Consider the following 58,376-nt stretch of genomic DNA (forward strand, 5'->3'; position numbering starts at 1 on the left):
TTTGTTGTTTAGATAAACTTACTGAGATTATTTCCTGGTACTATACTAATCATAATGTGGTTTTTAAAGAAAATCTATGAAGCAATTTTTTATAAAAGGGCTTTTGGACAGGGAGGTTTAAAAATTACACACACGCCTAAACAAATTAAACACACAGACATATCAATTAAAGATAAATTAATTAAAAATAGCATTAACTAAAGTTTTAAATAAATGCGATTTTAAACAATTTGGCAGGAACTGTGCTATACAAATATGGTAATTATTATTAAACCTGAAGTATCTTATTAAGAAATTATATTATACTATAAAATTTAACCTAAACAAATGTGCATTTTAGCTTTTGTAAAGGTGTATAAATGGCTTGATTGCCAATAACAAAATAAATTTTAAAAAGCTGTGCTTCTGTCACTTTTATCTGCAATTTATGTGAGCGATGTGCCATTGCCGTTAAATCCACACCCACGAAATACCTACCCCGATTGTACGACCGTTTACTCTTCGCTGAAGTCTCCCGCCTTGCTATGCAAGCATCTATAGCGCTACCTTGACCCCCTTGCTGCTTGGCGCCGTAATTAAGAAGTTTCTATAAATGCGATGAAGAGAAGACGCTTTTAATTACTAAGAAACGCATCCCTTTGTTGGCATGAAGACTCCGTGGTGTTCTCAAACGAAATACTTAGAAGTCATCATTGACAACAAAATTTCCTGGTAGCCACATGTGGTCTATGCAATGGCGAAGGTCAAAGCAACTTAGGCGCTGTACCCTTTACTATGCGGTAAGAGCATGATTTCTCTGCGAAACGAACGACAACTGTATAGGTCTTAAACCCAGTCAATAATGACATATGCTACTCCACTGCAATAGAGACGGCACATCAAGTGCGACAGAACAAATTGCTGCGTGGGTTTGTGCGAAATGAAGCTCCTCACCAGATCCTGCAGCTGAACCTTTTAGAAGTATTCCTCCAACGTTATGCCAGTGCCCTTTACGACAGGTTAGCCAGGCACACTAATTGCCTGTTGGTGAGTGAACTTATTTACGAACAATGGGAGGGGCGCGTTATCACCGCCCAAGTGCCGCACGTAAGCGCTAGTTTTTATTTGTTAATATCAAAAAATTACACCTTTTAGTTTGAAAGCTACTTTGTAATAAGTCTGCATCAAAAAAAAAAAATCTGTGTAAATGTGTATGAAAAAAGTATGTTAAAGCGAGGATTGACCTATTGACCTGTCTCGGTTTGTATTTGTACCTTTACAAAAGGTCAAAATTTACAATAAATTTAATTAAACCAGATAAAAATTTACTTTGTTTAGTTTGTATCCAATTAATAAGGTGGGTCTAATTAAATTTTTAGCGCTGAAATATTAGTTTCTCTTTTCTTGTATTATTATTGGTTGTTTCTCAGGTTTCTGATTGGATTAATCACGGATCGTTTTTCCGGTGAAAAAATCTAGAGGGTTTAGAGTTTTGTATGTTTCTGTTTATGTTTACGTTTTTAATGGTTGTGTACTTTATACTTAAAGTATTATACAATATATTGTAATCTATATTTATTTTTTTTCTTCAAGTTGTGTTTTGTGTTTTTGTATCTTGTGTATCTTGTGTTTTAAATTATGTCTTAGGTTTTGTGTATACTGTGTTCTTGTATCAGTCTGCGATTACTCCTGACTGGGAGCTCGAGTATTCGAAGTTTTTTGACTCGATCGAGCACCAGCAACTTTCATTTAAAACAAAATAAATAAATAACAAAATATCTACGAGAAAATAGAGTAGGCCTCTCCCCCCTTGTATGGTGGTCAAGCTATCAGCAACCATCGAAGAACTAACAACAAAAATAGATTTTGTAAACAAAGAGATTTCCGGACTGAAAGTAAATTAAACAACTCCGGTTTTAATGCTTCAAAAAAGCGAAAGGACGGATCTTTAGCTCAGAAAATCCTAATTCTAATAAGTTTTAACAGTGACGATTGTAATAAGAATGATAATATTAACTATAGTGGTGAGGGCGATAGTAATAATAATAACCAGTTATATTCTTATTACTAAGAGCAGTAACAGTAGTGGTGACACTTTTGAAAATAACAACTTCACCTCAAGGGATACCCGAAATGGCAACAAAATTTTCCACTCAAGTTCCGACGACTTTCGGAGAGCCACAATGCTTTTCACCAAAAAAAAATTATTTTTTACTCCTCTCAACTACCTGAAGAGCGAGTAGTTAAATAATACACTTTTCACTATTGTTAGCCACGTGCGTCTATCTATATATAATTTGTCTAATAAATTTGTTTATACATTTACCCCCACCTTGAGTATACATATTTACGTTTTTAAAGCTACTACCCGCGTTAGTGCCATTCTAGGAATAACAATTAGGCACCTATATCCATAACTTATTTTAAAAACCTTAATCCCAAAAAAAAATTATTTTTTTTTAATTCTTGAATCTTCTGAGTATGGAGGATATATGGGACAAAGTTAACGAATTAAGCATAAGAGCAACCTTGGGTATACACATATCTAAGCTTTTATGGCCACAACCCACGATAGTGCTATGTTAAGGATAACACTATAGTCAAATTGCTTATTGAGCTTCTCAAATCATTATGATTCTCCTGCAAAACGCATTGAAGTTCATTCGTTTTCATTTTAGAAGGCCAATGTTCTGCTATCAAAAGAGAGGATTTGAAGGTGTGTCTTATAAAAAAAAGTTCGATATAGTTCTTTTAAACTAAACGCACCTAGAGCTCGGTTATAACTTTAAATTACTTAACCACATAGTATATCGTTAAAACAGAATTGATTCTCGAAAAGAGATGTAGCAGAAATTTTATTTAATTAGTTAACTTTCATTTGGGCAATTGCAATTAAAATAAATCTTTATCAGCAAGGCGATGTAGCAATTGTCTCTATATAAAACCTCCGGGAAAGCCCTCTTGCATATAACGAACTGGACCTCGTTCCCTAGTTCTATGTGCGATTTGAACTGCAAAAATTTACTATGGAATAGCAATAGGGGAGACCTAATGGAGAAATTCTCAACAAATACGTCGAAGATCAGGGGTTAATTGTTTTGTGTTAACCAAGCCAACACGCTTTCCTAAGCGAGGTGCTGCTGAAGTATCAGACATTGCAGTTATAAAAAATATTCATCTCGAAGTTAGACAGACGATTTTACATGAGTTCTCTTTAAATCACCTACCTGTAGTTCTTGAAATAGGCCCCCCAGTAGTCGGCTCCCTTCCTTTATTTTTACGGAAATTCACCGACTGGACACTCCATAAAGAATCTTTTAAAAGAAAACTTAAAGACAACCCTCTTAAGATCTATTTCTTTCTTGCTTCTCAATGAATCAGTAGCTAACTTTGACGGCACGGTTACTCATTCATACCAAAGGCCTCTACCACTATTAAATAATCGTTAAAACCTCGTCTACCGGCGGAAATTGAAGTTCTTCTTCAATCCAATAAAAAGCAAAGACGAAATTTTCGTCAACTCAGTCCCCTGAAAATAATCCATTACTAAACATCCTTGACAAGAGGTTAAAGAAAGACTTCTCACATTTTACAACCGAGAATGAGAGAATAAGCTTTCTAATCTATAAAATAAAGATAGCCCTTGTCCCTATTGGCAATTCAATAAATCTGTAAAGTCTAACAAAAACATTACAGCTCCCCATCAAAGTCGAAAAAACCGGGACTGTTTACGACGACAAAGAGAAAGCGGGAGTCTTTGCTTAGTGTCTCCTATCCCAAAGCCCACCTCTAATAATCCCTTCAGGTAGGACAGTTCCTTACACAACTCTAATCCTTTTCTAGGAAGCAAGCACCGCTGAAGGAACACACAAACTTCGAAATGAAATCAATTATTAACATCTTCTCAACTAAAAAGTTACCAGGACTTAAGGGTATAGCAAACCTAAAGCACTTACCTGAGTAGTCCATTAAAACTCTTACTCTTATAATTAACGCCACTCTTGGTCTTTCACTATTTTTGGATAGGTGGGAAGGGCCACTGTTATTTACCTGCAAATTTTTTTTAAAAACCCTTCCTTAAACCCCGCGGACTATCGCCCAGTAAGTCTATTATCCTGTGCTGACAAAGTAGAGGCAGTTATGCCGAGGCGAATACAGAATATGTAAAGCAAAACAAACAAAATCATTGAAAACCAATTTGGATTAAGGAGGGTCAACTGAGCAATTCTTGAGGCTCACCGAGAACGTGACGAAGGGATTTGACTATTTAACTATAACAAGTTCACACATGCTGTTCTCAGATATTGAAAAGGCTTTTGATAGAGTTTGGCATGCGGTCTCATAACTGAAATTATCAATCTGAAAATACAAGTTACCTCTTCTATCTTATTAAATTATTTCTGGGCTGTAACAAAGCTCTTTACTAATATTGGAAAAAGATACTCAGGGAAGGTGTACCAAAAGGCCCCTTACCTTCATCCATCCTCTTTTCAATTTACACGTGAACATACCCAGGCCTTCCAAGGCCTCAACATTTTTATCACAATTCGCTGATGACATAACAATATTTGCTATTTCTAAGTTAATTCCTCTAGCAGTAAAACATGTGCAAGCATACATTGAAAGAATCGAACTCTGGTTCGTCTAGTGGCGCCCTACTATAATCCTTCTAAGAGCGCAGCCGTAATCATTACTAAAAGATGTAAAAGACTAAATGTTCATCCGGTTGTCATTAATGGTACGCCAGTTCCCTAACGCTCTAACATAAACTATCATGGCGTCATCGTAGGGCTACAGGCTCACTTAGCGCAACCAAATTGAACAAGTCACGAAAAAGGCTAAACTAGAGATCAAACTGAAGTAACCACTTACCCGCCAGAAAAATCGTCTCTTTAAACAACAAACTTCAACTTTATCTCACCACTATCAGTCTAAAGGTGGCCTACGCGTATGTAGCGTGGTCATACTGCCTCCATGTCCTTATTCGGTCCACTTCAGGTTATACAAAACTCTATACTGAGAATTATTTTATTTTCACCATGGTTTGTTCCAAGTTTTATCCTTCAGCTGACTTAAATATTGAAATACCACCACTATTTTTTAAAAATGCAGGCAAAACCGCTATTTTTTCAAGGAATAATTTACGATACAAGTTTATACAAGAAATTTAGGAGACCTCGAAACCAGTTTTATTGCATCTAATGCTCCTGTGCCCACCTAATTAACTTGTCTACCCTATCATCCGATGTACACCACAACAAAATTAGATTAAGAAATATTAGAGATCTTATAGAAAGAGAGGCCTGGTTGTAGCATGTCAGAGTTAAAGATAATAAGTAAATAACAAAATAACCACGTCCTCTGCCGCGGCAATCAGCCGGAAAGCTTATCACCCTGGCCGTCTATCGGATTATTTGACGAGTCTTTTTCGTCAATGCCATACGCCTGGCCGCTGCCACACAAAACCCCGACAACAAACTAATTCTAAACCGTCTTCACGACACATTAAAAAGGAGCCGACCGCCTTTCACAATAATCGCTGGGAGGCGAAACTGCAGGAAACGTCTATAGCGGCCGAGGAAGTACGGCCTTCTTTTTGACGCTTCGTCAAACGTATTAAAAACCCTTGCCACACACCACCGCCACTAATAATGTCGTGATAATGGCAAAAAGCGACAAATACAAGGCGACGCTCTTTGCCGATTATCTAGCTGCTCAGTGCATATCCAACTTGGGCAACCTTTAGGAAGGAAGCAAGGCACCGCTGGTGCCCCCGATTATTGTTGACGAACTTTTTAACTCGAGTTCACCTAATAAAGTCAAAGATATAGTTTCTGCACTTTCACGACGGTAAACACCCAGCCTCGACGGAATTACTAAATGGTTAAAAAGATGCCGTCGGTGGCGATTAACCACCTTACCACAGTTGCAATGTGGTTTAGCTCCTTCCCAATGCGATGGAAAATGACCAATGTCGTGGTGTTACCTAAGACTCGCGGACTTCAGTGAACCCCAGCAAATATCGCCCCATTAGCCTTCTTTCAGCGGTGGACAAAACCGTGGAGGCGGTTCTACTACACAGACTGGAAGATTTGGTAAAAACACGCTAAGTGTTTCCAGAATTTCAATTAGAATTCTGAAGAGGCCACTCGACGACACAGCAACTTTGCGCTTTGTTAAGTGGATAAATTGGGACTTCAACTTTAAGAAATCCACGGGCGTGGTATGTCTTGATGCTGAAAAGGTATTTGACTGCGTATGGCACGAGGGTCTTCCTAGGCAAACTACGCAAATTAGGTACCCCGTTAGCCCTCTACAGCATACGCGTCGTTTCTAGGCGGACGCCTTTCGAGTGAGAGTTGGGCTGCGCTGTCGCAATATCGTCTTCTGACGGCTGGGCGTTCCGCAAGGCCCTCGCCCGTACTCTTCGCGCTATACATGGGAGATATTCCGCCTCCCTGGGAACCCTCACACCAACGTTGCACTCTATGCCGAGGACACTGCAGTTTATGCGCGTCCTCTAAAAGCCCCTCATTATTACGACTACATTTGCCAACTAGTGTAGGCAATGGGGAGTAAACATTAGTGGAACGAAAAGCAAAGCAATCCTCATCAAAAAGATGATGAAAACGCAACCCCCGCCTCCAACCCTCGAAGGCCTTAAGATCCCATCCCAGTGGGCCCGCAGGCCAAATAGTTGAGTCATCATCAATAAGCGACTAACTTGGAGGCAACACGTAGGCTTCTTTATTACTAAGGTCACCGCAGCAATTCACGCACTATACCCGTTGCTGTGTGCTGAAAGCCTATGCCCCTGAGCAAAAAATGAACTGCGTCATTATAAAGTATGCATGCGCCTATTATGGCCTGCGCGTCTGTTGCTTGGTCATAGATAAACCGTTGAGGATTGCACCCCTCCAGATGCAGCTAAAGAAGCTCTGCAAATTGTGGCCGCGCACCTTATTTCGTGCGGAACGGTACGTTAGATGACGATCTGGGTTTGGAATGACTTAAAGTCTTTTTCGACATGCAACTTCATTTTCTTGAACGCGTTATTAGGCACTCAAACCACCAGAGGGTTCAGGAACTTTCGTAACGAACCCTTGAAAGGTTCACGCTCTCGAAGGCCCCGCGATGCGCTTTATGCTCACAATTACAGTTTTGTTATACCTTTAATACTTATGTAAAAAGTTTATTGTTAGGTGACATGCCGAAATTGAATATAGTTGAACCTAATAATATAAACTACTTGCGAGATTAAGCGGACTTTGCTCAAAATTACCGAGCTACTGCACAATTTTTTAATTAAAAAAAAATCTCACGTTCTTTTTGTTTTCGACTTCCTCCGCTGTTGGTGTTATTAGAGACGTCTGTCGAAAAGGATACTAAATGTAAATTTTTATTAATAGGCACTTTTTATTTAAATATTTTTATTTATTAATAAATAAACTTCAGGCGAATCTTAAACTACTTCAGTTTTTAAGCCTAAAAGACTTGCTCTCTTTACAATTTTTTTTTAAACATGCGTTTTGGAGTATTTTATTTTTGCAACTCTGAGGAGAACACTAGTTTTTTCAGTGATAGTTTTCGAGTTATAAAGTACCTATTACGAAGTTTGGAGCCTTGTTCTAAACCAAGATGTCAATCAATAATACGCCTTAAAGTTTTTGAATAAGATTTTCTATACAGTTTAGTATTATTTTAAATATTAAAATTTTTTCTCACTTAATTACGCTCTCCAGAGGTTCGTTGTTTTTCTCTCTTTCTCATTTATTTTAAATTCCTTGAAATTCCAAGACTGCAAAACCTTTACATACTTAAAATAAGTCATATTTTATATTTCAATAATTCAAACTTACCTCCATTTTTTATTTAAACGCTTTTCTGCCTTTATTTATTCTAGCTTCCAAAATTTAGTTTAGAAAGTTTAATAGTTTTGCAGCTTTTGCTCTACTAATACAATCCTCATAAGAAAGAAAGTTGTTTGGATATTTTTTCCTAAACGGTACGCTTATAAAACGAAATATGTTTTAAAGTGGGTATCTGGAATTGGAATTGTAGATCAAAGTATTGTTAAATTGTAGCCAGATTATGTGCCTTGTAAGCACTCGTTAATAACCTGGTTAGTTTTTAGGTTGTAATTGACTATTTTGTTTAAAGTTATGAAGGCTTCAGCTTTTTAACAGTTGTGGATGAAAATTTCATTATATATTTTTTTAGTAAGGAAAGAAGGTAAAATTGTTAAACTTCTAGAATCTCTAAAGATGCTTTATAGGGAACTAGCAATGTCTAAGATATTCTTTTTTAATTTTTTTAATGTTTAATGTAAATTACTTTAACAGCTAGAGTAAAAGGTGATCATTCGTTTCAAAAAGTCAAAAGCTTGCCACTTCTTCTTTAATGTAGTTGCGTAGGTTATAAGGCAAGCGAAACCATTGGTTAAGAAATTTCTAATTTTATTTAACATAAAAGTTAGGGCAAAAAATATTTACAAAAACTATAATTTTGTTGGTTAGCAGAATCCAAAAAAAGAGGATAAATAGAGTTTACTCCTAACTTGTCTTATTCTTTTTGTTAGAGCTTAGTGCGTTCCGGTTCGAGTCCACCTAAAGTAAAGTCTGTTGTTATATAAAAATTGAACATTTAAGAATAATGGATCAGGATTGAAAACATTGATTAGAAGCTAAAATATAAACTATTAAATAAGACAAGATATGTGTTAGGATTTGATTTCTTAATATTAATTTTCCCTATTCTAAAGGTAGCGCGGTGAAAAACTCAACACCTTTCAGAGCAATACTTATAAATTTTCAATAATTTTTTTTGTGATGTTTAGATATAAGTAGGTTACATATATTTAAGGTATTTTATTTAAATTTTTTGGAGGTCATCACTTTTAATTAAGTCATTTGAGTTTAAATAACTTACTGCTCTAAATTGTTAAAAAAATATTAGATTAATTAGTCCAATGGTATTTAATATTAACCTCTGACTTTACTATCTGGTTTTTTGTCACTATAAAGAAAACATTATTACTAAATAAAGCGAATTTTTCTGTTAAAAAATTTGTTAATAAAAAGTTAGTTATTTTTTCAGTTCTTTTTTTATAACCGCTTTACAAAAAAGGTGGTATTATTTATTGGAATCTTGTCTATGATTGAATGAGAAATCTATTAGTAGGGCCCGTTCTTTCAATACGTGTATTTATATTAAGAAAGAGTTCTCAGTTTATAATTACTACCATAATTAAACAACATCCATAATTATAACTTAAAACATTTTATCCGCTTATTTTGTATTTAAGAATAATTTTTTACAATAAAGCAAGTCGCATTCCTTTTATCTGCGTTTATTTGCTTGTGTCCTTACACGTGCGTTTCGTATTTTCCTGTACTCGTTCAAAAAGCTTAAGGGTTAAAACACCAGATAGTAAATTTTTAATATAGCAGCGTTATAAGGTTCATATGCCTTAACAGTTTGTATTATTTTGTTTTTCTTTCGTAGTTCAAAATTGAATGTAATCCTAAAATAAGTGAAAAGAAATTGTAAATAAATTATCTCTGGTAGAATTTTCTAGTAACTAAAAGGAAAACGACGTGAGTCATCTTCTAAAACTAATAAGTTCGTGGTACTTTAAGAAAAAGTCTAAATTGTTTAAAGACAGCTATGATATCCTGTTGGGAGTATATGCCAGTAGGCATTCATGCCATTTTTCCCTGAAGGAAAGTAGGTTAAACGGTAAAAGACTGATTATAATACAACAAAAAAAATCCTTTTATACACTTAAACGGAATGCTCCTAATCTTTGTGGTAACTCCGCAGGTTAATAGTTTTAAAGACGATCCAGGGCGATATAATTTTTTTATCTCTATCCATCATGATAGCTAACTGAATTTTGCAATCCACAAAACTTCTAAATTTAACACACATTCTCATTTTTGTCAATGAAGAGTTGAATGAGGTTAATGTATATTGACAGTACTTGATGCTGTAAGAAGCGGTTTTTGAGATGAAGAAGCGTAACTGCTGCTTACCCCCCTTAGACTTGTCTTTTTTTAAGATTTTTAAAAGAAAAATAAAAGCGCAGAAGATAACTAAAAAGCTAAGATGCTACTTTAAGATAATCTGCTACAACTGTTTTCCTCTATTATAGCCGCAAGCACAGCGTTATATTATCCATGAACCACTGCGAATATTAAAGGAGGAGAGTTGGTATATGTCCTTCTAGCTGTATGCTGATCAAGATTATTACTTCGCTAGTAATACGACAACGTGGTAGGAAGCTTCAGTTGACAGCGTTATCTAATTATAAAACTCTGCCCACGTGTTTTCTTATATAGATATAAAACTTAAATTGAGGGCAATAGCTTGAATGAATGAATGGAAATTGGATAACCTAAGGGAAGAAAACCGAAGTTTAAACCGCTTACGAAAAAGGGCCGCATCATAAGCAGGTTGAGACAATCCCTTTTATTAATTTTTATGGTTGGACATGGCGGTATTATTGGGATCTAATGGGGACCAGTACAACCTCATTTTAACACATTAAAAAGTTGCGAAACTTTAAAAAAAATTTGAATAGAATTCGACAGTTCTATTTAAATGCTGTGCAAGACTCTTAGAGTCATATAAAATTTATCAATCTTTTGTATTCCTTTAATATACAACTATATAACATTTTTCATCCTCCTAAAATATTAATTCGAGTTTTTAATAAAACTAAACATAATTAAACACTTTTCATTTCATAGTATACAGCTATAGCTATACAAATATTTCTATTAACACAGGAGAGCGGAGGTGCACATGCTTTTGGTTAAATATAGGTTTGGCAAGAGGATCAGTTTATTGGCGTTTTTAGTAGTCTAATTTGCTAATGGCACTTATAGAAAGTAATAAGAGAGAAAGTGGCGAATTTACTTGTCTAACTTGTAAGATTAAGTTTGACAATGTTGTTCATCAGCAGGAGCATTATCGAAGTGACTGGCATAGGTAATAAACTTGGAAAAAAAAAAATTTCTATATCTTTGCACGAAATTATTAGGTACAACTTAAAGCGCAAAATTGTAGGACTGAATTCCTTACCACTTGAAATATACAAAACAAAAATAAAAACTGAAGAAAGTCAAGCAGATAATAATGAGAAAGAATTGAAAGTCAAAAATTTTTGTTGCCTTTGTAGGTAATTTTACATGTTTCTTTCAATTAGAAAAATAAAAAATTACTTTTTAAAAGAAAGTTGTTTAAAAGCAAAAATACTTTTGTTGATCATCTTAAGTCTAGCAAGCACAAAGAAAAGGAACATTTTCTTTCTGTTAACAACGTAAATATAGATGAAGGTTTGGCTTCCTCTTAAATTCGTCTATTTAAATTTATTTTCAATTTATTATAGCTGATTTCCAAAGTGAAGTTTGGGAAGATATTAGCGATTTTGCATGGTCTTCTGAAATTTGTTTGTTTTGCAATTTCAAGAGTGAAACTATGGCTTTAAGTATAAAGCATATGGTAAAATCATATCTTTTCTGAGGCTCCCCATTATTATTTACTTTTTTGTTAAAATTTTTTACTTTTTTTTTTTAGACGGAGAAGCACAGTTTTTTCATTCCTGATTATGACTATATAATTGACGTGGAGGGCTTTATTAATTACCTTGGCGAGAAAATTTATAAAAACTTTACTTGCTTGAAGTGTAATGAAAAAGGTCGAACTTTTTTGAGTGCTGAAGCTGTACAGAAGCACATGCGCGATAAGGTTTATTACTTCTCTCTGGTTTTATAAAATTTAGTTTTTCTAATTTTTATATCCTTTTTTAGATTTTTTGCAAGTTTGCCTTGATTACTCTTTACATTTTATATTTATGGTCTAGATAGCTTCTTGTTTTCTTCTACGTATATATGTATATACTAAAAAATATTGGATTTTTATAAGCAAATTTTTTTTCTGAGTACTTTTATTTATTTTATTTATATATTGTTTCATATTTAAATTTCTGATTTATTTTTTTCAAAAATTTTTAGGTACTTTAGCTTTATAATTATTTTGCTACATATTCTAAAATATTGTTTTATATATTTTTAAGTTCACCATTAAGAAATCTAGTTTCTAACTAGATTTATTGTTACTCTTAACACGTTTGCTTTACTATTTTCTCTTGTATTTTGTGTTTTTTTAAATTTTTTGCATTTTTTAAGTAATCCACATATACTATCAGGGACACAACACTATCTCTTTTGAAAGAGAGGAAACTTTGGAATATAGCGATTACTATGACTACCGGCCTTCCTACCCCGACTACGATCCCGACAATCCTGTTTGTTTTTAATTTAGATTTATCGAACCCTTCATTTTTATTTTAATTGATTAAAAAGAGATAAACTTTATTAATTTATTAATGTTTATTTATATTTTAATGTACAATTTCTAATTTATTTTAGCACATTTTAAAGGTTAGTTCTTGTTATAAATACTGCTTTAAAAATTCAAGTTACTAGATTTTTATTTACGAGTGTTTTATGGTTACTAGTGCTTAAGTTAATTTTGTTTATATCTTTGGTAATATAATCATAAATTAAAGCGTATACACCTCTAAATAGTATTATAAATATATTTAGAGTATTATTTACTTTATTGTGAATATCGTTATTATTGCAATCAGTTATATATAACAGGTATTATAGTTTTTATCAGGCTTTTTTATTATTTTTTTTAATTATATACGAAGATTGACTATTTAAACATTTTATTAAAACAGTTATTTAAAAAGATTTTTATTCTTTTTATAATTGTGTTTTGTCATCTTGAGGAACATAACATGATCCCACAACTCGACTCGCCTCGAATAGACTTCGAGACGGCTGAGCTTGTGGCTCCGGACGGGACACGTGCAGCGCATAGGAGTCTGCTATATTATTATAAACGCTATTCTTTGCGAGATGGCTGTGTGGTTGTTACCACCAAGAAGGTCATTAGTTATGTTAATTTCTTTTTAAATTACTGCCTTTTAATAGTTATTGGCATTTAATTTATAACAGAGTTGCGAAGTTAATTCTTTTGCACCTCCCCAAAGTCGCTTCTTGCGAAACTCTCAACGCTATAAAGCCGAGCTTGATAAGAAGTGGTACACCCGACTCGGCTCGAAGACGAACAGCCTGCAGCGTCGTTACTTTCGGCCTCAAGTCATCTTCTGATCTGGAAGTGCCGTTTTCCCTTGGAAAAGTAATCTTCTAGCACATCTCAAAGAAACCGGCAATGCTAATTTATACGATTAACTTGACCTCTTAACAGTTTACCTGAAAGATTTTCTAACTAATTTTTTTTGGTAATAAACGTGACAAAATATAAATTTAAAGAAATAAGTAGAAAATATATAGCCCATCATTAAATTTAATCAAATTACAACACGCGCCCGTAAAGTATATTCCGATCATATCAACTTCTTAAGTTCAGCAAATAGAAAAGCAAAACATTAAAAAATTAAAGAAAAGTTGTTATAATAATCAATAATAGCTCTTCTATTATTGTAAACTGTTGTATCAGACTAAGCCGGAAGAGTGGTTTTGGATTCAGCAATTTTCATAGCCACGGAATTACTTAGTTCAGATTCCTTTTTCACTCTTTTGGTTTTTCTTTTTTTATCTGTTTATAATAAAAAAATATAATAAAATTAATTTTATAATATCCAATACATTTTATAAATATATAAAAGCACAATTATTAATAACTAACGGCTTCGAATAATCTAAAAATATTTTAAATTAAGCAAATCATTTTTGATTTAAAATAAATTCTAAAAAGTATTGACTATAACAAGCGAGTAAACACCTTTGCTTAAAAAGTTGCGCCATTCAGCGACTCTTGAATCTCTCTGGTCTTCCCAGTTTTTTTCAGCTTCCGCTTTTTTCCTTTTCAATTCCTTTTTCTCTTCCTCCTCCTTTTTTGCGCGGCCTAAATAAAAATTACAAACAATTAAACTATATAAGCTGCCTTTGCAAAGCGAAATGATAAAAAAAGGTTAATCTAAGTAAAAAATAAACTAATAACCTTCTTCTTCTGTCATCCTTCTCTCTAGTTGCCTTTTTCTCCACTGCACAAGTAAATATTAAAACGTACAAGGGCACTTGTATAAAATTAGTAAACAGTACCTCGATATCAGCCAAGATTTTATTAACTTGTTTTCTCAGTTCCAGCTCAAAAGCAGAAGTTTTTAAGTATGGATCTCCTGGCTAAAATAATCTACTAACTGTATTAACATTAATAATATAAAAAAAATTACTTTGAGTTTGCGCTGGTGAATAATCATCGCCTTTGCATCGTTAACGGTAGCCTTTAACACATTTTTACGGCCTTTAAGATTAATGAAAAAGGTGTATATATTAAATAATTATTTGGAAGAGGAAACCTTCCTCTTCTATCTCTTTTTTAGCCGTTGCTAGAAGTTGAAAGGCAATTTTAGCTTGGGGATGCTTGCAGCGATCAGGATGAACTAGAAGAGAACGTTTGCGATATTGTTTGTTTATTTCCTAAAAATAATAATAAATCAGTAAGTAGAGATTAAAGGTATATAATACATTGTTAAATTGCTTACTTCTGTAGAGGCATCAATATCAACTCCAAGCTGTTCCCAAGGATTTAATTTAAAAGCTTTTAAAATACGTTCGACCTCTAGAGCCGCTTCTGTTTCCGAGAACTAGAAGATGTTAGATATGAAGTACTTTAAAAGCGTAAAAAGTCAATTTTAAACATAACTTAGAGACTAACAATAGAAGAATTTATTAGACAAGTAAACACACAGCTAATAAAACATTTATATGAATTAAGTTTAAAGAGGATACGAACTTCTCGAATGGTCTGCGCGACATCTAAATTGTTATCTTCCATTATACTCATCCATGTAATAGCGTCGAAAGTAAAAATAAACTTTTTAAGTGCGTAGTATAACAAAAACAAAATACATCCTAGAGGAGAGGGATGAGGCCCTGTCAATGTGGCTTCAGCTGTTTCGGTAAGGGCTGGTAATTTCTTGGCGTGGTAAAAAAGCTAACTAGCAAGTAGTCAAATAATATGCTTCTCCCTTTTTTCCTTCCGCAAATAATATTGCATTAACGCAGAGCTATGCGTGAAGAGGACACTTTAAAAGTGTGTTCCTAAATCTATTGCGATCTCGATATTTTAACATCGATGAGTTGGGCATGCAAGTCATCAGGCCCCCACGTGTGTCTTAAGTACACATGAAGAGATAAACAACAAAGGACGCGATAAAGATTTACATCCATTTTCGCAAATACATATATTTAAAAGGGACAGATAGGGACGCCTCCTTATGCAAGATTATCAGATGGTAAAAAAGTGACACTTTTGTCGATTCAGTATATGTCATCTGTCCTTTCACGTACTACTGAAGACCTTCTTAAATCGAGCTTTTTATGTCGCCGGCGAGCCTCTCTTTCTGGCTGCAACAAACAGTAGTCTAGAAATCGTTCACTTATTCTTAAGGACATCACCAGGTGCGGTGCAATTTATTATCATTTGACTTGGGGACCCCACGCTTGTTATAATGACTTCGAAGACACGACGGCTGGAAACCTCTTACCAGCTGTTGGCACCCTTCATGTGCTAATAAAAAAAAGCGGACTTAGACGTTCGCGATTGTCGAACGGGTACCTTATAACGGATTAACCTTTTATAGGTTACTGGTTACTATGTTTACCACTTGTCGCCTAGGCTCAATTCGTGATTTTCCAGAAAAAAACAAAATCTATTTTAAGCATAGGGTTTTGCCCGTTAAAAGGTTAATCGCACCCAACTATGGGGGCGTTCTCTTTTGGAGTTGCGGTTAATTTCGACAGCGATTATTAAAAAGTTTAGGTTTAGACGCCGGCGGAGGCACCCTCCCATGGAATCAGCTCGTCTGTCCTACATGTCTTTACTTTTAAGATAGCGACTGCCGTTTTTCTCCGATTTTGAGAGAGCATTAAATGGATTTTGGAAGGAGAGCTTGTTTCACTAGCTGCGAGCCCAGGTGCTTCTCATGTCCTTCACGAATTGCGCAATTTTTACTTTAACCTCCGCGTCTTTCGCAAATGTTAGGATTGGATACCTTTATAAATGATTTCTGCCCCCTTAGGATAAGCGTCCACTTTTTGACGTGGTGGAAAAGCTAACAGCGATTATACGCTGTCATTTTCAGAACACTAGTAGCGGGGGCCTCTCTTCTCCTGCCTTCACTTTTCGCACTCTATGTGAGCAACCTGTCAAGGTTAATAACAATTTACTAGTCGTTGATGTTGACCATGCAAGCGCCTTGCAGTGCTTTGCCGAAAAACGCCGTCAGTAGATAACGTAAAGAACTAGTATTTTTTAATACGTATAAGTGCACTATAATATAATTTGTAAAAGTAAGTAACCAACTTCTAAACTTTGAAGAAGAGAATAGCAGCAGTGTATCAAACCCAAAATTGAGTTTGTGCGTCAATTTTTTAAACCTCTAGGCTACGACGGCAACTCCTTCCCGTGGAGAACCTGTCACAACGCGCAGCAGTTTGTTTCTTGGTTTTTGAAAAAAGCAATCTACTGAACCGTAAGCTTGGGTAACATTTGGCCACCGTCTTGCACTGTAAGCGGGAAGTACATTCTTCTAATTTCTTTATACTTATTTCTAGTTAATTCTTTAAAAATAATAAATTATAGAATTCGGAGTTGCGCTGTAATTATTCCTAAGTAGCAAATATAATATGTTAAGCAAACACCTCTTTGTTATCTTTACATCTACAGGCTTTAGTTTCATAACGAATTTTGGCATCTAAGCGAATGCATCGCGTTAATTAAACTAATAGCCCTCAAGTAGGTAAACTATGACCTGATTTGGAAGGCGCCAGGACTTCAATCACCGATCGGGTTTATAGGAAGCCTCTCACCAGGTGGGAAAAGATTATTTTTTTTAGTTATTTTCTTTTTAATAAAGAGCCACTTTACTTTTTTTTTCATGACTGTTCTGCTTTAGCTCACACTTGTTCTTTATTCGTTCTAATAATCTCCGTTTTTTTTTATAGTCATGAATTTGCTTTTTTTTATTTTTAAACTTCTAGTTTTATTACGCTAATTCGGTTAGTTTTCTTCTCTTTTTTACCTTCACAGAACGTCCTATCCTTTCCTATCCTTTCCTTGGGTTTACTGCAGACTTCAGTCACTATTAAATTACTCCACTTCTCTCCATCATTAGTTCATTCAATGTTTAATTAAATTTCTCTTTTAAATAATATTGATGTACTTCCCTATATTTTTACTTGTTTCTTAACTTAGGCATTGGTATTACTGAACTTTCCACCATTAAGTCCCCAGCGATACTAACTTGTAGTTAAAAATATCATAACCACAATTCCCAAGTAGGGCATTCTAACCTTGGGCCCTAATCTAAACCCTTATTCTTTATTAAGACCAACATAAATTTTTAAAATTAAGAAAAAGTTTGATAAGCTTAACTCTATTATTTACTAAAAGTGTTTGAGGTTAAAAACTCGCTAACAGCCCGGACATATATATTCTGTTTAACTTTTTAATACATAAAATAAAGGACTCTGTTCTTTTCCAAGCTATAAAATAGCGCTTTTTTTACAATATTATAGGAACTACCTACTCGATAGTTATATATAAAGACAAGACTAACTACTGAAGAAAAGGGAAAGAGAAAAGCAAGGCTCGTTAGTTGTTATCGAAACCTCCTTTGATTTTTGGGGCTCATTAATGGGGGCGTTTTTTAATAACAAAATAAGCGTGTCTACCCGAATGGTATTTGGTTCGATTCATTGTTATGTAAAATGTCGACCAAGTAGTTAGTTACACAAGAAATTTAAAAAACTTTTAGCTTGATAGATGATAATTAAAATTCGATCGTATGCATCAAAATAATTGTTGTTCTTTCTATCAATTAGTTTGTCTACAGTTCTCTATATTTTTAAAATTTTTATATACTTAAAAAATATAAATTTTTTTCAAAATTTGTTTAATAAATAGCGACTAAGTATCCATGAAAGAATTAACTTCGGAAGAGTGGTTTAGTTGTATTGAACAAAAAAATCTTATCCGGGTTCGGCAGCTGGCAGTTCACATTCGTGAAGCGAAGAAAAAAAGTAGTTACTACTGATCTGATTGGTTTTTAAGTGTAAAGGACAAGGCACATTTTGTATTATGTTATAATGCTTTTCTTTTTCTTTTTTAGATAAACTAAGAAAGGATAAAAAAAAGAAAAATATAGTAACAGAATTTGGACATTACAACGAGCAAGGCGATGCCGCCATACATATGGCCATTCGCTTGGGATATCTAGTGCTTTTTACCTTTTATATATTTCTACGCTGCTAATAAGAAATTAGATTGTTATTGTTTTATATATATAACTTTAAGGACATTGTAGCACTTTTATTGGTAAATGGGGCTAATATCGAACAAAGAAACTCTAGCCATCACACCCCTTTGATGGTCGCGCTCCTCGAGTTACAACTGACTATCGCTACGTTTCTTATTCAAAGGGTTTTTTAACATCTACTTAGAATTTTGTGTTAGTGTAAGTTAATACTGTCTTCCAGGGTGCTAATCCTTTTCTCTCTGACGGTGATGGTTACTCCATCTTGCATCTTGCTGTAAAAACAGCCAACAAGGATATTGTAAAATCTGCATTAAGTTAACTTTCACCAAATTTATAGATTTTTGATTTTAAAATACTTTTATAATATATTTTAACAGTAATATGATGATAACTACACTATTTCATAATTTATTATGCTTGTAATGATGTTAATTTGTTAGCGTGGGAGATGACCTTAAATGCTAAAGACGTTCAAAACCGCACACCTCTTCATCATGCTTGTTATTAATTTAGTTTTATTTATTAACTTGTTCTGGAAATTAAAAAATTTATAACTATTTTTAACTAGCCTTAAGTGGAAATTTTGAGATTGTAAAGATGCTGGTTGAGGCTGGTGTTAACATATTAGAAAAGGTAAACTTATAAGCTCTTTCTTAATACTATTATTTGCCTTTTTGGTTTTTTTTTCCGGTTTTATTAACTTTATTTTATTTGCGATTTTTTACTTAATGTAAGGTAAGAAATTATTATATACCTTTTTATTATTTCTATAAGCCTCTCTGTCTATAGTGAATATTGCATATACTTTATTACTTAAATTATCTTTTCTTGAAAAATAAATTCATATAGGATCTCTGTGGAAGTAAAGCTTTGCATTTGGCAAGTAATAAAGAAGTGAAAGTAAATTATCAATTCCTTTTTAATTTTTAAGTTTAAGTTTAACTTTTTTTAGGAATATCTGGAAGAAAAAGAAAAGGAACTTAAAGAAAGTTTACCTTTTCTATGCATTTATATACAATACTATTTATCCTGTTATTGTTTTACCAGAAAGAACTTCTTTCAGTGAAGAGACCAGCGCTGATGAGCCGGAAGTTCAGCAAGTAAAACTTTTGCAAATTATTTAAGTTTTATTTTCAACTTATTTAGTACTCCTTTAAAAGTGCTTTAGCTTAATCGTAACTACTTATAAATATAATTTATTACTAATTTTAATTAATTTATTTGTAAAGCGTTATTAACATTGTCCCTTTGTGATTAGGAATCTGCCAAGATCTACGACTCTTCCAAAATTACGGTTGGCCATCCCAATCTTGAGAGCGACAATTACTATGCTATTTTGGGCGTTGATGAAACTTTTGATTCTGGAAGCCTTAAGAAAGTTATTCATTGTTATTTTTTGGTTTAATCCTATTCCTTCATTCTCTGTATCTACTCTGTTAGGCTTTTTTTAAACTTGCCATCCACTACCATCCCGACAAGAATCCCGATGCCGATCAAAATATTTTTAAAAAGATCCATGAAGCGTACACGATTCTTAGTGATTCAGTCCTTCGCGAGGCATACAATCGTCACGGTCTTGCGGGGTAAAGTTTTTTTTGTTAAGCTTCGGCTTGCCGTCTGCTAAGCAACTTAAAACTTCCTCTAGCCTTGAGGAAGTCAAGGCGCGTCGACAGAATGTGCAGCCCGCTTGGAGCAAAGAGGAGCTCTACGATTTTATGGAGGAAAGAATGAAGGGTTTTGAGTCAGCCAACAGGAAGTTTGTAATTCTCCGTCTTCTGTTTTTCTAGCTGGCCTATTGGCTTACGGGGGCGTGTAGAGTTACATTGATGAAGTCTTGGAGAAGATCAACGCGCTTTCTGGCCTCACACAGTCCGGCGAGACCGCAGAGGAGGAGGAGGAGGAGGACAACTACTACCACCAATTCTTTGACACATCCCTCGACGAAGCGTCGCACCCTCAGCAGCACAGAAGCAGGTTTAATCAATGCTTTACTAAATGCTTAATAAATTCCTTTTCTTATTAGTAAATATTTATTGCTTTTTATTAGTATACCGAGCAAAACGTCGAGTGTCTCTGAGAAGACAAAGGAGGATCAACTACCTTCTAAAAACGCTCTTGATCTCTTTAAAGACTTTGACGATAATTTTGATCTGTAGAGACATAAAAGTCTGTTTATTCCTTATTATTCTCTAATTTTTTTTAAGTTTTTTAATACAACTTGTACGTCTGCTTGTACGCACTAATATGCCGTTAAGTTTTTTATAGAATAAAGTAAGTTTCATTATAAGCAATGACTAGCCGTTGACCGCTGGTTTGTAGGATCGTTGCAAGTTTACACTTTGTTGCCTTTACTTCCATCGTTACAACTGCATAGAGTGACAGTTCTTCATAAGGCCTTATAAAAATTGAATTATACTGGACTTCTTTATTTTAATTTTTAACCTGTTGAAAACGAGCGTTAGGGTCTTTAACAACATATAGGAAACTATTACTCTAAAATAAAAAGAAGTTGTTTTTTCATTCAATTATATATTGAATAAGATTGCAACGTTTAAAGTTAGGTCTAAAGTTATTAGACTTGCTTACCTTCTACATGTGAGCGATATACAACTAAAATTATTAATATTAAAGTGATATGTTAAAACGAATAACTGAACAATTAGCTGAAAGCAAATTTAGTAAAAAAAAAATTAGTCAAATTATGTTAAATAACAGTTCTTGTACCAATGAGTTATAAATTTTGAAAGGTATTTTTATCTTGCTCAAGCCTTTCTGTACACCCCCTTACATAAAGGATTACAAAGTGATTGAGAAAAATCTACTAAATTTTGTGTGCAGCTAAAAAGGAGAAACCGTTTTTTACGCATGATTTTTATTTAACTCTTGTTCAGTTACTACCTCTGCCAGCGTATTATAGTACACGTGCTTATTGTCAGATTTTCCTAATTCATTTTTTTGGTTATAACTCCTGTTCATGTTTCCTGAGGATAGCTGTTTCTTTTTTTGTTATATGTGGTTTTTATGGGGATCAACCTACGCGTATGATAATAATAAATTTTTTTCAGTCAGTAAGTAGGGACATGAACACAATATTACTTGCATACTAAGCTTCGTTTAAGAGGGTTCAGAACTTAAGTTTTAACCACCTCTTTAATGGTAGAGCATAGATCACTACGAGAGGTGTCCTCCCGAAGGAGTAGGTTAAAATGAAATCAAACATTTTTCAGGTTTGTATCCTTGCTTGTTTTGCATGGTAGTACTGCATTAGTGCGCTTTTATTGGAGGCAATACACATGTATATTAATCCTAATTATTCAATAAAGTTGTAAGTTTTTTCTTTACATTTGCTGGTCTCTTTTCCTTGTTCTTATATAAATGTCGTTAGACGGTTTTTAGAGTCTGCATGCCGTCAGTCGCTAAGGTCAAACTATTATATTTTAACAGGTTAACATATCAATTTTTTTTAAACAAACGTAGTGTTAAAAGCTTCAATAATGCTCAGAAGATGGCCACCAACGAACGACGGTTTTAGGCTTTCTGGAGGCCTCCAAGAATTATTCCTATTCTGGCGTTCTTTTTTTTTTAAGCACTGCCACTCTAGGGCCGGTCTTCTTGAGACCTTTTAGCCCCTTAATCTGAATTCTATCTTCTGCAGGGGATTGGAGCACGGTGACCCACCAGTTTATGCTCTTTAGAGTGTTATAAAAACTGCACATAAGGGCTGAAAAAGTGGTAAATATCTGACCCGGACTCCCGCCATTCGGCCTAGTGTGGTCAAAGTCGCTAAAAATAACCACCGGGAGAGGTGGTTAGGCACAGGCCCAAGACCACCTGGAGACGCCGGCCAGCACCACTGCCAGCCAGGCCTCCCCGGTTATGCTCCTCGCCAGATAGGAGACACCCTTTGAGGCTTTCTTGTTTAACCATATATATATAATACAGTTCATAAGTTCCCGGCCTAAGGATGTGAGAACAAATCTTTTATTATTTTTCAATAATTTCCTCGCTTTTCAACACCCTTATTATATCGGTAAATTAACTTTTTTAAACCTCCCATAAATATAGTCTGTATTTTTGTCTTTAATAATGTGCATAAACGGCTCATTTTCTTAACTATCTTTGTTAAATCTCCTCCCCATAAATCCAATTTCAGTTTTGCAAGAAGTAAATAGTCGCTGGGGGCCAAGCCTGGATTTTTAAGTGCATGGTTCAGTTTAATAAAGCCACGCTCACGAACTGCAGCTTTAGCAAGAGCACTGTGGTGCAGAGACTCACATCTCGACTAAGTATTCCAAGCTGTTTTCCCTTGTTGACAACAAGCAGTTATGTAATCAACTTGCGTAGTACATCCCATTTACGGTGGTGTTCCTCTCTTTAGAATCCACCATCAGACCATAACTTTTTTTGTGGATAAAAATCTTGCTTTTTTTGGTGGTTTTACTCCTACGACGCCACTTCATTGATTCTCTTCTCGATTAAGGATCATAATAAAGAACCATGACTTCGTCTCCAGTAACTAATGAACTCAATTACATCATTCTCATTATCGTGACAAGCTTTAAAAAATTCGCGACAGCAATACACTCGTTTATGTTTTTGAAGTGGAGTGAGTAGTTTGGGCACCCAATCTGCGCTTACCTTTCTCATTAAAAATGGTTGCGAAGAATTAGAATAACCGTCGTTTTCGAAATATTGGGGTAGATTCTGTCAGTTCTTTGGTATTAAAACGGCGATCACCTAGTACCACTTTTTCTTGGCCGCTTCTGCTGGACGATCTCGACGTGGAACATTTTCGACAGAATCTTCCTAAACGGAAAAGTTTTAACCATTCTTTTACTGTGGAATGATGGCGAAGAATTACTATAAACGTTATCCAAACATTGCTTAATTTCTGTAACGCCCTCTTTAGTGATAAACTTTATCACTGATCTTACTTCAAGCCAAACAATTAGAAAAAATTTTAAACACGACGCCACTTAGTGGACCTTTACTTTGTCGTTTGAACAGATAAACGATTGAAATTTGTTTCACAAGCTATTGAGATATAGTATTTACAAAAATCCTTTCATTTTTTTAAAATAGGGGAAGAATTTATGGACCATACTATCAAAAGGACCAAATACTAGCTTCAGGGCAGAGTTGAACATAATGAGAGATTTTAACTAAAAGCAAGCAAGGAGCTGGTGAATATGTATAGTATTAAACAATACTATTGTTCCTCGATGCACCTGCTGCAAGTCACTCTTTATAATTAGCAAGTTATTAAAAAAATTTAGGTGAAATTAGTATCTGTTCTTAATGACAAGTTTTGACGGAGGGATCCATAATAAGAGAAAGCGAGCTAATTACTTCAAGCTAAGTACTTTACGCTAAAGTAAAACTAGGTACTACCACAGCGCCCACTATTTTGACGTTAATAAGATCTTATGAAAGTGAACCGAGTCAGTTAAATTTCCTTTAATATTTAAGACACTAAAGAAGCCAACCAAGGAAACTATACGAGGACCTAGTCAGTGAGCATAAAAACGCCAGTCCAAAAAACAATTTTTTTAGTAGTCATTATCATAGAAATCCCTATTTTATTATCTAACTAAAGGGACAGCTCCAAAGTCTGTAAGTAGGTCATTACACAGATACTAGAAAGGTACAATAATTGTTTAAAGTGCTACGAAAATTTGGTAAACCCCCATGCGACTGTCTTAACTGCCTTTTGTTAAGATATTACTAGCACCAACAACTTTTAGCTTCCGTGTTTGAACTTAAATTATCTTTAAATAGTGTTCTTTACCAGTATATATAAGTATATCGCGCCGCTCCCTCAATGGATTTGAATAGGAGAAAATACCACTAATCTTCGACTACATATACTCACAGCTTGAGAGAAGTAGATATAAAATATGTATATATATTCTGCATCCAGCTCTTACTATAGCTCTAAAATAAAGGAGCGACAGGCGGACGGCGATACCCTGCGCTCTTCAGGTGCTCGTGGCAGTTTGCTTCCTTAACGGTCCTTGTATGTGCTGGGTTTAACGTTCGTAGAAGGACACGCATCGATAAAAGGTATTATGTGTTTTTAACTGGAAATTATGACTTTCTCAAAGGGCTGTGGAAAGGTAAAAATTTCTAGCCAGGACTCCACAAAATTAATTAAGTGCGACGAAAACCGCTATAATCCTTCAACCTGGTAGTATCCATTTATGAGTGAAATTTTCTCATAGCTTTTTGCTAAAAGTCAGAGCTCCCAAGTTGTCAGCTTTTCAGTAGAGAGAGTGCCCTATTCACCACATTTATTTATTTACAATTGCCATTTAATACAGTTAGTTCCCTAACGTTGAAATGCCTTGAGCTTTTAATGTAAAATTACTAAATTCACTTATAAAGTTCAAAAGTCTCATGACCGTTAAGAAACCTCAAATTTAACTTTATAAAATAAGCTCTTCTAGAGTGAACTAGAACTTAGCTGTTCGGTGCTAAAGGTTAAGAAGTTAAGTTTAGCAAGCTATCTTAAACCCTGTTTTACCATTAAAATGCTTCTAACCTATACTGCTTATTCTTTGAATTCCCCAACCAATGAAGCCAAAGCCCTTTTTCAATCAGTTTGCTTGAATTATAAAGTTTGAATACTTACCAAATTAATTTGGTAAGAGAACTTTACGCAGCAACAACTTTTTCGTGGATAAAACCTTCAATATAAAGGTAATAGGCCCCGTTTTATTTACTATAAGAAAGCGTAGACTGAGTTTAATACGGAAACTTGACCTTACAAACTGCACACCTGGTTTTCTTTTAAATGGCTATGCGATGTGCTTAAATTTATCCATATAACTCCCTGTGCCATTTTACTGTCAAATATTGCTTTAAAAAAAGAGGGCTTACACTTAATTATTACAGCTATAAAAGTGAACTACACCGACAGGTATCAACCCGCGGCATGGGTTTAATGACTCAATGCTCTAACCACTGAGCTATGATTAAAACTCACATTACTCAATAACGAATTACGTATACAGCTTGCGCAAGCGACTTCCCCTAAACGGTATCAACCAGAAAGCACAGTTAGATAAAACTGCATTTATTTGACTATAAGCTGTCAACGACTAGCTTCTGTGAGAACCTACGAGTGAAGATTGACCGACTGGGTCACATAAAATGCGAAGAATAAGAAAATGAAATTAAAAAATGCGGACCGCTTCTAGTAGTCTTTTAAGCGACTGTGTAGAGTTAACATTCGTAGAGCGAGGTATCTTTTGCTGCGTGGAAGCGCGCTTATGCCTTTAAAAGGTGGTTAGCATCGAGAATTATCCACGTGTGTTGAAGCCCCCATGTTCCGAACGAACCTTCCAATATTATGTCCTTGGGGAAGGACTCAGTATATTTTTGCGTAGTCCGGCGTCCGGAGGCTGAACAGTTTTTTGTGGCCTCGGTAGCTCCATGTGGTTTTTTACTTCCTTCTTCCTTAGCTTTTTATATATCCTGCCGTCCTGTTTTGGTCATGATTGCGTAATAACTTTATTTTTACCACGAAATAAAAAATATATAACCAATTTTTTACCTATTAATTTTTTTTAAGACTTTCTGGGATGCGTGGTTATTCGCCTCTTGGACATCATGATAAGCAGGACGATCGCAAAAGGAGATACCTTAGTCGTTCTCCATCTAGGTAGGAAATCGAATTAGAACTTTTCTTCAGGCTGATAAAATAACTTGGAAGCCATTTTCTTGGATTTATTATTTTCTTTTTTGAAAACCCCCCGCAATAAACCCCACCATCTTTTTTATTTTAATTATCTTTATACTATAATTTAACTAAAGGTTAAAATGGAATAAAAAAATTACTTTTTTAGAAGCAAGAATATGTGAAATAAATTAAATTATACAATGTATAGTAGTTAGTTACGTAAGTTCTTTTTGTTTTCCTGGTGGTAATAATCAGGTAATTATTGGCTATTTAACCTTCTTATATTATTAAGTCTTTTAGACGAGTGTTATAATTTTTTATATTATGAACTTTGGCTTTAAAATTACGTTTAATTAATTGGTTAACAACGCGTTTAATTTAGAAGATCCCGATCGAGGGAAAGAAAAACTATAAAAGCACGCTCTCGATCCGTGTCGCGCTCCTGTACACGTTCACGAAGCCGTAGCCCAGTTAAACACAGAGAAAGGTTTCTTTTATATTATATTGTATATAGAAAGGTAAGCGTAATAAATAATATTGTCGTGCTTCCAGACACAAGTACTCACCTTACAGACAAAGTAAAAAGGTAAAAGCCGAGTACGATCCCTTTGGGCGCACTCTTCGTGACTCCAGACGCAAGGATAAAAATGAAAAGGACTATCCCCTTACTTATTCTAGTTACTACGATCACGATGTCTATGGTGATTCGAGACATAAGACTTATAGCCGAAGGGAAAGTTTCGAGGATGAGAGGGATCCCGATCTTCGTTATCGTAGTTTAGGTTATGATAGAGGCTACGGTCGCCATTATAAACATTATCGGTCGAGCGACTTTTGGTATAATGATGCTTACCACCGAGAGGACTTTGAGAATGCCAGACGATACACTGATTTGCACAAAGAGCGACGACCTTCTGGCAGTTTTTTAGATTATGATTATGACGGGGAATTTTACGATGGGAACTCCACAGATGTGCACGCTGGTGGGGGGAGTATGATGACCTTCCAGCAGTTTATTGGAACCCTTAATAACGATGTAGAAGAATCTGCGGCTGCTAAGCGATACACCGAGTATAAAAACAACTTTGCGAAATCGGCTATACTTGAATTTTACGAGGAGCATGCAGAGCAGGATTGGTTAGTCTTCTGCAGAAGCAGCTTTCATGCTGCTCACTTATGTTATGATATTTACTGAAGGTTTAAAGACAAATACGATCCCGAGCAAATTGAGAAGGCCAATGCGGAACTCTCAGCTATGGTTAGTTTTCGCCTTCAGGCACTCCGGGAATTCTTAACCGACGCCTGCGATTTTGAGGAGGATGTGTTAAGTTTAGATAGCCTGAACACCCTCAACGTATTAAAATTCTTGTCAAAAGGTAAATATATAGGATATTTATTTATTTGTACGTTTGTGCTAATATATATGCAGTGAGGAATAGAACTAACGAATTGCTTGAAATCGATGTTCGACTCAAACGCGGGGAAACTATAGAAACCATTCAGCAGTCCATTGAACGCTCGAAGTGCAACCGCGAGGGAAATGCAGTCACATCTGAAGTGAATGTGGTGGAGGAAAGTAGAGAAGAGTCTCATGATACTGTAAAGGAATTAGGAGAAACAGAGGAAGTTCGAGAAGCGGGAGAGGAAGAGGAAAATTCTCAAGGAAAGCCCTCAAAGAAGAAGGGCAACGGAAAGGAATTCTATAACAACGATTTTATTATGAAGCTGTACAACATTCACGAACCCATCGGATTCATAAAGCCCGTTCCTCCCGTTATATCGCCCCATCAAATTCGCGCATGTCTTCTTGAGAACAATATCCCGTTCATCGACTTGTCCTTTTCGGCTCCCCTACCGATTCGCAAGTTTTACCGCATGGTCTGGGTGACGTTCGACTCCACCGTTTCCCACGAGGAAAAGTCTATTCTAGAGGCCTGCAACAGAGTTAACAATCTCGCCATTCCTTTTCCCACTGAAAACTCTGGCAAAAGCCCTGAAGAGGGCAGCAATGCTCTGGAGACTCATTACTTTTTCCTACGCTGCACAATTAACCGCAGGAACAGACTGAACAGGATACGGACTTACTCTCAGCCGGACCTGGAACGTAGTAGGAAAGATCTGAAGCAGCTCTGTTCTCTTTGTGAGCACTTTAACGACTCAAGACAAGTGGATGCAGCAGTTTACAATGGGCTACTGCGCCAGGGACCCGCCGATGAAAACTCTTTGACCGACGTATTAAAGGTTAACAAGATCAAAGATGTAGCCTCCATCAGGTGGATTTAACTTTAACCACCTAACAACAGGCTGTTGACCGTTTGGTTATCTATCTTCGCGCGGTCCACTGTTATTGTTACTTTTCAGGATATGTATGCGACAGCGTGGAAGAGCTGCGCCACCAGTGCGGGGATGTACACGTGAGGCTCTCAGGCAGTCCTGGGCATTATCAGTACCGCACCGGTGCAGAGGATGTCTTAGTTTATATTTATTGCCTCGTCTTATTTGTATGACTGCAGACTGGGAGAAAATAGCGGATGAGGCTTTTGCAAGAATCATGAAACCTAAATTGAGTGTAGAGGAGGCCACGCCTTTGGGTTACAAGGACTGCGAAGAAGAGGAAAAGAACTTCCTAGACTCAAAAATAATGAAGCTGGAAAAAGAAAAATTCAAATGCGCCATTTGTGGAAAATGCTTTAAAGGCTACGAGTATGTGGAGAGGCACATCCCCTATCGGCACAGTTCGGATCTTATCGAGCATCGAAACAAGGTGGGCTGTGCTTTGACTTCGCCTTTCTGTTTTTTACCGTTTTTGCATCAGACTCTGCGCTTCAATAATTTCGTACTGGATCCTTGCCGTCCCTCTAACGTTTTTGCCCCCAAGTACTACTCTGTTTACCCATACGCCCCCTTCATTGCGGGCATGGGCAGTGTGGCGCCACCAGTCAGCTTCTATCCACCATACAGCCCCTTTATGGTTCAGTCCTATGCAGGGCCCTATGGGCGCCTCAAGCAGTACTCAGGACCCGCTTTGGCTGGAGCCCTGCATTACCCCTCGCCTTACTATCCACACCCGGCGAATCGGTTTCAAAGGCCCGTATTCAGCGCCGTTCCCTTTAGTCGAAATCCTTATCGTGGTGGTAAGTACGTCGCCCTGGCGGCCATTTTGTGGGATGCTCGACTGCTAACTGGGTTTCTCAGGCTACCACGGGAGAGAGGCGCATTATGACGCATATGGACAACGAGCCTTTTCCAACCGCCATCGACATGTACGCCTGCCTCCACCAGGGTTCTAGAATCTCATTTTTTTTTGCTTTTTACATATACATCGTTGTAAGAGTTTTTTTTCTATACTGTAGCGTAGTAGAGGATCCCCGCCAGCAAAATATAAAGCGCTATGTTGACTTGGACGCGCCCGTGTCCGATGACGTCGTTGACTACCGCGGGGTTATTAACCAGCCCGAAGAGTAGAATGCTTATGTTACTGGTTGCTTGTAGACTACATCATCGCTGGGCGCACGTAAAAGTCGCCCTTTATTTCAGAAGTTATATATATACTGCATTCGTTAGTTACTTATAATAAAGTTATTATAGAAACTATTAAGTTCTAGTTTTTTAAAATGAGAGAAGCCCGCTAAGATAAGGCAGTAGCTCTGATTTCTGGTATACTGCACTGAATTTGTGTTTGACGAAATCTTGCATCCCTTCGGTGCAAATGCCAAGAGAGTTTAAGTTTGCGACAACCTATAAAAAATTGTTTAACGTAGATCGTTATGTAGTCACGCAATGAGATTCCACCATTAAAACCCCATACAGCGCTCTTAAGTTGCTGGGATTCATTTCCAGTGCCTTAAGAAAGTATTTCTTGGCCAATATAAGCTTTTCCTCAGCTTTTCCGGTATATTCATTGGTTCTTGTCTGGGCGTAGAGGATCTAACAGAGCACGCATGCTTCTTTCTTAGTATAAAGCGCAAGCAAGCGGCACACGGAGCCCACCTCTCCGTAGTAAACGAAGTAGCCATCGTAATAAGGGGCTCCGGCGATGACTTCCTCAAGGCAAAAGGCCGCAAAGTCGAATCTGAGCTGCTGGATATACAGCTGGGCTAATTGCAGCCAGGCCTCGTAGTCCGTCTGGTAAGTATCCAGGTATTCAACCAGTCCTTGAGAAGAAAATATCTAGGCAGAGCGCGCTGTGTTAACACGTGTTAGCACCTTCGACTGCTTTGCAGTTATTGCCTTGTGCTTTATAAATAGCTATTTTTCTTTTTAAAGCTCGCTTATACATAAGAAAAAGGTTTTCAAATACTAACATTAATAAAAGGTATTTTTAATTGTACCTCGTTAGATTCATCATCTTTTAATACTTGATCGTAAAGTTGAATAGCTTCTTCATATTCTCCGAACATCTCAAACTTAAAACCCTTTAATATTAGAACCCTCGAGGAATTGGAAAATTTTTTGTTTAACTCCTCCCAGCAAATCTATATAATTTTAACGTTATACTATGAATAAACTAATAAAAATCAACAATAATCTAATGTTAAAGTATAAATAGAACAACGAACAAACTTAAATCTATTTGTTTATATAATAAAAAACTTTCAATAAAAGTTGAGGCAATTACGGAATACCTTGATAAGTCGTTGATGATTGCAATCAATCGCGGCAATATAAACGTATTCGTAAATTAGCCAAACTAAAAACAGAAAAAACAATATAAAGAAAATTTTCTAAATGTCTTACTACCTTTATTGCCAAAACATTTTGGTATGTTGAGTAAAAGGGGCTCCGCAAGTTCACAGACTTCCTCACTACGTCTAATGTTAAGGCGCATCCATTCGAGTAACAACCGACTGCTCTCTTTCATTGATTTTATCGCAGGCATACTAAATTATCTGCATATGTAATTAACCTATGAGAATGAATGAATGAAAAATGGGCAGTACCAAAGTAAACATTTTTATAAACAAACTTTAGGTCAACGGTAAAGAAGAGCGCAGGCAGACCGCAGGGGTAACGTGGTTGCTAAGTCTGCTAAACCTTGTTTAACCCTTCATTAGTGTGCAAAAAAATAGTGGCACCATTACTGTTATGGGATATGAGAACCCCCCCCCCCCAACTAAAATAAGAAAAATAATAGTTTCTTTATTTTTCAATAATTATCTCTGCCTTTTATAAATAAATTTTCTACCTGTATCAGGGAATAGGGACTTTTACTTTAAAGCTAAAACACTAAATATTTTACACACCGACGTTCTTTCAATTAACAGATTTTTTCCCGTATAAAGAGCGCCCACTGGATTTTAAAAATCGTACAAAATATTTATGTACAGTTTTAAGAAATCTAACTCTATTATATAACAACAGAAATACTAAAAAAGTATAAAAACCGCATTGAAATATGATAAAAAATGTAATACCTATGATTATTCAAAGACAGCAAAACTTCTAAGGTACAAATTTGCATGATCTAGACGTATGGGGCTATGGCACCTACAGATATAAAGGTTTTTGTCTTTTGCACAAAACATTTTAAACCTCTGGAACATGTTTTATATCTCTTAGCCTAAGGTCCTCCGATATCTCGGTGCATGCGGGCGTAAAACGCGACGAATTCGAGGGTTGCTCTGGCTTATTTTTAAAGTCCTATATTCATGACCTATCTAACTATTCACAAATGATTGCCATCCATACCATAATCTTTGGGTTTTTTTTATATATTGTCTGCGCATTGACACATGCTGTGTTAATTAGAAGATAAAAAGGTATCTTTGTCCTCCATTGGCTATTTCTCGCGACATTATAATTCGCAGATAGTTCATCAAGCGTATCCACCCCTCCCTTATGTTATAAAATTTTATATTTCTAAAAGTTGCTTACCTAAACTTTGCAGAATATATTAATCGGTGTGACGTAGCGTAGAAAACAGAATTACCACTATATTTTTCAAGAGCATGAAACAGTCTCATTAAGGTTGAAAATGCAAATAAAAACTATATATTGCTCAATAAATTTCGAGGAATGTGTCTATCTTTTTTATCGTGCATACATGAATAAGATGGTAATCACCTAATAATTCCATCACCAATGGGCAGCAGGTAAATCAGTTTTCAAACGTGATCGTTTTACCACGTTAGAAGGAGAATTACTTCTTTATTAAGGTCCTTTTGGTTGCATTTCTACATAAACCTCCATGTTTTCGCAAAAAGTTTTTGCACTATCAAGAGCAAAAAAACTTTAAGACCATACTTCGACGGTTTGTTGAGAATATACCAAAAATGAAACTCTACCAAAATGCTTCCAATGTTTCCTCTATGTGAGATACTCACTAGGGGTATAAAAGTTCTGACATTATTCAATAAAATTTTTTGTCATAAATGGCTCTAATTACCACAAAATTTTGTTAATTTCAGTCGTAGAGATCTATTATAAATATTATCATACGCATGGGATGTAATAATATATATTTAAACTTTGTTTTGACAAGGTGACTCTACCCCTCTGCCATGCATACACCAAAAATTTACCAGATTCCTGCCTGTTACCTTTATACAATGCAGTTAAATAAAGTATGCCTTGTACTGTTTTCAGTTCTGTTATATTTGTTGGTTTTACCAAATATTGGGTTTGCAGCATTATATGATTGTGATACTGACAGCAGTTTCACGTTTTTATTTTCATATGTTTCAGCATCTCGTCTGTGAAAAATAAAGACCAAGACTCCAGAATCATGCGTAGGTTTTTTTGCAATTTTTCAACCCGGGAAGAGGGATAATTATATTATCTTGAACGTGTTCTTACGTTAAACCATCTGACATTATTTGCGTCTTGTGGATCCCGTTTGTTATTCTGAACAACGGGAGTACCCCTTGCCAACTGATTCCTTATCAGCCTCTTTTGACTCGTCATCAAATACGTACTAAACTGGTCCCATGAAGCCAGCACTCGTTGCTCATCCTGTTCGTAAGACATCCTACAAAAGGCGTAAAGCTTTTAAGTAATCACATTTGTGAAAAGTAATAAGGAATAGTCATGTCTTATCTTCAAAAGCAATTTCATTAAATCAAGAAACAACCAATTGACTGGAAAGAGGCACCGGATAGGCGTTAAGTATTGAGCATGCGGAAAATAAGGGACGTTGTCAATTTTAGTAGGACACTAAGGAACTAAGACTAGGGTATATCATTTCTCATGGTTCTAACGAAAGGTTGAGGGAAGACCGTACATGCAGCCGTCTATGCAAAAAAAAAAAAAGTGAACTGCACTGAAAAGAAATGAAAGACGTCAACGCTCTCTAAGCACCCAGCCACGAAGACAACTCACATAGCTGGCTGTTGAATTCCATATACATCTTTTAGACATTTTTAAGCTGAGTTTTCTGGTGAACGATGGAGTCGACAAACTGCGAATACTCAAGGCAGCTCGTCACGAGGCGTAGCCGTTTGTTTCATTGCACTAGAAGCGAAAAGGCACTTACTACAAGTTGTACGCCAAACAGTGATAGAGTGAGATATAATGGACCAAATGCAATATGCAGGTAGATGATGCAGTGTGAAGGGTATAACCTTAGAAGCGCTGCCTATATTTGGTCCCTACGTTATTCACCACAGCCTAGAGTCAATGATAATTCCTTGGAACACCACGGAGCAAATAAAGCGGGAGCGCTGCCGGTTTTTGGTTGTGCTTAAGTTTGCGCACGCTTTCTTGGCTTACACTAAAGTTGGTAACCTCCTTGAATCTGTGCTATGGAAGTACTAGTTATAGTAACTTAACTTTCTGGTTAGGTTATATTAAAAGCTTGAGTTTCTCTAGCTATCAAAAAGGGACAGAACAACGCACCCCTAGCTTCGTCGTACAACGGTTGACAGTTACTTTATATTATGGAAGTAAGAACTAGCTGCGTCGATTCATTATTCTCTAAGTCGTCGTAAGTCCTCCCACTCTTTTTGAAAGCTTAATTTATTTAATTTTTTTTAATAAAAGGCTATTTCTTTGTCCCTTCATGCTACTGTTATCATATAAATACATATTGAGGACTTACCATCATACCTACATAATCTATTCAATACAAATTAGTACCGAAATAAACCATAACTGTCTTAAACAGTCGTCTCTCTTTAACTATTAGGCCATTCAATAGTCATCTCGGCCATTGCACGATTTTTTATACAAAGGAAAATATTATTCCGCCCTAATTTTAAAGAATATTGCTCGTATTTTTTCGTTTATATAGTTATAAACACGACTACTATTTCTTCTATTAAGGTAAGTTTACAATATAATAGATTTTTTTTAATAACTTGCCTTTATTTCAGGGATTACAACTTAGTTTTGAAACGTTAGTGGTTTCTTTATTATGCGTTCCTTTTGGCGTAACTTTTTTAAGATTCTTTTTTGTGGACCATAAGTTTCCGAGTGAATTTACTTTATTTTCACTGAATCTAGCACTTATTGGGTTATTCGGTTCCTTTATTAATTTATTTGTGATAGTAGAATTTAATATTGCCCTACAGGCTACTTGCAGTACGATCGACACTTTCAGCTGAGAGGCTCCAGTGAATACCTGTGGATCGTCCTATTTTATAGTTCTACTTGCCTCCTAATAGTACTTGGTAACTAATAATAGTGAAAACCTAAAAGTTCCACTATTTATTACTGAGCAGGATGGCGAAAAAACTTTTTTAACCAAGAATTATTATTGCTCCACGTATACTATAATAATGTAGTCTCTACCTTATTCTTTGTTTTATTCATGGTTACAACTGGAGAATTTGAGGAGCTTATACGAAAAGGTTAGGCAATATTTTAATATTCGTGTTGGTAAATTATTTATTGTTTATAGATTATTTAATCTTTCTTTTATTTAATAACACAGTGGGCACTATAAAGCGGAATATTTTTCATAAAGACTTGATAATTGCTCTGCTGTTGTCTCTATACGGAAGAGTTGGGACGGAGTTGCTAATTTTTTATTATCGCAAATTTCTTTCTGCGGCAGCTTATATAATTATCGAGCCTTTAAGTATAGGAGTAGCAGTCGCCCTAAATTGGTTAATCTTTAACGAACGGCAAACACATGGTTCCTTGTTCTGGTTGGTCGTTTGCATAGGGGGGCATATTTTATATACGGCCGGTAATTATTATATATTAAAGGTTGCGGCTTTTATAACTAACACAATTTGAATGTTTGCAGTATACAAAGATAAGGCTGCTGTACACACTAAATAGGAAAGAGAATAAAAGGAAATTTATATAAAGTAGAATTCATTTGAAAGAGTTCTGTGGATCCGTTTCTTATACAAAAGATTCAAGGCCTGTTTAGAAATTGTTAGTAAGCAGTTATTAGGTTTAAATAAAAAACATAGATAAAATATAAAACTATACAAGGGTTGACATAATGAACTGTCTTTCAAGTTATCTTATGCTAAAAGTGGAGGGGGAAAAAACTAAAAGGAATTATGGCAGTCGTTAAGAAGAGGCGTTAAATGCGGACAGCTTTATTATGAACTATAAACTGATACGCAAGCAATTACAGCGCATGTTGCACTGCTCACCAGGATATCAAACGGAATTGTTGTGGCCTCTTCTGTAAAGCAAATGAAATGAAAGGATACCGTTAAGCCCCTTCCGGGTAATGAAGTATTCGCGAAGTTTTTTAAAATTGGCAATTAACTCCTGTAAAGAGTGATGTAACAAGAGACGACGTAACAGAAGTAGCCATACGTTGATCCCTGCTACAGTCGCCTTATTCACTTTTGTCTTCGTCTCAATGACGTTGTTCCATTGAGCGCAAAAGTTATTGGACTAGAAGTACTCATAGTAAAAACAGTTAAGAAAAAAAAATAGTGACTGTCACTTCCACCATATCAAGTAAGCTTTTTAAAATATCCAATGAATTCCTGGAGTTGGGCTTTTATGCACAATTTAAAAAAGTATGTCGGACAAGACTTAAAAATCGCCTTACGCTGTCCACTAAAAAGTCCGCAAAGAGGGAGTTTACTTAGATATTGGGTGTGAGTGTCGTACAACTCCGCGAAACTCAGGCAAGGTGTCAACTCCAAACAACATTGCGCCTGAAGGGGTTAATGAATGCTCTCTCGCAGAACTATACCTACTCAGTGGAGATACCGAGCACGAAATGAAGGCCCAAATACCAATCACAAACTGAAAAAAGGTAGGAGCTCGTAATAAGAAAAAACGCATGTCCGAGGTAAACTTTACGGCTTTGGCTTAGAAAAGATAAAAGTATATGAAGTTTTATAGACGAAAACAAAAAAATTACCTTTTATATAAAGTTGCTCAATAAAAGTTTTTGTGTACTTTACTAAAAAAAGGAATTGGAATATTCGATTATAAACGTCAATAACAGGCCCGTCTATAAGTAGATTACACGGCCACGACGTCTATATTCACAGTCATGAATAAGTATAAGATACTAGCACGATGGGGAGCTGTTACCTCGTAAGAAATGTAGTAGATTGGGGGGATTGTTTTTGTGCGCACTCTTTCCAGAAAGGGAACGCCTCTCTTTCCCAAAACGTCATAGGAAAAGTTGCCCTCTTTCAGAGGAGAGTAGCAAAATATCTCTTGAATTTGCGTTGTGGACGAAACGACCACCCCCTGAGGGCAGGCGAAGTCGGAGGACAACAGGCAGAAGCACTACTCCTATAAAACTTACTTGTTGAAAAAAACTTTCCAATACGCGGTCGTATTTTGGGTTTTCCATAAAGAAAACGGACCTATCGCCGTAAAAATAATTGAGCACAGATGAAAAGCAAATTTACATTGAATATTAAAGGTTAAGGCCACAGGAGACACCTTATAGCCCGCACGTGGAAGTTCAAAAGTTCCTGAATACGAGAAGTAAAGAAGCTTTCAGCTTTCTTCCGCAAGGAAATAAACCAGTGCAGGAGCCAATTAGAAAGTTGCTGTACAAATAAATGTGTGCCGGGATAAATAGTGGGATCGTTGGGGCAAAAAAAAGTTGTTTTATAAAAGTGCTGAAAAGTCGAAGCGAAATTGTTCTCAAATTCTTTTAAAAGAGGGGTAGAGTCCTAATGAGAAGGTTAGGGTAATATTTTTACGAAAGTGCTAGTAAGCACCTCGTTTATAACTTTAGCAATGGAAACAGAGTCCTTGACGTTTACAAAAAACTTCTTATGGCGCAGTAAAAAGTTTGGCAGGTTGTTAAAGCTATAAAAATATAGAGTACACAAAAAATTATGATGAGACATGCACCAACAGATAAGAAGTATCACAATTCTGTGCCATGAAAAATTTTAGTATCAGCAAAGATAATTCTATTCATGGTGATCAGGTAAAGTGCTAACGGAGGATACAACAGTCCAGCAATATCACCATGTGCTTCGCTGTTGCCTATAAATAAGTTTTTTAAAAAAAAATAAAATAAAAAATAAAAAAAAGTTACTTATGGTAATAAAAGAAATCAGCTCATCGATGATACGCACGCTCATGAGAAGTTCAGTATATTTATTTTGTTGGTTATCATTTTTATTGTTACTGTTGCTTATGAAATTCTGAAATGATTCCAACACTTTAAATAAAACTTGCGTGTTTCTCATATGGCGATGTACAACGCGAGTGCGCAAGAAAAAAAAAAGAAAATTCATTTGTTTATTTTGATGCAGTTCGTTAAAAATATCGGTGAGGTGCTTTTTATGTTTAAGTTGGTACCTAACGTTAGATGGTTTGCAAAGTGTATTAGATAACTTACTAAAAGTTTATTTATATACTATTTTAATATATTATGAATAACATTTATAATAGCAAGAAGGAAGTTAAGTCAGTAATAATTTTATTAACTTACTCCAGTAAAAATGCTATTATTATATAACTAACTTCTTTCGAAACAGCAACAACCTTAGTACAGCGTGGGAAAAGGCCTCCAGAAAACTTGTATAAAACACAGAAAAACAAGGCTTTTCAGAGTCATACGAGTATAAACTTTTCATAAAGACGCCAATTTTTTCCATTCGGCACCAAGCCCCAACAACCTCTAAAATCAAAGAAGTTAAGGCACCCCGCACTTAAACCAAAAGTCGCCAGCTTTTTTCGGGGCGTATAAGAGCTGAGTTATAAATTATTAATACTATCTTTATTATTATTATAATATTTCTCACCCGCTGGATGTCTTCTCCAATAATACCACAGGGAGGCCTTCAAGAGCAAGAAGACAGTCGTTAACGATCTAAAACGTATTAAAATAAATAGGAACAGACGTAAGAAAAGTTAAATCCAACCTGATAAGAAGTTAAGCAAAAAATATGACTGAGTGTGACTAAACGGGCACCTTATTTTTGCAAGCAGAATATTCTTAAAAATATAAATTAGTAAAGTGAAGTGAGTAATCGAAACTAATAAGGATAGAGGGTAAGGTTTAATAATATTATGATTATATATAATAACTAACCATTTCCCTCCTTTTTATATAAAAATAAGTAATAAAATAGATAAAGAATGCGGTTCTAGAGAATTTACTCTCTTCAAATTATTTTTATCAATAATAAAAGAAATATAATATCAAGAAGAAGTAACACAGTGTCAATAGTTAAAAGTGTTACTGCAGGATATTAATGTAGTTTTTTTAAAAATCCAAAGCAATTGTTCTAAAAATAAGTGAATATATGAAAACTTTGTATTACGATATCATCATGCGGGAGAAGGTGCGTAGGCGATGTATCAAGAAACTTCCGGTAAGCAGGAAGGTTATTATCCTTAAAGGTAGTATAAAGGTGTTATAGAATGGCTGAAAAAAGTTGATAAAAGGTAAATATTAAAATATAGATATGTGTAATAATAATACTACGAGCACTTCCCGAGATGCCTGAACTGGTTTGCTAAAGTTTCGCTCTCTCCGGTGAACTTTTTTTTTTTTAATTATGCTGAGTTTAAAAGTATATAATAATAAAGAGCAAGAGAATAGTGTTAGCACCTCCAATAGGGTGATAACAGAAATACAGAAAAGAATCATTTGCCTCAAACTAATAAAAAGTTATGATGTTCGCTATTAAATATACCACGAGAACTAAATGTGGCACTAATAAAAACAATAAAAAAAGGAGGCCCACGTGGACAGGGAAACTATTTCTAATTCGTTGGCTGATTCACTTGAAGGTGTCAGTTGTAAATCGTCAATATTCATATAATTTTCAGATGTGGCTAGATTTTTAGCAGTTCTCATAACATCATGGGACTGGTGTAAGCTGTTCGGAGCAAGCAAAATATTCTGAAGTGCCTCCTTTATATAGGAAGAAGCCGCGGTGGAAGGCTTGGTGAGCAATGAAATCGTATTATTAAAATTGCAGAGGAGGAGAAGAAGTCTTAAAACGTGGTAAAGCCAATAGTTGGCGTTCTGCAGTAAAAAATATGAGAGACAAAGTAAAGTAAATAGTATGCACATTAGCTAATAGACTCTTGAGAGCATCGAAGCAAGTTTGGAGTCTTTTTGCTCGCTCCAGTTGATTTTGACACCGAAAAAATTTTAAAACTCTTTAAACAGTAGAAAAGTTTACTATTTAATAAATAAAGTTTATGACACAAAAGTTATTACAAATGTTGAAGTGATAACTTTCTGTTAGAATAAGTAAAAGTTTTATCGGTTTTAAATAAAAGCAAACACCGTTCTACTTCGAGAAGAACTTCCTCTTTGCAATGGAAACCGGCAGTTGACTCTACATTTCCCTTGGCACTCCAAAGCGTTATAGGCATCGCAAAAACCTGAGAGTGTACAACTTAATTCAGTAAACTTACATAATTCTTTAACAACCTCTCAAGATAATGCTTTATTAGCTAGTAATCGAAATGGATTGATAAACAATTCAAAGGTGTAACGGAAATTTAATTAATTTAATATAAAATAGCGCTACATGCAATGACTATATACGTAATATTAAATTTAATATATGAAAAGAAAATGAAAAAAAAACAATGCTTCAATATTAAAATATATTTTTTTTAATAAACATGAATTCCTTTACTAAGTTTAAAATCCACAGAAACTTTAAACTTTAACAAGTAAATTAAGTTATCTGATAGAACAGTATTAAATTATTTATAGTTCCTTTATATATTACTTAATTAAGTTTAATTTTTCAGATTTAGGTAAAGCTAGATAATAAAAATAGCCAGAAAACAATAAGCAAGAAAATTTCTAGCGATAGTCCTGGTGGGAAGTCAAAACATACGTGCGAAATTTTTAGTCGTTTAAATAAAGAAGTTGTAGACTCCGATTCCGTAAATTTAACTATGATTCATACATTGCAGGAGAGACTAAGAGACTATTAAAAAATACCTGGACTTAGATAATTGACATTATTTCATAAAGGAAAAGACGATAGCGGTTGCGGACTAAGAACCTATCGCCTTTTTTTCAGTTAGCGTTATTTTTCAGTGTTCCACCTAAGAACCGCTTAAGAGAGGGCTTTCCGCTCTTTGTTTCATTAGCAAGCGTTAGCTTTCCCGCCATGCCGGAAATCTGTTCCTGAACTCGGAAAGAATAAGGAGGAAAGTAGGTTAACTCTAACAAGCGTCTCTCTGCTTACTTAAGCTCCCCCTTATGAATTCTAATAGATACAATTTAGATCATGCAATATATAAAGATAGAAAAATCATAGTACTTTTAAATCGCTACTTAGACGGTAATATATAAACCAAATACTCTAGTATCCAACGCAGTTTTATGGAATATTATAAGTCCTAAATTTTTTAAAGGGTAATAATAGTGCAAGTAAAAGTGGGTAAAATCAGTGCAAGACAGCGTTCGGACGTATTTACGAACACAAGCTCTTTATTCAGTGAAAAAGGATAGCACGAATTTTCAAAAGGAGACCTTCAACTAAGTAGTATAATACTTTTGTAATCCGTAAGTTTGGTTGTTCTTTGTTTACTGTGTCTTTACGCGAGGGACTAAGCAGATGGGGGTTCATTAATGACTTAAAAACTATAAGATAAAATTACTGGTGTAACTTAGACGATATTCAGATATTTTAAGTAAAAAGTTAATTAAGTATATATATGTGATGTTTGTTAACATGTGCTCGAATTACGGAGTTGTACTTTAACAGATTAAACATGTAAAATAATCATACCGGGAGTTGTCGTCTTAGCTCTGCTATTAAGAGCTTTGACCGCACACTCAAAGTCATTGGTTTGATTTTCACCAACGCGACTTCATTTTTCAGTCTTTGATGGCCGCATATCTAACCTCGCCCTCATAAATTCTAATATACTTTTTGAAAGTCCAAAATTGTGGGGGAAGTTGGTGTGCAGCAGGTGGTTTCGTGCTCACTAGTGTATTATTTAGCAAGAAACGCATATATCATAGGCTGTCCTTTTTTTGGCCTTTGGCTCCCTTTTATTGGGTATAGATTTCAAACTACGCGATAAGCAAAAAAACTTCCATGGTTGTGTTCCTTATGTTTAAGAAGTACTTATTAATATATACGTACGAGCGGCCAGACCAAGAAAAGAATCTGAAGAAAACTATGCTCAACCTTTGCCTGAAGATATAATTTAAAATTTTACGAGAGAGCTGCATGCAATTATATAGAAATGAGTGTCAAGTAGGGGATATTAGTGTACGCTGTATATAAGGAAAAAGACAATTGGACCTGTGTCTAAAGTTTGGCGAATTGTTGAAAAACACTACAATAATGTGAGAGTAGTAAAATTAATTAAGTAGCCAGGGAGTTCTCATTAGTGAGTTAGTTAAAGCTAAGAAGTTAATGGTCGCCAGCATGGGAGGGGGGTCTGCGCCGATAAAATTTTTTTTGCTATATATTTCTGGAGAAACTAATTTACTTAATTTTATCGAAACGCCAAGAGAAAAAATAGTACATAATTTAAAAAATACCCTTGTTATAAAACTGCTTCTAAAAAAGATGCTTACAAACCTAACATCCTTTAACGAAATACGAAATTAAAGTTAAAGAAAATGGCACTGGTAACAATAAGAGGAAAATGCGGGGAGACACATAAAACACGCTTTATAAAATTATATGCAGGTAGTAATAAATAAGTCTAGTGTAAAGGCGAGGGCATTGAAAATGTCTAAAAAGAGCCTGAATGAAATGCGTAGGTGTTATACTCTTCAGAGCCCACGAAAGAAGCGTAGCAAAGAGATATAGACGCCGAATGAGTGTAAAATTAATATGACAGTAAGGACAGAAAAACTGTTTAGCACACCAGAGAGATAAACGAACTATTGAAAATGTACATGCGTTCGTTAGCTTAGATAGGAAAGTGCAGTGGGTCGCGTTGTCCTTCGAACATGTGAGTGCGCATTTCGAGTATATAGGTAATTAAAGGTCTGGAAATACTCATTGTTACGCAGATGAATTCTTAAAGGCTTTAAAATATACTGAATAATAATTCCTTGCAATCTGTAAACTGGCGTAGACAGAAATGAAAATATATGGTTAAGATGCCTTTAAAGAACCGAAAGCTTGTTAAGAGGGAGATACGAGTGCAAGGAGAGGGAACTAATTAGCTCGAAAAACAACTTAACGGAAGACCAGGTTTAAGGGTTTAATAATTCGTCGAGACCAAAGCTTTAAGATAGACTACAGTCTTTAAACCAATAGACAAACTATATACTCATTGCGCTACTGAGCTGCTGGGCAAAAGGTTTTTGCGTTGACTAGGTGAAAAGAGAATAATACGAATAGTTATGTACAAACTCTTAATATTATATATATAATAGGAGAGCTAATCGTTAATTGGTATCTGAAAAATTTAATAGTAGAAATGTAGAGTAAAACACAGAGTTGTAAAAAATGGAGCTGTTTTTAAATTATTACAAAACAGTGGTTGATTTTTGTATGGTACAATTGATATAAGGACAGCCTCAGGGTAAAGTTGGTTACCACAATAGCCGGTTTACAAAATAACTTTGAAATTAGAAATTTTTTTTTGACCAGGGACGTGGAAATGTAACTTGATAATAATTTGGGGTTTTTTGTTAGGAGTCTTTTAAAAATCAGCTTTTATTCACTCTTCTATGTTACATTATAAAAGAAAATAAAGCTGAATTGTTTGTTAGGCTGAAGTCGCTAGTTTATAATAAGCGTGAAAAAAAAACAGGTGATCCACAAAAGATACTACAGTCATCTCCTTGGATCGTACTAATGGGGTTAACTCTTTTAATGATAGAATACTACATGTCCAAATTTCTTTATCAAACATGACATTAAGTCATTCTGTCTAGAGTAGTGGACTATCGTTGAAACAGCTAGCAGAGATGAGTAAGGGTAAGAGGGCCCATAATTTTTTTTACGGCTACTAATTCTACTAATTCCTGACTCGAGATAAATTGGGAGACTGAAAAAGCCATGTTTAAAACCGAGGTAACGATTAATGGCTCCCTCAAAACACAAATAAATAAATTACCAGTTTTAAACTTCAGTTGAAATTTAGTTTTTATAAACAATAAAATGAAGCTTGCAATGACCATTTAATTTTATTCATCTATATATTTCACCGACTTTAAAAAATGGCATCTGAAAATTTAAAATATTTTAAATTTTCCTGCATGGGAAATATGATAACTAATCATTATTTCAAAGTATATGAAAGAAATAATAAAGTTTACTATTAAAAAAACCATTATAGACTAAATATGAAATTTTAGTTTATTTACCTTTTTATGATAGTTTTTACTTTTAATAAGATCCTTTAAATAGGGGAAAAGTTAACCTTTAGATTGTAATAGCTTAAAATATATATAAAGTAGCTAAAGATTAATTGATAAGCCTCATGTAATACTAAAAAACTACTTAGAGGTTTTGTCGATTTTAATAACGTTAATATTAGTAGGGCTATGCCGTTATACTTAATAAAAGGTTTTATTCCTTGCCTTAGAAAACGGGTATCTGGGATTAACATAAAGACGATGTTTTTAACCAATCAGTCAAGGCATTTGAATTATTTTTTTTTAAATGGTCATTTGCTTTATATGTCTACCTAAATAGCAACTTAAGGACAGTTATTTAGAGCGAATGAAATATAATTTATATATTCTATATGGTAAGAACACACTTATCAGAAGTAATTTTTTAAATTTAGTAGGCTATATGACTTTATTACTTTAACATCAAAAAGTATTTACTTTCTTTAAAAATGGTTGGAAAAATTATTGTAATTTTTCATATATATTTATTTCATTTTACCATTTTTGCAAGCTCAGCTGAGTTTGAAAATAGTTCAAGCTGGATTAATGATAGGGAGAGCATGTGGAACAAAACTGGACTTGACTTAGAGGAGTGGTGGATACAGGAGATCACTGATCACTACCAAAAGGAGTATGACAGAAGAAGCGATAATGATTTCTGGTCTAGCGTTATAAAAAATTTTCAAGAAAAATGGGACGAAATAGGAGAGTATTTTATTAAATTGTATGGAGAAAAGGCAGAAAGTAATTTTAAAGCATATTGGAATCGTGTGGGTAAACAATTTTCTAAGTTTTGGAAATCTAAAGGTGAGACCTACACGTCCAGGTATTGCCATAAAAACAGCACGCATAGCTTGCATTCAGAATCTATATATTGGCATAAAGTAAATGACCTGTATGATACAATTTGGCAGAAAAAAGGTGAAAGTTATGATAAGCTTTGGAATAGATTGTGGCTTCCTGAAACTTTACCACATTCTTTTAATATTGAAGGAGATTTTATTGAGCCAGTTAATACAGTGTCAAGTATATCTACTAAAACTAGCCCTCATGTCGAAGTTCACACTATGGAGACGGTCTATCAAAATGTACCGCCTACTGCCGTCTTCTCTATGGAAACAACCGATCAGGTTAGACCTTCCATTACAACTTCAAGTGACTTTGCAGAGAAAAAAGTAGAAATAATGATTAAAGAAGCAACTTATCCAAATGAAGCGTCTACCGCAGCTGGCAACGAATTAGATGATGACTTTGTAGTCACTAAAACAAAAACAACTGTTATAACTATATATTGGTAAAAATTGTTAAACTTTCTATAATAAAAATTTAAAAGATAACTATCTTTTACTACAATCTTTAAGTACATATTGTTAACGATCTGAAAATCGTAAATCTATTTAAGATAGTAAGCACCCACTTGAAAGCTAAGAATAGAATTAAATAGAAGAAAAAGTTAAGTAACTTAGAATAAGAAAGGAGTTAAGACTCAACTAAATAAAAGCTCTGCACAGGCGAATATAAAATTAATAACCAGCTGCTTAGAATAGATTAGGACTTAGAAACTTGAAAGGAACTTAGGTTAAAAAATTAAGCGAAAAACGCTTCATTATAAAGAAGCTAACTTAAGAAAACCCTTATTGTCAAGTATAAGCCTTAATATATGTTTAAAGGCTAGAAGCGCAAAATATAATTATGGATAATTTAATAAATTCGTTGGGCAACTTAATTTAGTCCGAGACGCGAGCTAGAACCTAAGGTTAATAAATTTATTCTAAAAGAGAACGCTACAAATTTATTATAATTTACTTGATGATAATTAAAATCAAGTACTTTAAAATTCTTGTCTGGCCCACATTTTTTTATAATCTTCATTTCCTAAGTCCCAATATTCTTTATAAATTATATTTGCCTTTTTCCAGAAGGATAGTGCAAGTCCGGACTGTTGAAGTCCTTTAGTTTCGAACTCTACTTTTCTTAAAGTCCAGAAATCCTTGAAATGCTCCCCATAATCCGTCCAAAACTGTTTAAACTCCTGCTCTGCAAAATATCTATAGTTTTTGGACTCCTGCTCTCCTGCCCATCTCCAATCTTTAGTAAACTCTCCGTCCACTGCATTCCAATAATGTTCGGCATATGTTGAATTATATTCTGTGTCAGCATGTTCTTTCTTATATTCTTTAGCTTTACTTTCAAAAAATAAGGCGAAGGTTTCACGCTTTTTATCCCAATAATCAAATGGGTCGTAGTCATCCATTAGCAAGCATAGCTTTATCATAAAAAATGTAATAACTATGAGTACATAATTATGGAAGATACTCATTTTACTTTATCATCTGATATCTTTTAAATGACCTATAACATAGGATAGTACTTAAATTTCGGTTTTTACTTACTAGTTTTGGACATAACTTGGTTTATTAGTTATCTACGACCATAAAACCTTTACTTGTAGTAAGTTGCCCAATTAACTGTTCTTAAAATAATAACGATTTCTAATTGGTTAATTTTTTTGTTTAGGCACGAATAGAACGTCCCATAGGTAGAAGTTTACATAATTTTATATTTAAAGTATATGAGCCACCAATGCTTAGAAAATTATAAAAAGTTGTAGGCACATGATATAACGAAAAAATAGTAAAAAAAAAGGCTTTTTTTTTAATATCTTCGAAATAAAGCTTTTCCTGACTTATAGTGTGGTTTAGCTGGTAAAAATGACAATTTTATAAGCTTGCAATGTGATAAATTGCTTATAAAACAGTCTTAATTTAAAAAAAACATTATATACATTTGTATAAACAGGTTGAGGCCAAGAGGTTGTTCATCAAGGTTTCTCCACAGGTCATAGACTTTATTAAAATAGTAAAACACTACTTAACGCGGTAAAAACAGAGCTTTTAACCTCTAAAACAATTCGCTTCTCATAAAGGGAAACATTGTTTTCTAAGCTGAAATATAGCGGATTGGAAAGCGTTAATCAACCTTCCTTGGTAGGGCGCGAGCACTTTATGAAAGCAGTAATAACAAAAAAGAAGTACAAGGGAGAGGAAAGATCAGTATACAGGGCCAAGACTTTTTTATTAACGAGTCAGTTTGGCTGTACTTACAATTTTTACAAAAGATTTTTATTTATATTTTATCGATGACACTTAATAATAAAGACTAGGTCCATTTAAATGGTATTAGATAAGGGTGGTAAGGTTATTTATGTTTATCGCCTTTTGGTGCATAATTTACCGATATGTTTTAATTGGAGTTAAAAGGTTTTATTTTTGTTATTCTCTTTTTTTATAAGTTCTTCTTATAACTATACATTATAGGATTGTTTGTTTGTATATTTGTTCCTGTGTGTTTTTTTGAAAGTGTTTTTGCAAGTGTCTACCAGCTTGATTGTTGAGGGAATATAATAAACTTTTACATGTCCCTTTTTAGTATTGTAGAGCTTGCGGATGGGTTATTGCAATATGCTGAAGTCTTTTGTTTGCTACATTTTTCTGCCTATATCTCACTAACTCCTTATCTCCGCGTAGAATTAGTTTTGTATACCTTTTTTCTGCAATTATATGTGTAGCAAATTTTCTATCGTTTGTTCGCATGATTACCTTATTAATGCTATGTGCCTAGCTTAGTAGGAGGGGTGTTCAGTTTTATATTGTAGATATCAGACTAATACTGTACTGAATATCGTTTATTTAAATTATATGTCCCGTTGTAGTACGGAAATTTTAAGTGTTTGTCGAAGCTGCACTTGTGTAAAGCCTAATTAGTAGATGGTCAGTTTCATTCGCGTAATACTATGTTTAAATTTTTAGTTTTCGATTTATAATTTGAAACTCTTTGAACAACTCGAATAAAGGGCTAGAAAACAACAAATAAAAGTAATGACCAGGATAACAGCGTAAGTTGCCTTTATAACCTTATTAAAAGGGGAATCTGCGGCCTCAATAACATTTCAGTACAAGAGGAGAAAAGAAATTACAGGAGAATTGGGAAACATCTAGGAGGCTTCATTATATTTTCAACGTGCTACAGTTTAATTGTTTCAAAAAAAATCTAACAATGCAGTCGTAAAATTTGCTTTTAAAATAAGAGTTGAAAATATCTTTTCAGTAATGCGGAACATAGGATTTAGGATTTTAGGGTCTCGTACAACATATATACTCCTAGGGAATCAACAATTTCAGAGTCTTTCTAGATATTATTTATATTATATGCATGAGCTAGTTTTTTAATTTTCTCCTTTTATTTCACGATCGTTCCGGATCTCGAGTTTCGAATTTGATCTCCAATATTGTTTTCATACTTTTCTAGATTATACTTTTTCTTAAAAATATCTAGAAGTTTTGTGATTTCCTCCTATTACGCGATAGTTAATATAGACACAAAAAATTGTTTTAAAATTTGAGGAGTAAATTATGCATTCATTTACCTTTACAGATATCTATATTTTTCTGGTTCTATGGTAAGACGAGCAAAATAAATCTTTCAAGCCATTATAAGTCATTATTTAATTGGAGTACACATTTTGTTGTTATAAGAAGTGTCTACTTGGTAGCTGCTGCTCTTATGCATCCAAGTTATCAAAGTTTCGTAGGTAAAAATGTATAGCAGGGTCGATTGTTCTTGCGGGCATATGTTTGTGGTTTTCAATCAACGGAAGTAGACTGAAACTTACTTTGGATAACAAATGTGGTTAATCTCCTGGTAGTCTACGTTCCCAATCTGCCAGAAGCCTTCGCAGTGAGTTTAGCTTAGAATAGTCTTTTCTTCATTATTTTAAGTTAAAAATTTTGCAAGCTTTAGAATAATGATTTTTAGATGTTATATTATAGGGAAGAGTTCTATTTAGATTCCCTTCATGTACTGTGCCCTGTCATTAGTTTGTTTGACTAAATTTAATGTAAATTAATCACAAGAGGGCTATTAAAATTTTATCAACTTTTTATGTCATTTCAAGTGGAGTTTTAGTTAATTTGTTTTTACGTTTAACACACCTGTTGAATTAATATTTTGATCAAAACCTTTATCATTATAGTCGCTCTCTCTTTATTGTAGTTCCATCTTTTTATGTTATGCTGTAGTACCTAGACGTAATGTCAACGGTGCTGCTGGGGTGGCCTCGGATCTTGTGTTTGAGGCTGCCTCTTTCGGTGGTGTTTTAGCGGTTTTCCCCAAGTAGGTTAGAGAATGGAATCAGGGCCAGATATCCTGTTTTTCCATCCTACGTGGCCGCCGTTATAGCTTTATAGATAGTACACTGGTTGGCACTCGTGGCTAACCCTACAAAAAGGGGAATTCAGATTAAGACGCCTAGGATCTCTCTAACGAAGACCTGCTGTAGTATGCCAGTGTTTAAAAAAATTACCTACTGTTTTCTATAGCCTAACCTAATACCTTTTCTTATTCCTTTAACTCATAAATTATCATTATATTCTTTACCATATGCTTTATCTACCTATAAATATTCCTTAACATGTCACTTATTTCTTCTGAGTAAAGCTCTCACAGTCTACATAGCTTAAATATTAGCTTTAAATGATAAGCTTTAAAAAGTTTTTAAATTAGCGCTAAACAGAATTAACGAGCAGGAATCTGTTTACTTTAAATAGGTAATCAGGAACAAGCAAAAGGCTATAACGGTCTCTTGCAAACCTACACCTTTTTTTATTGCTTGCTCAAATTCTTTTTTTCTGGTCTACGTTTACAAGACGAAGGTACTAATATGAACATATTTCCAGTTGTTATGGTAATCCCTCGTCGCCAGCTTAAGTATGTTCGCATGTTATTTTGGAACGCTGGCAGTCTTTATGCAATAGAGAAGAGATTGAACACTTTCTTAATTGCCAGAAAATTAGTATTGCCTTTATAACTGAGATTTATCTAAAACCAGGAGATTAAAAAGCAAAATTTTTATGGTGGGCACGTGGTTATTATTTTTGCATAAAAGTCCCAGTACTTCCTGAAAACTATACATTTTTTTAGACTTTTGTGAAGCTGGAATAGTAAAGTGAGAAAGCCTAATGGACTTGAACTCTACAACTACCTAAAAAAAAAAAAAGAAATTTCCTATTTCCAGTTCTATAGGACCACCACGTAACTTTAAAAGGGATCTAAGACGCACTTAAATTTCAATTACAAAAAACACCTGGATTAACTCAAACTCCCGGAGCCACTACTCCTCGCTCTACGAAATTCGCCTAATGAGTTTAATCCTCTGAATTACATACGAAGGTATACAGACTAAAATAAATCTAAAGGAGAAACCTGGAGCAATTGAGGACGATTCATCACATAAAACGGCTTCCATTAAAGTAAGCCCTCTACGCGTAAAGGACACCTACCTGAAGAAATTATATAGCTCCTAAACTTAAGAAGGCGGGAAAAACGTTAATACCAAACCCCCAGAGATTCCGACAATGAACGAATTATTAACAAATCTGACAGATAAGTCAAATAATACCTCTCTAAGTTGCGAATGAATTGAGAACGAAGCTAGTCGAGTCCACTAGAAATCGCTAATTAACCTCATCCCTCGCTTTTTAAAAAAGAACGACTACGCCTATGGTCAATAGTTGAGGCGGACGTTTTTAGTCATTGCCTAGTTTGCGGATGCCCGCTCCTAACCTCCTCCTTTAGCTTTAAAACCCGTTCAAACGTATGTTTCTGCACTCGAGGTGTAATTTGGCCAGTGGCGAATTTCAATTAACCCACTAAAGAGTAACACTTTATGACCAAGTAGTTCCCTGGCACACGGAAGCCATGCACTTGGGTGTTTCAATCGACAAGCAATTTTTATGGCGCTATCTGGTTGACACAAAGCGAAGTTAGCAATTAAAGGATTTTATCCCTCTTGCGTAGGAAGAATTCGAGCAACAAACTTCAGATTTAAATTCAAATTATCGGCCCACTTTAACTTATGCAGCTGTAGCGTAGTAATTATGGCGGTCTACTAAACATAAAGCGCCTTTAAGAGATTTTAAAATCCACTGTACTAGTATTTGTCAATCAAAGAGACATGTAAAATACCCCTAGTCCAACTTCTCATTCCCCGATTATCTAGTTTTTTTTATTAAAAAGGTACTTGTTTAAATATAATTTACTTTGATGGATATTTGGAAATAACTATACTATTTTTCTTTCTATGGAAAATAGCATGTTTATCAACGGAAGTCCCATTCAACGGCGATCTAATATCGACGAAACCTGAATTTGAAGTTCTCTTGCAAGCTTAATTTGTAACTTCAAAGATAATAATTTAACTTTAAAGCTCTACCTAAAAGTGAAGTTAAATTCTTTTATATAGAAAAACAAAGACGGTAAGAAAACCGATAAAAATGTTTTTTAACATAGATACCCAACTATTCATTTAGTTATTTATGCATTTTTTTTGGTCGTTATAATCTGAAAATATTTTATTTCCAAGTTTCTTCGATAAGAAATTTCGTTTTAAGTAAAGCTCATTTCCTTATGCCATAGTTTTGTTGTTCTTGGCTTCTAATTCAGCTGTTACTGCCTGGCGATTGCGTTAGTAGTTATCTGTTTTAAACAGGCTATTAATTAAGGGATTTGTATCTGTAATAAATGCTCAAAAAGACGAACAAATTAAATTTGAAAGTTAACTTTTAAAGCAAACTTGACGGCCGAAGTGTGCAAATTAAATATTACTTGATCAGTACCGATGTCCTTAAAGCCATAACGGGCCTGTGTTATGTTATTAGCTTAAGCATCGACCCAGATTAATAAACATTTTACTATCAGATCATGGAAAGAAGAAGCTGGGAGTTTATACGGCTATGAAATTTACTTTTAAAGTACTGTTGCTACGAAGAGATTCTACTAGCCTTAGTAAATTACGAAACACGAAATTTGAATGGATGAGAGCACAGCTGAAAGGGTATAAAATTAGCAAGCCATCAAATGCTAGTGAACGTAGGAGCTAAGGCTAAGGGTATCTCACACCCTACAACGCTAAAGAAGGGCCAACTAAAATTAACAACCTACAATTATTGATAGTTAATTTAACACACTCCCTTAGCTCCATAGAGTACTTTGCGTTGAAGCATTGCTTTGTTAATTATATACTAATAAGCTTGCCAATAAAAGTTTTTGTCAGGAAGTAGATTCTCAATTTTCTAGTATTGAAACATGCATGTATAAAGTCCGTCATCGATTTTATACTTTACATAGTGGTACTTGAAGTCAGTGTGTCTGATAATTTTACGTGGACACTCGGCTTATTATCAACAAAAAATTTTATGGGACAATTAATTGGAATGCCGAACTCAAAGAGAGATTCCTATCCATAAAACATATTGTACAGAACTTGCAAGAGAACCATTCTTAGCTTTTGCTGTTGATAGAGCAATTACTTTTTGTTTTCTAGACACGCATACAATGAGACAGCCATTTTCTAGTGCAATTATTTTCGTTCTGGATCTTCTGTCTACTAACACTGCATAGCCAGCGTCAGAAAAAACCCGAACTACGAAAGGTGTTAATTTTAGTTGCTTTAAGATAATAGTTCACAGTGCCATTAGATGTCTCAGTACCATTTTTCGTTTTTTCATTTTTCTTTGCTGTAATCTTTGAAAAGGTTGAAAGATTTACTTAACGATTGTTGGCTAGTCTCGTGCAACTCGCTACATATTGTAGTCTTTTGACTGGTTCCTCAATAGGGCACTCATGTTCTTCCTCTACTAATACTGGTAGAACAGATTATGCATGGGGTATCTAACTGGTTGGGATGAAGAATTATATTTATTTGAATTATTGGATATTTTTTATATTAAAAGAAAATTCAACTTCAAGTATTTAGTATTTTTCTACTTCAAAAAAACAATACTCTTAAATAGCTTGAATAATTATCTATATAGTGAACAGAGGAACCCTTAAGTAAATGAACGAATAGAACAAAACACTCAAGCAGAAAGCATGCTAATAAGAATTTAAATAAATAAATTATCTAATTTAAGTTCTATCTTAATCCTAGCGATGTTTGTATGATTAATACGAAAAACTACTACAGAGTGCCAACTTGTTCTATTCATTTAGTCGGAAATTCGCAAACTGTTCTCTTGATGTAAAATTAAAGTCGATAAGAAAAGAATTGTTCTTTAAATGTTTAATTACTCTGGTTATTTCTATGACAGAGATCAACCATAACTCCACAGGGTAATGGCCCCAGTTGTAAGAGATTAAATTAATACGTTTAAGGTAAACAGATTTGACAGTTGGCTTATGAGGGAAAAGGAAAGCAAAGCGAATATCTTTAGGTTACAAAGAGAACACGGACTTCTCTTTTCTCACACTCTTTTTCTGTCTAGGCCCCAACCGTTGTGCGCTAACCTGGGCCTCTCCTGTGAATAGTGGATACCGAGATAGTTTAAAAAAGATAGCTTTACTTGCCTTAGCATTTAATAATTTTATAAACCTTTTATTATTCCCTTGGCATTTAGTGTTAAGCTTATTAACTAACATATATTCCAAAGCACTTTGAAAAAAATTAAATTTCTTCCTAGACATCAAATTAATTATAAGATTAAGTCGTGTCTCTTTCATTTTATCGTAAGAGAATTCTCTTTTGGTGGGTGTCTCTGAGGCAATCAACCTGCCGCAGTTACAGGCATTAACCGTGAAGACCTACAGCAACCAAATAGCTGCTTTATCAGCACACATCGAAGATTTCGTACTTCACTTTCTTGGGCGCCTCTAGTAACTGCAACCATAAGAACATTAAACGCTCTATACAGAACTCCTTGCTATATGGACAATAAACCTGACAACTAGGCTTGAAAATGCCCAGGGGCCTGAAATGGGGCTAGGTGAAGACGCAGCTATTATAAATAGACGTAACATCCCAAACTATGGGATACCTCAGCTATCCCTGTGCAGTTAAAGCCTTTTTTTTGGCCACCAGAAACTAGTGTTGGTGACTGCCACTTAGTCTCCATTAGGCCAATAAAAACCATATCTTGACGCTCTTTTCTTGTGAACAGCCCCGAAATTGTTTAAGTAGGGATACTAACTGCAAGTAACTTACTTCGAACAGACGTGTTGGAAGCTCGAACTTCCACTCTATTACTGTTAAAGAAATTATAAATGAGTTTTTTCTTATTAATTCGATAATTTGTATTGCAGTTAATACATATTTGCTACTAATGTTTCGTACATTGCAAACATTCACAAGCTATATATGTTCCGGTTTGATTTATGTCCTTTTAGGCATATGCTTCATCTTCCTTTCATCTCTTTTTTAAATGTAATTGGTTTATCTGCTTCCACACTTCTACGTGTTTTGCTGACACTACATATAATTTTCCCTACTGTCTCTTGGCAAATGTTGCTCCCCAGTTCTTCCTTAAAGATTTCTTTTGAGAAGAAACAGTCACAATTCTTATATAAATCGTCTCCAGAGCTGTTTCTCAGCGAGTAATTTAGCCTTGTTACCTATTAGCTTCTCGTATTTGTACGCTCGTTTTAGGTACAGCTGAGGTCAGGTGCCGGGTTAACTCCTCCTTTTGTAATATTTTAAAAAGTTTAAAATTTCGTTTTCTGAGAGTTCCTACTAAATGAATCATTTTGTTGCCATGTTATAAAAAAAGAGTAAAGCATACCATTTTTTTGGGCCCTATGGTCCATGTTACCTTGCGCTGAAAACAAAAAAGTTAACTTTTTCAGTTTTTTTCCTTTATTTTTACAAAACAATATATATACATTTGTAAATAAGATTTTACCTTTTTATATTTTTAAAATACTAAAATTTATGTTAATGAAATTTGAAGGCTATGTATTGTTTTACCACCAACGTTAGATAGAAGTTATTCCGATTATATATAAGTTATATTTTTGCTAGTGTCCCTATAACTTTCAGTAACCTCAGCCTGACATTCACTGGCGTTACTGATCTAGTTGCTTAAGCCATATTTCGTTAAATACTGAAAAGGTTCAATAGCAAAAACATCTAGTTTATATTTCGTCCTTTCATTGTGCAAGAGTTCAATCCATCAAAGAGTATAATTTTAATGTACTCTAGAAAACTTTTAAATGTTTACTAATGCTTAAAGCCTATCAGTTTTGCGTCTTTTCTTTTCATTCCTAATTATCAATTTTTTTTTAGATGATAAGTTTAAATTTTTGAAGATGCACCATGTTGATAAAATAATTATACCTTTAAATATCACTACTCCGTAAGTTCTCAAAAGAACAAGAGGACATATTTACCTTGTTTTCACTTTATCTTTTACTTTCGTTCAGTAGTTAAATGGCTTAATTTTGATTTGTCTAAACAAAGATTTTCTTTTATATTGCTAAGTAAAAAATATAGTAATTTCCGAGTTTTAAAAGTACTATTCCATAATTCAGTGATCACTTTTTTTCTTTTCATCTTTGCATCAACTGTCTTCTTAGGTACGACAATGTCTCTTCTAAAGAGAGTGAAGCTTTGGTTATCATTCGTAACATGTTAGAAAGCGCTCAAATCCAGAATACTGTGGTAATATCTTACCGGTTCTAATGATTTCTTATTTTTGGTAATACCGATATATTGGAGGGGTTTTTACTTTGAGTGATACAGTTCATTTAGAGGATGCCCCTGCTTAATTTATCTTAAAAACTTGTGGTTTTGGTTGCTGCTTCTTAGTTTAAGCTTGTTATTTTTATCTATTCTATTTTGAAGGGAGCTGGAACTAGTTGTAAATTTCACTTTTCTCTACCCGGTTGAAATTCCAACTGATCTTCTGTTAAATTTGATAAAGTTAGCTCTACCTAAGCATTTAACTCCATCTAAACTTTTCTCTTAACTTTATGAGGGCTATATTAGTAATGAAGTTTGGGTGCGTACCCTCATCAAATACCTTCGTTATAAATAACATCTACTTTTAATAAATTCCTTTGTGCTAATAATGCCTTATCTGTTCTAGCATTTGCATTGAGCTCTGCTGGTTCCAGTAATTGATTAGACTTTATAGGAACCTGGTAGATGCATTACAATACTATTCTAAAATAAGTGTGTATTTTAAAACTTGTACCAATTTTTAACTTATCATACTTTCCAAAATACTTGTATGGCAGTGGATTTTAGATCACTTGTCAGAATTCTTCCGGTTAAAGTTGTGTCTTATCATCAACCCCCAATTTATATCTACGACTACGAACCGTCTTATTCATGGTCCAACCATTTCTCTGAAGTGATTAGTTAACTCCCAAATTATAAAATATAGAAAATTTTTTGTGGAGTCTTAGCTTAGGTTCTTCCCACAGACATATCAACTTTTTCTCATATAACATATTAAACTTAAAGAGTAAGATTTACTCAACAATAATTTTTTGTGTAAAATTTGTGTACTTTAAAGGATTATGGAGTACGTACCCTATCGCAATATTGAAAGCAAGTTATAATTGCGTGCTCCTCTAAACTCAACGCATAACTTTTATTAAAAAGTTCACATCTAGGAAGATTAATTGAAGGTAAACGAGGGAAACTCAATTACATTTAAAGTTGCATAGACAGTGCCATTATGAATATTTTGTGTATAATGTACCCTTAAATTACAGGCGCCAGGTTGTTGACCATATTCTATTATATGTTAGAATTTATGAGGGTGAAGGTAAGTACGCAAGTGATTTAATAATGAAAAAGTGAGCAGCTCAGCGGATTTTCAACTCGCATTATTTTTAGTTCACGAGTCAATACGCTTAAACGTTAGCTACAAGGCACTCCCCAACTTCTGTATGTTAGACTTGTGTTCAAGCAATTATAACTCACGATTGGAGGAAGCGCATTCTCCTCAAAATTATTAATAGCGGGTGCCCCATGGGAATTTCTTTTGTCAACCTAGCTTTCTGCACTTAATGTGCGTGAGGTACTACAACCTGCCCACCTTTTCAAGTGAATCGCCTTACAAGTAGATGCAACAAAAGACTTTCTTCCCGTCAAAATTCTTCGACCTACTAAGTCGGCTTTCCCAGTGTTCTAGTCAGGCTAGCTAGCTGTTGTCGATGGGGCATTAATATAAATGCGGAAAATAAAGTTAAGCCCTTTTTATCACAAAAAGGCTCATTGCAACCAACACTCATGTTGACCAAGGGGACAAGTAAATTCGTAAGGTCCCTAAGCGTTATAATTGCAAATTATCATCCACAATAAGCGTTAATGGCGGACCGCATAAACTATGTAAAGGTAATGGTAAAAGCGGCGGCTGAAAGGTTTTTTTCTTTACTTTGTGCTAGATACGAATTCTGGATGGGCAGCAAGCAAACATTTGTGTGTGGTTGTTTATCCACCCGCCACGCAAGAATTACGCGTCTGCGGATTGGGCCTACGACCCGCCGGAGTAGCTTCCTTGCTTCAAGTGAGATAAGACGAGATGTTATGTATCCTGGCGTGTTTTACTGGTATTCATCATTCTCGTTAAGGCCCCCAGCTCGAGCTTCTGCCTACCAAATATGAACGCAAGCTAACTTTACCTACAAGCAGATTCTCGAGTACACCAATTAATTACTAGAAGGAGAGCTCAGTTACAGACTATGACATGGCGCACGCTATCGCCGTACGTGTAATGTGCTATTAAATTTTGTTTTTTTAAAAATAAAGAGGTTGGGGCTTACCTAAATTCAAACTTAATCTTAGTTGTGTGCTATAAGATTGTTGGAAGCTTGAAAGTTTGAAATTATTTACTCTATCAAGCACTAGGAAATATAATTTCTTAGTATGTTTGCATCTTGTTTATTTAAAACTTTTTTTTTTTTGGCAGTAGCGTGTACCCGTGGACTATGGGCTTGAAGTTCATGGTAATCCCAATACTAAAGGATTTTTATTAAGTTGATTGCTAGGCATTTAATTTTCCCTTTTGTGCAGTCCTCCTACATTTTGTAGCGGGCTGTCTACCTAAAAATTTTTTGTACTTTTCACTTAAGCTACGAGTTTTTAAAATTACATATATTTATCTTGAACGCTTTTTTAACACTACGTTAGCAAGATAACGTTACTAATTGTTAGGACAGTAGAGTTTAAAAACGAACCAGACGCTGTAATAATTAACACACCTGAAAAGTTTGGGGGCGACAAAGTAATATTTAACAAACGTAAAGAGATTTTTCAAGTCAGGTACTTATAAAAGACTTACGAAAAAAAAAGTTTGCTAATCTTTCAAAAAAGCCAATAAGTTATAACAAAAGAAATATTAGTTATGCACAGCGTTCGAAACAAAATCACCTAGATTAATGGCTAATGGCATGAACACTTACTCATGCGATTAGCACCTCAGTTAGAAAGGCTATACAGCACAGCTATTCCAAAAACTTAAATAACTATGAGCTGGATTAAAGCGCTTTATGAGATAACTTTTCTTTAAATAAAATAAAATTACGAGTGTACCCAACCCATAATCATGATAGAAGCACAAATTATACATACAATTAAAGCTACTATATACTATTAACATCTTTATATACAAAATTAACAAATTTAGAACGACTTATAGGGGGGAAAGTATACAATGCATAGGATACATCCCTTAACCATCCTAATATCAGCCTGTCTACAAACCTACATACGGAAAGGATAAATGTATACGGAGATAAAAATTCACGAAACATTTAGAAGAAACCTCTCATCACGAAAAATGGCAATGAATTAATTGAACTAATATTAGACAATGCTTGCTTACCCTCACTACATG

The 58,376-nt window shown here is 34.8% G+C and overlaps 7 protein-coding genes across 18 annotated transcripts; 4 read left to right on the forward strand and 3 right to left on the reverse strand.

Annotated features, from left to right (window-relative positions):
* The first annotated feature begins 6,804 nt into the window (after positions 1-6,804).
* Positions 6,805-13,250, forward strand: LOC135145982 (cytoplasmic 60S subunit biogenesis factor ZNF622-like). The gene is made up of 7 exons (XM_064078109.1): positions 6,805-6,956; positions 11,230-11,318; positions 11,372-11,484; positions 11,560-11,730; positions 12,191-12,289; positions 12,782-12,940; positions 13,011-13,250. The coding sequence occupies exons 1-7, from the start codon at positions 6,805-6,807 to the stop codon at positions 13,164-13,166; spliced, it is 939 nt and encodes a 312-aa protein (XP_063934179.1). The 3' UTR covers positions 13,167-13,250.
* Positions 13,251-13,377: 127 nt separating this feature from the next.
* LOC135146019 (uncharacterized) lies at positions 13,378-14,944 on the reverse strand. The gene is made up of 8 exons (XM_064078171.1): positions 14,815-14,944; positions 14,564-14,665; positions 14,378-14,498; positions 14,252-14,322; positions 14,121-14,201; positions 14,020-14,062; positions 13,801-13,923; positions 13,378-13,614 (listed from the first exon to the last, which is right to left on the reverse strand). The coding sequence occupies exons 1-8, from the start codon at positions 14,863-14,865 to the stop codon at positions 13,517-13,519; spliced, it is 690 nt and encodes a 229-aa protein (XP_063934241.1). The 5' UTR covers positions 14,866-14,944; the 3' UTR covers positions 13,378-13,516.
* Positions 14,945-17,782: 2,838 nt separating this feature from the next.
* Positions 17,783-20,507, forward strand: LOC135145999 (ankyrin-3-like). Its single transcript, XM_064078135.1, has 15 exons — positions 17,783-17,867; positions 17,989-18,104; positions 18,194-18,300; positions 18,379-18,504; positions 18,561-18,654; positions 18,781-18,840; positions 18,909-18,973; positions 19,190-19,240; positions 19,293-19,329; positions 19,388-19,440; positions 19,599-19,718; positions 19,781-19,923; positions 19,986-20,100; positions 20,157-20,314; positions 20,388-20,507. The coding sequence occupies exons 2-15, from the start codon at positions 18,002-18,004 to the stop codon at positions 20,494-20,496; spliced, it is 1,341 nt and encodes a 446-aa protein (XP_063934205.1). The 5' UTR covers positions 17,783-17,867; positions 17,989-18,001; the 3' UTR covers positions 20,497-20,507.
* Positions 20,508-25,754: 5,247 nt separating this feature from the next.
* On the forward strand, positions 25,755-29,612 carry LOC135146015 (serrate RNA effector molecule homolog). The gene is made up of 11 exons (XM_064078168.1): positions 25,755-25,766; positions 25,914-26,003; positions 26,404-26,508; positions 26,574-27,158; positions 27,219-27,397; positions 27,451-28,262; positions 28,325-28,478; positions 28,535-28,785; positions 28,837-29,155; positions 29,217-29,304; positions 29,375-29,612. The coding sequence occupies exons 2-11, from the start codon at positions 25,924-25,926 to the stop codon at positions 29,484-29,486; spliced, it is 2,685 nt and encodes an 894-aa protein (XP_063934238.1). The 5' UTR covers positions 25,755-25,766; positions 25,914-25,923; the 3' UTR covers positions 29,487-29,612.
* Positions 29,613-29,615: 3 nt separating this feature from the next.
* On the reverse strand, positions 29,616-31,017 carry LOC135146016 (ER membrane protein complex subunit 2-like). Of its 2 annotated transcripts, none has more exons than XM_064078169.1 (8): positions 30,988-31,017; positions 30,762-30,927; positions 30,647-30,711; positions 30,353-30,496; positions 30,228-30,291; positions 30,012-30,175; positions 29,814-29,948; positions 29,616-29,759 (listed from the first exon to the last, which is right to left on the reverse strand). In XM_064078169.1, the coding sequence occupies exons 2-8, from the start codon at positions 30,898-30,900 to the stop codon at positions 29,631-29,633; spliced, it is 840 nt and encodes a 279-aa protein (XP_063934239.1). In that variant the 5' UTR covers positions 30,901-30,927; positions 30,988-31,017; the 3' UTR covers positions 29,616-29,630. The 2 variants fall into 2 exon arrangements, with proteins under 2 accessions (XP_063934239.1, XP_063934240.1); XM_064078170.1 differs by having other exon boundaries at positions 30,762-30,910; positions 30,988-31,005.
* A 3,341-nt stretch (positions 31,018-34,358) lies between these two features.
* LOC135146014 (uncharacterized) lies at positions 34,359-35,295 on the forward strand. Its single transcript, XM_064078167.1, has 5 exons — positions 34,359-34,478; positions 34,529-34,627; positions 34,679-34,807; positions 34,891-35,148; positions 35,209-35,295. The coding sequence occupies exons 3-5, from the start codon at positions 34,768-34,770 to the stop codon at positions 35,241-35,243; spliced, it is 333 nt and encodes a 110-aa protein (XP_063934237.1). The 5' UTR covers positions 34,359-34,478; positions 34,529-34,627; positions 34,679-34,767; the 3' UTR covers positions 35,244-35,295.
* On the reverse strand, positions 35,244-40,477 carry LOC135146013 (uncharacterized). 11 transcript variants are annotated; one of them, XM_064078164.1, is made up of 21 exons: positions 40,327-40,405; positions 39,655-39,752; positions 39,104-39,524; positions 38,842-38,917; positions 38,678-38,749; positions 38,276-38,348; positions 38,156-38,223; positions 37,896-38,103; positions 37,444-37,709; positions 37,274-37,391; positions 37,118-37,208; positions 36,834-37,069; positions 36,694-36,754; positions 36,474-36,635; positions 36,298-36,418; positions 36,144-36,244; positions 35,980-36,088; positions 35,878-35,925; positions 35,739-35,819; positions 35,630-35,690; positions 35,273-35,329 (listed from the first exon to the last, which is right to left on the reverse strand). In XM_064078164.1, exons 8-18 carry the CDS (start codon positions 38,006-38,008, stop codon positions 35,882-35,884), a joined length of 1,422 nt encoding a protein of 473 aa, XP_063934234.1. In that variant the 5' UTR covers positions 38,009-38,103; positions 38,156-38,223; positions 38,276-38,348; positions 38,678-38,749; positions 38,842-38,917; positions 39,104-39,524; positions 39,655-39,752; positions 40,327-40,405; the 3' UTR covers positions 35,273-35,329; positions 35,630-35,690; positions 35,739-35,819; positions 35,878-35,881. The 11 variants fall into 11 exon arrangements, with proteins under 11 accessions (XP_063934236.1, XP_063934234.1, XP_063934227.1 ...); XM_064078157.1 differs by adding an exon at positions 40,434-40,477 and having other exon boundaries at positions 35,739-36,088; positions 40,327-40,382; XM_064078159.1 differs by having other exon boundaries at positions 35,739-36,088; positions 39,104-39,387; positions 39,448-39,524.
* Between the last annotated feature and the right edge of the window lie 17,899 nt (positions 40,478-58,376).

This window comes from Zophobas morio, unplaced genomic scaffold (assembly GCF_036711695.1).
Source record: "Zophobas morio isolate AGI-343-1 ecotype UQ-CSIRO unplaced genomic scaffold, CSIRO_AGI_Zmor_V1 ptg000205l, whole genome shotgun sequence".
In the NCBI taxonomy this organism is placed as follows: domain Eukaryota; kingdom Metazoa; phylum Arthropoda; class Insecta; order Coleoptera; family Tenebrionidae; genus Zophobas; species Zophobas morio.

Coding starts and splice junctions, on each gene's coding strand:
- LOC135145982 (XM_064078109.1), top strand. CDS start 6,805: ATGAACTGCGTCATTATAAAGTATGCATGCGCCTATTATGGCCTGCGC. Junction 6,957..11,229: donor ACCTTATTTCGTGCGGAACG/GTACGTTAGATG, acceptor GTTGTTTAAAAG/CAAAAATACTTTTGTTGATC. Junction 12,290..12,781: donor ACTACGATCCCGACAATCCT/GTTTGTTTTTAA, acceptor TGTCATCTTGAG/GAACATAACATGATCCCACA.
- LOC135146019 (XM_064078171.1), bottom strand. CDS start 14,865: ATGAGTATAATGGAAGATAACAATTTAGATGTCGCGCAGACCATTCGA. Junction 14,666..14,814: donor TCGCGCAGACCATTCGAGAA/GTTCGTATCCTC, acceptor AACATCTTCTAG/TTCTCGGAAACAGAAGCGGC. Junction 14,323..14,377: donor AAAAGAGATAGAAGAGGAAG/GTTTCCTCTTCC, acceptor TTAATCTTAAAG/GCCGTAAAAATGTGTTAAAG.
- LOC135145999 (XM_064078135.1), top strand. CDS start 18,002: ATGAAAGAATTAACTTCGGAAGAGTGGTTTAGTTGTATTGAACAAAAA. Junction 18,505..18,560: donor CTACGTTTCTTATTCAAAGG/GTTTTTTAACAT, acceptor ACTGTCTTCCAG/GGTGCTAATCCTTTTCTCTC. Junction 19,241..19,292: donor CAAGTAATAAAGAAGTGAAA/GTAAATTATCAA, acceptor AACTTTTTTTAG/GAATATCTGGAAGAAAAAGA.
- LOC135146015 (XM_064078168.1), top strand. CDS start 25,924: ATGCGTGGTTATTCGCCTCTTGGACATCATGATAAGCAGGACGATCGC. Junction 27,159..27,218: donor GAGCATGCAGAGCAGGATTG/GTTAGTCTTCTG, acceptor TATTTACTGAAG/GTTTAAAGACAAATACGATC. Junction 29,305..29,374: donor GTACGCCTGCCTCCACCAGG/GTTCTAGAATCT, acceptor TCTATACTGTAG/CGTAGTAGAGGATCCCCGCC.
- LOC135146016 (XM_064078169.1), bottom strand. CDS start 30,900: ATGCCTGCGATAAAATCAATGAAAGAGAGCAGTCGGTTGTTACTCGAA. Junction 30,497..30,646: donor ATCATCAACGACTTATCAAG/GTATTCCGTAAT, acceptor AAAATTATATAG/ATTTGCTGGGAGGAGTTAAA. Junction 30,176..30,227: donor TAACTGCAAAGCAGTCGAAG/GTGCTAACACGT, acceptor TTTCTTCTCAAG/GACTGGTTGAATACCTGGAT.
- LOC135146014 (XM_064078167.1), top strand. CDS start 34,768: ATGGTTACAACTGGAGAATTTGAGGAGCTTATACGAAAAG. Junction 34,808..34,890: donor TGAGGAGCTTATACGAAAAG/GTTAGGCAATAT, acceptor TTAATAACACAG/TGGGCACTATAAAGCGGAAT. Junction 35,149..35,208: donor GCATATTTTATATACGGCCG/GTAATTATTATA, acceptor GAATGTTTGCAG/TATACAAAGATAAGGCTGCT.
- LOC135146013 (XM_064078157.1), bottom strand. CDS start 38,008: ATGGAAAAAATTGGCGTCTTTATGAAAAGTTTATACTCGTATGACTCT. Junction 36,636..36,693: donor TGGAAAGTTTTTTTCAACAA/GTAAGTTTTATA, acceptor GCCTGCCCTCAG/GGGGTGGTCGTTTCGTCCAC. Junction 36,089..36,143: donor GGGCCTTCATTTCGTGCTCG/GTATCTCCACTG, acceptor TAACCCCTTCAG/GCGCAATGTTGTTTGGAGTT.